At 46.8% G+C, this 60,948-nt stretch overlaps 1 long non-coding RNA gene across 1 annotated transcript; it reads left to right on the top strand.

Moving 5' to 3' along the window:
• The first annotated feature begins 22,366 nt into the window (after window positions 1-22,366).
• LOC128810343 (uncharacterized) lies at window positions 22,367-23,619 on the top strand. The gene is made up of 3 exons (XR_008438019.1): window positions 22,367-22,521; window positions 23,127-23,223; window positions 23,593-23,619. It is a non-coding gene; the product is annotated as an uncharacterized LOC128810343 (long non-coding RNA).
• The last annotated feature ends 37,329 nt before the right edge of the window (window positions 23,620-60,948 follow it).

Genomic DNA, 60,948 nt, shown 5'->3' with positions numbered 1-60,948 from the left:
CCTGCGTGCAGTGTCAGCAGCCTCGAAGCTATTTGAAGTCTTGACAGTTTGGGGCTTGTTAAATTTCAAGCTGTTTTTTTTTTTTTTTTTTTTTAATTATTATTATTTGTTAGGTTTTTTTTTTTTTTTTTTTTTTTTTTGGTGTTAAATTCTCGGTTTTTTAATGTGAGTAACCTTGAAGAGCTCCCAGACTTGCAGTGCTGCCGTGGGAATCACAGATTGAATACCTAATCAAATGAGAGGTCCTCAAGGATTATATCTGGCTGAAAATCAGAAGAAATTTGGGTGGGGAGGGACCTTGAAGTCCATTTTTTAATATAGAAATATATTATTTAATAGATTTATGTGGTGTATATTATATCCATTATTTGATTTAAATATATTTTATATTTTCATATAGCATATGCTGTGTTTCTATGTTTATGTGTTACATGAAAATTTAATTATGTTATTATGGAACTTTAAATAAATTATTTATATTAATTTCTCTTAACATGGGCAGCACTCTAAGGCTGAGATCCACCCCACTCAGCCCTCCCAGGAACCACCTGCTCCAAAAATTTGGATTTTTCCATAGGCTGAAAAGGCAGGATTGCCCTGGACAAGGCTCAGCCACAGCTGCATAAATCCCTCCTGTTTTCTGGGAAAACCTGGCAGGGCAAACTTGCTTTTTTTTTGTGTGCTAAAAATGAGATTTTTTTCAGGATTTCAACGTCTGCACCGTGGCAGAGGCGGAGTGACAGCACCAATTATTGCCAATTATTGTCCTCAATCCTGAGCCATTCCTGGGGCCTGAAATCATTCCCACAAAAGTGTCTGGGGCACCTCGGCCTCGGGAAGTTTTCCAGAGATGATCTTGGGTTTGGGCTCCTGGAATAATGGGATTTGGGTTTCCAGAGGTTTGCTGCTGGGAAATTGGGATTCCACCTGAATTTTATCCTATTTCTCTGAGTTATTTCCCATTTTAACATGGAATTTGGGCTCCTGGAATAATGGGATTTGGGTTTCCAGGGGTTTGCTGCTGGAAAATTGGGGTTCCACCTGAATTTTATCCTATTTCTCTGAGTTATTTCCCATATTAACATGGGATTTGGGCTCCTGCAATAGCCGAATTTAGTTTTCCTGGGATGCCAGAGGTTTGCTGCTGGGAAATTGGGATTCCACCTGAATTTTATCCTATTTCTCTGAGTTATTTCCCATTTTAACATGGAATTTGGGCTCCTGGAATAATGGGATTTGGGTTTCCAGGGGTTTGCTGCTGGAAAATTGGGGTTCCACCTGAATTTTATCCTATTTCTCTGAGTTATTTCCCATATTAACATGGAATGTGGGCTCCTGGAATAATGGAATTTGGGTTTCCAGAGGTTTGCTGCTGGGAAATTGGGATTCCACCTGAATTTTATCCTATTTCTCTGAGTTATTTCCCATATTAACATGGAATTTGGGCTCCTGGAATAGCAGAATTTAGTTTTCCAGGGATGCCAGGGGTTTGCTGCTGGGAAACTGGGGTTCCACCTGAATTTTATCCTATTCCTGTGGAGTTATTTCCCATATTAACATGGAATTTGGGCTCCTGGAATAATGGGTTTTGGTTTTCCAGGGGTTTGCTGCTGGGAAATTGGGGTTCCACCTGAACTTTATCCTATTTCTCTGAGTTATTTCCCATATTAACATGGAATTTGGGCTCCTAGAATAGCAGAATTTAGTTTTCCAGGGATGCCAGGGTTTGCTGCTGGGAAATTTGGGTTCCACCTGAATTTTATCCTATTCCTGTGGAGTTATTTCCCATATTAACATGGAATTTGGGCTCCTGGAAGAGCAGAATTTAGTTTTCCAGGGATGCCAGGGGTTTGCTGCTGGGAAATTGGGGTTCCACCTGAATTTTATCCTATTCCTGTGGAGTTATTTCCCATATTAACATGGGATTTGGGCTCCTGGAACAATGGGATTTGGGTTTCCAGGGATGCCAGGGGTTTGCTGCTGGGAAATTGGGGTTCCACCTGAACTTTATCCTATTTCTCAGGATTTATTTCCCATATTAACATGGAATCTGGGCTCCTGGAAGAACAGGACTTGGTTTTCCAGGGGTTTGCTGCTGGGAAATTGAGGTTTCACCTAAATTTTATCCTATTCCTGTGGAGTTATTTCCCATATTAACATGGAATCTGGGCTCCTAGAAAAACAGGATTTAGTTTTCCAGGGGTTTGCTGCTGGGAAATTGGGATTCCACCCGAATTTTGTCCTATTTCTCAGGAGATATTTCCCATGACAGTCCAGCACTTTAACATGGAGTTTGAGGCAATGCCTCAATTGCTTGGAAACGTGAGCATTATGTAAAACCATATGTAAAAAAAATTATGTAAATGTGCTGTGCTTTCAGAACTGCCAAAGTATCGGAATTTCTTTGTTATTTTATGGATTGAAAAAACCTCAAACGCTTGCCCGGGGCTGCACATTCAGTGGGAGAACAAAAACTGACAATGGCACAGTAAGGTCAGGCCAGGGGAATGCGAACACTTTGTCAGGAATTTGGGAAGTGCAGACCCCACACGGTTGGTTTTTTTTTTTTTGGTTTTTTTTTGGTTTTTTTGGGGTTTTGTTTTGTTTTGTTTTGTTTTTTTCTTGTGGTTTTTTTTTGTTTGTTTTTTGTTTTTTTGTGTTTTTTTTTTTTTTTTGGGTTTTTTTTTTTTTTTGAGTTTTTTTTTTTTTTTGCTTGTGTTTTTTGTTTTGGTTGTTTTTTTTTTTTTTTTGGTTTTTTTTTTGGGGTTTTTTTTTTCGTCCCTAAAGTCCCCGTGCTGAGCTCTCTACCCTGAGGACGCTTCCAAAACCCAGCAAAAATTCAGTATATTCCCAACCTTTCAGCTGGAGAGAGAAAAACCCTGGAAGTTAAACCAGTGCAGAGCTGTGGCAGTGTCCACTGTGGGAATCTCACGTGGAATTCCAGCCTTGGTGAGGTTGGAAAACCCCTCGGAGATCCAGTCCAGCCATTCCCAGCCCTGCCCCTTGTCCCCAGGTGCCACATCCACAGGGCTTTATCCCGCGCTATTGGATTTGTAGAGCTCAACCCCTTTGGCTTTATTCTCTATTTTATTATTGGATTTTTAGATCACAACCACTTGGGTTTTATTCTTTATTTTATTATTGGATTTTTAGATCACAACCACTTGGGTTTTATTCTTTATTTTATTATTGGATTTTTAGATCACAACCCCTTTGGTTTTATTCTTTATTTTATTATTGGATTTTTAGATCGCAACCCCTTTGGTTTTATTCTTTATAATTGGTTGTGATCTAATCACAACCACTTGGTTTTTATTATTTGATTTTTAGATCACAGCCCCTTTGGTTTTATTCTTTATTTTATTATTGGATTTTTAGAGCACAACCCCTTTGGTTTTATTCTTTATTTTATTATTTGATTTTTAGATCACAACCACTTGGTTTTTTTCCTTTATTTTATTATTTGATTTTTTTGATCACATCCGCTTGGTTTTTATTTTTTATTATTTGATTTTTAGATCACAACTCCTTTGGTTTTATTCTTTATTATTGGATTTTTAGATCACAACCGCTTGGTTTTTAGTCTTTATGATTTGATTTTTAGATCACAACTCCTTTGGTTTTATTATATATGATTTGATTTTTAGATCACAACCACTTTGGTTTTATTCTTTATTTTATTATTGAATTTTTAGATCACAACCCCTTTGGTTTTATTCTTTGTTACTGGATTTTTAGATCATAACCCCTTTGTTTTTATTCTTTATTATTTGATTTTTTGATCACAACCCCTTTGGTTTTTATTCTTTATTTTATTATTTGATTTTTTTGATCACATCCACTTGGTTTTTATTCTTTATTACTGGATTTTTAGATCACAACCACTTTGGTTTTTTTCTTTATTTTATTGATTTTTAGATCGCAACCCCTTTGGCTTTATTCTTTATTTTATTATTGGATTTTTAGATCACAACCCCTTTGGTTTTATTCTTTATAATTGGTTGTGATCTAATCACAACCACTTGGTTTTTATTATTTATTTTGTTATTTGATTTTTAGATCACAACACCTTTGGTTTTTATTCTTTATTTTATTATTCGATTTTTAGATCACAGCCCCTTTGGTTTTATTCTTTATTATTTGATTTTTAGATCACAACCACTTTGTTTTTTTCCTTTATTTTATTATTTGATTTTTTTGATCACATCCGCTTGGTTTTTATTCTTTATTATTTGATTTTTTGATCACAATCCCTTTGTTTTTTTTCCTTTATTTTATTGATTTTTAGATCACAACCCCTTTGGTTTTTATTCTTTATTTTATTATTTGATTTTTTGATCACAGCCCCTTTGGTTTTATTCTTTATTACTGGATTTTTAGATCACAACCGCTTGGTTTTTATTCTTTATGATTTTATTTTTAGATCACAACTCCTTTGGTTTCTTCCTTTATTTTATTATTTGATTTTTTGATCACATCCGCTTGGTTTTTATTCTTTATTATTTGATTTTTAGATCACAAACTCTTTGGGTTTTATTCTTTATTTTATTATTTGATTGTTAGATCACAACCACTTGGCTTTATTCTCTATGATTTGATATTTAGATCACAAACACTTTGGTTTTCTTCTTTATTTTATTATTTGATTTTTAGATTGCAACCCCTTTGTTTTTATTCTTTATGATTTGATTTTTTGATCACAACCGCTTGGTTTTTATTCTTTATGATTTGATTTTTAGATCACAACCACTTTGGTTTTTTCCTTTATTTTATTATTTGATTTTTTTGATCACATCCGCTTGGTTTTTATTCTTTATTATTTGATTTTTAGATCACAAACACTTTGGTTTTTATTCTTTATTTTATTATTTGATTTTTTTCATCACATCTGCTTGGTTTTTATTCTTTATTATTTGATTTTTAGATCACAACCCCTTTGGTTTTATTCTTTATTTTATTATTTGATTTTTAGATCACAACCACTTTGGTTTCTTCCTTTATTTTATTATTTGATTTTTTGATCACATCTGCTTGGTTTTTATTCTTTATGATTTGATTTTTAGATCACAACTCCTTTGGTTTTTATTCTTTATTTTATTATTTGATTTTTAGATCACAGCACCTTTGTTTTTATTCTTTATTATTGGATTTTTAGATCACAAACACTTTGGTTTTCTTCTTTATTTTATTATTTGATTTTTAGATCGCAAAAGTGGTTTTTTTGGGTTTTTTTTTTTCCTAGTTCTTTTGAAAGTTTTAAAGTTCTTTTAGAAGTTTTCTGTGCCTTCTGATGATGTTTCCGTATTTCTAGTGGAGTCCTCACGCACTGTTCGTGTCAACAATGATTGTTTTGCATTCTTCTTTGTGGGAGAACTGATGGATGTTGGTTTGACCAGTGTGGTTGGAGAGGTGGCAATTCCATCCTCCAACCCGCTGTCACTTTTGGGATTCTAAATATTGCGAGGTCAGAAATAAAATTGGCTTTTTTTCTCTCTTGAACTCCCCAAGCTTCTGTGTGCTCCAACAGCGACGGGAGTCAGGTAATTATTGTTATTAAAGGAAGAGCTCAGGCGAGGAGGGAGATGCTTTTTGACTCGTGCAGACTCTTTTTTTTTTTTTTTTTTGGTAAGATTACCCCCAAGAACAAGAGATCCCACTGAATTCCCGGGGTAATGACTGGAGCAGCCCCAGTTCTCCCATTTCCCAGCACATTTAGCTGCCTGCTCTCCGGATTGCTGGGAAGACTCGTCAGGTACCCGGCTGGATGTCAGGCATAAAAGCTTAATAAGTGACATACTTTACATTTTTTCGGTGCAATCGAGTCTAAAAGCTTCCACTCAGTTCAAATTACCAGAGGTAATTTCAACACAGCTGTCAAGGCTTAGTGGTTTTTTTTTGGTTTTTTTTTTTTTTTTTTTTGGTTTTGGTTTTTTGCTTTTTTTTTTTTTTCCCCTCCTTGAAATGGGAGTTTTTCTTAATGTGCTTTTTACGTTTCAGGGTAATTTCTTTTGTGCGCAGGTATTGCAGGGAGAGGTGAAGCCTCACTTTCTCCTGGTGGTTTTTGGTTTTTTTGGTGCTTCTGTCACATCCCCGCTGCTGGAAATAATGAGTTCAGGTTGGGGTGGATTTAACTCTGATCTCCAGGTCTGAATTTGTGGGGTCGGAGTGAGGAAGGCTGAAACAACAACAACAAAAAAGAAAAGTTAAATTCTAAAAAATCTTTTTTTTTTTTTTTTTTTTTCCCTGCACAGTGAGGAGCTGAAATCCCTGGCATGGTCCTGGATGGGTGCATGGAGCACTCCCAAATCTGCATTTTTGAGGGAAAATGGGCTGGATTCCCTCCCACCTGCTCAGGTGGAGGAAGGGTCCAACCCCTCCGCACCTAAAGAGGAAAATCCCAAATTTCAGTGCTTGCAGCTCCTGCTTCTTCCTCAGGCACGGAAAAGTCCTTGGGGTGGCTTTGGGGTGACAGAAAAGCGACATTTCCGTGTGAACAGGCGGGGCTTGAACCATTCAGCCCTGACAAAACCAGTGCTTAACCCCGAGTTTAAGCTTAAATACTTAGCTAGACCCGACCTTGTCAGCGCTGACTTTTAAATATTCCATTTTCTTTGGCACCCGGGTGGCTTTTTGGGACGCTGATGTTCCTGGAAAATCCCCCTGGTGCACTTGCAGGGTCCTGCTGAGCCCCAAATTCCATTTCTGACACCAGCAAAGACGCTTCACCATCCCAAAATATTTGTCCCACCCTTGCAAAGGAGCGATGGGGGAATTTTTTAATATAAAATATTCTATTTATTTTCTATTTTTTTTTTTTTTGAGTCGTTTTAGCTCTGGGGAAGCCGTGTTTGGATTGCTTTGTCCCAGAGATTTTGGGGTGCTGGAGCATCTCTGGGAAAAGGGACAGCTCTGGACCCCAATTTTCCCAAATTTCCCAGGAACTCAGCAATGTCTGCAATCACATCTGTCCCCCCTTTTTCCCCTTTCCCCCTCCTTTTTTTTGTGCCATCTTTTATCCCATTTCTCCCCTTTTCCCCTCCTTTTTTGTGCCATCTTTTATCCCATTTCTCCCCTGTTCTCCCCCCTTTTTTGCGCCATATTTTTTCCCATTTCTCCCCTCTTCTCCCCCTCTTTTTGTGCCATATTTTTTCCCATTTCTCCTCTTTTCCTCCTTCTTTCCGCTGCTTTCTTCCCCTTCCTTTTCCACCTTCTTTTCCCTTTTTCCCTATTTTTTCCTCTCTCTGCTTTTCCCTGCCCTGTTCCTTCCCCTCCCAACAGAACTACCAGGGATGGGAATTCCCGGGAATGGGAATTGTCTTTTCCAGGAGAGCACTCTGAAAATACCTACCCTCAATTAATCACTTTTTAATTTCTAACCCCCCATGTCTCAACTCAGGGCTTGCTCCTCTGCTCAGATCCCACCCAAAATTCCCAAACTTTCTGCCTGACCTGAGATCCTCCCTTCTCCAAAGCTTCTCCAGGTGCTGAATCCCTTTGGAAATTATATATATATTTTTTTTTTCTCTTCCTTCACCACTGCCACGTTGTGGTTTTTGCAGCTCAGCACAACCCCAGGAGCACCTCAGGGATGTTTTTGCTGCCTGGATAAAATCATGAAATCACTTTTTATTCCAGCATTCCAAGCCCAGGACCTGTTCCGAGGGCAGAGGGAGTAATTCTCCCTAAATAATTGTAAACATGAGCAGAATGCACTTTAAAAGCAGGAGGGAGAAGGGAAGAAGCAGAATTCCTTCCAGGAAAGGTCCTGCCCCAACTCCTCCTACCCTTCATGAGGCCTCTGAACAAAAAGGTCCAAGCAGAAAACTCTTCAAAATGCAAAGTTTATGGGAAATTAGGCAAGAAAGGAAAAAGCTGGGGGTGAGCTGACCTAGAGGTTGGTGATGGAGGGAAAAGAGAAAAAAGTAATCTCAGCAAACAGCATTTTCCTCATGGTTTGGGCCAAGGAAATTCAGGTTTTCCTCAATTTCTGCATCTGAGGGCCCTGATGTGCTTCCAAGGTCCTCACACGGTTCACAAACTGCTTTTTTTTTTTCCTGTTTTCTGGCCAAAAGAGGCTTCCCCGGGAAAGCAGAGCTCCTTTTGGGAAGGGTTTGGTGGACCCAGCAATTCAGGGCAAAGGAATTGTGCGGAAGCCTCTGCTGGAGCTTCCCTCAGCAGCTCCCATCACCAGTCCCCTCTGCAGGATCCTACTAAAAAAAAAAAAGGCATCAAATAATCCTCCTTAAAATGATGGTCAAAGCAACTTTTGGGGGTTTTAAAAGGATTTTTTTTTTCCCCATTTAGATGAACCTGATCCTCCACTCTGTGCTGGGCACACATCAGCCAGCACCAGCCCAGAACTTCACCCCCTTTTTTTATGACCTTGGTGCTTGATTTTGTTAATTTTAATTTTTTTTTTCATTTAAATATATTTAATATATTTACAATGTTGATAAAAATAAGCACTGAAGCGGGAAAAAGAGGGAAGGGAAAGCATGGGAAGGAAATTATTCCCCATATTGAGCTGAGTGATGGAGCAGGAAGTGGAAGAGTGTGAGAAATGAATTTGTGGAGAATTTTTAAAGTTTGATAGGAGGTTTATATAGCATGTATTTGTATGTAAATTTTGAGATAAGAAATGCTGATTTAGAAATATTATAGAATAGGATAGATATCGATAAGAGAGAAATGAAATTAGAAAGATTTAAAGAGTAGTTTTATAAATAAAAGTAAATATTTTTAGAAAAATGGAATTATGAAAGATATAGTAAGATTTATAAAGAGTAATTTAAAATAATTAGTTTTAAAGCATTTAAAATATAGTAAAACGAATAATTAAGGAATATTTATAATGTATTATAATAAAAAATGTTAACTTAATTATAATAGCATAAATTATAACATCTATATTGTCTCACCCTTCACATGAGACTAAAAATAGAATAAAATTTTTTAAAACACCTCTCAGTTACCCCATTTCTAAGTCAGGAAAAAACTTAATCCAACAGAAGAGCTGCTTGGGAAGATCCAACCTGGCAGGGAGAAGCTCCCACAGAGAAGAGGCATTCCAGGGAATTCAGATCTGATTCCAGCAGAAATCCCCCTGAACACGGAACCTGTGCCTCTGGGACAGCAGGATATTGCTCATTATTCACATTTTATAACCCATCTCAAATCACCCAAGCTGTGTCTCCCAGCAGGAAACCCAAATTTCTTTATGTCTTGGTTCGAAAAGACAGGTTAAGGAAGGCAGGAGCCTTCTTTGAAATGGAAAATGCAACCTTCTTCCTTCTGAATTATTATAATTTTGAAATTAAGGGGCTCTCAGGGAAAGATATGGAAGTAGGAATAACAGTTCTTTACTAGGAAAATTAAAAAAAAATATAAATGCAATAGTACAAAAAAGAAAACAAACCCCTGGCAGAGTCAGAGCAGGCCCTGGCAGCCTGTGGGTCAGGCTGGTGGCAGCAGTGCCATTCCATGGGGGCTCAGCCCTCCTGCAGTGCCAGCTGTGCTTCTGCTGGAGCAGGATCCTGGACAAGGCTGGAGTTTTCCTCTGGAGCTCCAGGGCTGCTGGAGATGGGCCTGGGCTCCCTCTGGGAATGCAGTGGGGCAGAAAGCTGCTCCTCTGGGAATGCAGTGGGGCAGAAAGCTGCTCCTCTGGGAATGCAGTGGGGCAGAAAGCTGCTCCTCTGGGAATGCAGTGGGGCAGAAAGCTGCTCCCCTGGGAATGCAGTGGGCAAAGGCTGCTGTGGTGTCCCAAAGCCTCAGATTGTATCCAGGTAGGAATGCTTGGCTCCTCACCCTGGGCAGAGCCTCTCCCCATGGGATGATGGAATTTTCTCAGCCGTGCAGGGACACTCACTGGCCATGAACAGAAGATAATTAATAATTAATGGCCCATGAACAGAAGATAATTAATAATTAATGGCCCATGGACAGCAGAGATCTCCTGGAGGGAGGATTGGCTGTGGGAGAGACAAAGAAAAAACTGCCCCATGAACAGCAGAGAACTGCCCCAGCTCTGACAGATGGTGACAGGACACACACCCAGCTACACCTGAGACAAAAGACATTCCAGGGAATTCAGATCAGATTCCAGCAGAAATCCCCTGAACTGAGCACCGGAACACAGGACCTGTGCCTCTGGGACAGCAGGATATTGCTCATTATTCACATTTTGTAACCCATCCCAAATCGCCCAGGCTGTTTCTCCCAGCAGGAAACCCAAATTTCTTTAATTTGAGCATTTTGCAGGGAGAACTCACTTTGAGAGCAGTCATTGTTTTTTGTTTTAGGGGTTACTGGTTTATTTAGATTGGATTGTTTGTCTTTTAGGTTAGCTTTAGAGTGGTGAGTGTTATAGTGACTCTTACTTAAAATTTACTTTTATTTTTGTTTTTTATTGTGATAGAATGTTTTTTTCCTATATTGCGATGGGTTTTTGTAGAATGAAGGGATGAATGATTGTTGTTTTGCTTTTTGGTTTTGTAGCAATGATTGAGGTCTTATTCTGTATGTATAACGTGATTTTTTTTAACCCTCGTGAGAGATTTTAAAGGTGTAATTAAGTTTTACTTCTTGGGTTAAAAGACATGGGAAATGTTTAACATGTTTGGTATTATGTGTTAAGTTGTAAGTTATTTGTGGTTGATTATGGCTGATTTGTTTTATTTAGAAGACATTCATTTCTATGTCTTCACTTTTAGGTGATGTTTGTTGATTTTCTATTGGAACGAAGGAGGGAAAATGGGAATTCTGGTTGTTTTTCCCTGTTTTTTCCCCCAGCAAACGGAGTTCAGGAGCGTTGTCCCATGCACACACCTGCCTCAGTGATGACAAACTGATTATTAAGATTATTTCTCTTTCTAAAAATAGAATCCTAGGCATCCATCCTGTCAGGTGGATAATGCTGGGATTTGCACGACTTGACACAAAAATGACAGAGCTGAGGATTCAAAACTTGCCAGTTTTGTTCTGCTCACTGCTTCAAATGATTTTTTTCCCCTTCACCTTTTAAAAATCTCTTTTTCCTGCAGTAAAGAAAATCCCACAATTGGTTGATCACCAGCGGTGAAACCAAAAGGGTCTCCACAGCACAATTCTGCTCCTATTTTTCTATTTTTTTCGTGAGAGCAATTATTTTTTGTTAAAGAGAAGTTCCCAAACACCTGTTCCAGCTAAAAATTAAAAACCAAAGGGCATGAATAGAAACTTCCAATAAGTATATTTCTATTTTAGATTTAGATTTGTATTTATATTTAGTTTTATATATATAATTTTCTATTTTTATAATTTTTATAGATTTTATTTTATATTTTTTATCTTTTTATATTTTTTATATTTATGTTTATGATCAAAAGAGTGGCCAAAACATTATATGAATGGAATGTATGGTTTGAAAGAGTGAAAAATTTCTGTATCCAGGCTCTGTTGGGTTAGAGAATAAAATAAAAGTTATTCAAAGGATCCAGGGAAAGGCAGCTTTTGGAAATTTAGCAGAAATTTAGGATATGTAGGAAGTGAACTTGAAAAAAAAAATAGCATTTTCTGTAAAGTTTTGTTGGCCCTGAAATGAGAAATTCAGAGATTTGGAGGATCTGAAACATAGTTTTGTGTAAAAATAAAAATGCTGAGAATTCCAGATTTAGCAAAGGGAAAATAGAACAGAAATGTGCTCGGAGAAATCCTGGGAGATGAAAAGGAAGGAATGGGAAAAGTGGAAGTGAGATCCATGGAGGGCCAGATGGAGGCTGGGATCACTGTAATGGGATTAACAGAGATTAAAGAATCGAGCAGAAATCTCATTTATTGGGCCCTGACCTCTGAAGCGAGTCGGGGGAGGTTAAAGCAGGAGAAAATTCCCTTGGAGGATTTTTTGGGAGCAATCCTGGATGGGGTGGAAGGAATTCCTCCTCTTCCAGAGGGGCAGCAGGAGCAGGGAGGAATTCCAGCCTCCTCTAAACAAACTAAAATTCACCCGGATTTCAAGCCTAGCCATTCATTGTGATCCTGTCGGGGTGGGGAGAGGGGAAATAAATATGGAATTAGAAAATTAATAAATAGGGAATAAATATCCTTGGAAGTTGGGGCACCAGGACATGCTGGGATCTGCTGGTCTGGGAACTGCTGGGGAGGGAAATGGAAGTGTGGAGGGGCAGGGAGAGCTCGGCTCAGGCTGGGCATGCCCCAGTGAGCCTGGGAATAATTCCTGAGAGCATTTTCCATCGGGAGAGGATGCAGAACCTTCTCATTTCCTCAGGAAGTCTATTTTTCCCCTTTTCACCCCTTTGTTCCTCCCTTTTCCCCCCTTTTTTTCCCCTTCCCTCCCTCTCTTTTCCCCTCTTCTTTCCCTTTATTCCTTCCTTTGTCCTTCCCTTTATTCTTCCCTTTATTCCCCCCTTCCCCCTCTTTTTCCCCCTTTCCCCCCTTTTTTCCTCCCTTTTTTTCACCTTTTTTCCTCCTTTATTTCTCTGGTTTTCCTCCCTTTTCTTCTCCTTCTTCCCCTTTCTTCGGTGCCATACTTTTTCCCATTTCTCCCCTTTTTTTCCCTTTCTCCCCCTTCCCCCTCCTTTCCCCCTTTCTTTTCCCCTTTTCCTCTCCTTTCCCCCCCTTTTCTTCCCCTTTTCTCATCTTTCCCCTTCTTTCCCCTTCTTTCAATTTTCCCCTTCCCCCCTTTTTCCCTCCTTTCCCCTAATTTTTCTCCTTTTTCCTCTCTATTCCTCCTTTTTCCCCCCTTCCCCCTCTTTGCTCCTCTTTTCTTCCCTTTTCCCCCCATTTTTTGTGCCATCTTTTTTTCCCATTTCTCCCCATTTTCCCATTTCTTCCCCTTTTCCTACCCTCTTTCCCCCGTCTCCTTTTTTTCCCGTTTTCCCCCTTTTTCCTTTACCTGGAGCATATTAACCTGCACCAGTAATTACTGCCAAGTACCCTGGAAAGAGGCTTCTGAAAATAAACTCAGCTTAAAGATTCCCTAATGGGAAAAAAAAAAAAAAAGGATATTCCAACACTAGAAATTATTAATGCAAGGAAAATTAAAATATTGCCATCAAAATTAGCATATGAAGAATAATAACCAGCCAATGTGCTGGAAAATGGGTGTTAAATATAAATAAAAAATATATTAAAAATATATAGGTATACATTTGCATGTATTGTAATATCTATATGAGGAATTTCTGGGATTTTAAGTATCAGATCCACTGGGGAAGTTCAGCATATTCCCATAAAACCAACTGGATTGGAGAGCACCAATTCCTGGGAAATCAAATTCTCCAGGAGACCCAAGGAATATTTTTGCCCTTATTCCAAACCTATTCCAAATGTGCTTTGAAATGCGACCTCTAAAAATGGGATTTTTGAGGAAAACCCTCATGGTTTCAGGAGCGCTTCCATGATTGTTGTTTTTTTTTTTTGCACATCCAACAGCAACAGTGGCTGTGCTTGATTTCTGTGGAAAATCAAGGAGTGGGAGCCACGAAACGGGCAGGGTTGGGTTGGAAAGGTGAAAAAGTGGGAAAATCCAGGTGGTGCTCCCAGAGATGGAAGCAGCGGGACTGGGATCGGCAGCAGGAGGGAATTCCGAGCTCAGCCCGAGCTTCAAAGGGAACCTGCTGGGATGGGATGCAAATCCCGTGTTTAATAATTAAGGAGAACAATCTGTAAGCTGCAAAGTGGTGCCGTGATCAGTGATCAACCTAATTGCCACTTGGAGAGAGGGAATCTGCAGGGGGAAGCGTGGGGAGGAGGAGGTGTGGATTCCAGGAGCAAGGTTGGAATCCAACAACTCTTGGAGAGGCACTCAAAGGATTTTGGTTAATCCAACATGGAGAATGTAAGAGGGAACGGCTTCACGCTGAAGGAACATTGATTAAACGGGATTTTGGGAAGGAATTCCTGGCTGGGAGGGTGGGGAAGGGCTGGGATGGATTTCCCAGAGAAGCTGTGGCTGCCCCTGGATCCCTGGAATGTCCAAGGCCAGGCTGGACATTGGGGCTTGGAGCAGCTTGGGACAGTGGGAGGTGTCAGAGGTGAAACTGGATGGGGTTGGATTGGGGTCCCAACCCAAATTCTGTGTCCCTGTGAATCTGAAAATAAGGCTGAATTCTTGAATTCCTGAATTCCTGCATTCCTGAATTCCTGAATCACTTCCCTGGCAGGGCCAAACACTCCTGTGGCAGCCATGGATTGTCCCATGCCATGGACTCCCTTCCTTTCCCACAGGGAATTGGAGCAGTGAACAATGATACTTCCCACCCAAAATGACACTTCCCCACCCAAAATTCCAGCTGATTTTTAATAACCCAGACAAACTGGGTTTCCCAGCTCTCGGGGAGCAGTGCCTGCCCTTCCATTTCCATATCTTTCCCCAGATCCTGTCCTATTCCCTGTCCAGCAGGAATTGCAGGCGGCTGCCACCACCCCAAGCTCTGATCAGCACTAAAGCAGTTGCTGAGCAACCAGAGAACCTCCCTGCAGCAGCCTGGGAACGAAATCTGGGATTTGTGTGAACTGGGGACAGCTTTGGAAAGGCAAAATATCCCCTGCCCCGCTGCCTTGCACCTCTGGAGTGTGGCAGGAGGGTGTGGATGGCAGGGAGTCCAGCCCAAGATGGACCAGGCTCTTCCCAGCTCCTTATGGGATGATGCACCTGGAATGGGGGTTAGGTCCTCGTCGGGTTCCTGGGAATCCAACCCAGGGTTGGACCAGGCTCTTCCCAGTTCCTTCTGGAATTATATCCATTTATTATGATTTAAATCCTAATAGGTTCCTGGGAATCCAACCCAGGGTTGGCCAGGCCCTTCCCAGTTCCTTATGGGATGATACCCCTGGAATGGGGGTTAGGTCCTCATCAGGTCTCTGGGAATCCAACCCAAGGTTGACCACGTTCTTCCCAGTTCCTTTTGGGATGATAACCCTTTAGTAGGGATAAAATCCCTTTAATAGGCATTAAATCAGACTAATGTCTCTATGAGTCCAACCCAGGACCTGGCCAAATTTTTTTCCCAGTTCTTTCTGGGATGATGCACCTGGAATGGGGATTAGGTCCTCATTAGGTCCCTGGGAATCCAACCCAGGGCTTGACCACGTTTTTCCTGGTTCCTTCTAGAATGAAACCCCTTTAATAGGGACTAAATCCTCATTAGGTCCCTGTGAGTCCAACTCAGGACTTGACCATGTTTTTCCCAGTTCCTTCTGGGATGAAACCCCTTGAATGTGGATTAAATCCTAAACCAGGTCTCTGGGAGTCCAACCCAGGGCTTGACTGTGCTCTTCCCAGCTCCTTCTGGAATGATCTCCCTTTAACAGGGATTAAATCCTAACCAGGTCTCTGGGAGCCCAGCTCAGGGCTGGACCATGTTTTTCCCAGTTCCCTCTGGGATGAAAGGAAGCTTCTCCAGAAGCCACGATGCCATCCAGGGCTGCTGGCACTTTGGATGCCCTCGTTCCAGCCGAGCTCTGAATCCCTGAAAGGGTCAAACTCCATGGGAAGGGATGTGCCAACCATGAAACAGCTTCTGGGGCCAGAAACTGGATTCAATCCCAAGGTTTTGGCTGCTGGGATCGTGGATTGCCCTGAGGGTGTTGCTCCTGTGAACAAGACAAAGAGCAGAGCAGTTCCCCTCGGTGACAAATTGTGTGATGTGACAAAAAAAGAAAATGAAACAAACCACTGCACAAAAATTATTAATCCTGCCGTGCTGTAGGAATATGAATTTTTGGCATTGCTGCGTTGGGGGCTAAAGATTTAGGGATCTGCATGAGGTGCTGCAGGGTTTTATTTTAGGTGAAGCTCCTCCTGGGACAGCAGGCACAGATTGACTGGAACTTGTGGCAATAATCTGGGGGTTTTTAGCATTCCTTGGTTAATTCATGAGAAAGATATGGAGCTCCAGGGACAAGAATTGCCCAGGGAGCACGGGGAAGGGAAAACCCCTGGAGCTGTAGGATTGAATTCAGGAATGTTTGTTTTTCCAGCAGAGCCTGCAGCCATCAGATATTTGCCATCTACAGGTGCAAGACTTGGGGAAAAAAGCAACCTGGAATTCCCGTATAGTTTTCAGTGCCACTGGCACGTGGCTAAAACCTGAGATTTTTAGGAATCAATAGTTACAATTTTGGAGTTGCCCTTGGAAACCTCCTGGGAATTCCGTCTCCTCCTGAGCTTTCCCCTGCCAGCTGAAGCGGCCCAGGACTCCACGTTAGTAAAACCTCAGAGTTTAATGAATAAAACCTCAGAGTTTAATGAATAAAACCTCAGAGTTTAATTAATGAAACCATCCCAAGAGGAGGAGCTCAGTGCTGTGCCAGGGGAGGGGGACAGAGCTGGGCCTTCGTGCACATCAAACCTGCTCGGGGAACTTGGGAAGCTCCAGATTAAACCAGCCCGGAGTTTTTCCAGATCTCTCTGCTGAGAGGCTCCCAGCACCGTGGAAAATGTTCAAATATGAATTGGGATGGGGCTGGGAGTGCAGGTGTTTCCCTCCTCTCTTTTCCCAGCCCTCCCTCGTGAGGCTGCTGGGCTGCTCCCGCGTTTTCCTGCTCAATATTCCGTCCGCGGGGGTTCAGCTGTGCACGGGCAGCTGGGAGGGGACGTGCCTGAAAATCGAGTGAAATTCCAAAGGCAGGGAAGAGGAAGAGCTGGCTCCAAAGTCCTGTTTGGCTCTCGACCCCCCTGCAGGGGCTGAGCCCTGGGGGCCGTGCCCTGGGATGCTCCTGGCGACCGCAGGGAGAAGGGACAGTCGTGGTTGCATCTTAGCAGAGCTGAACCTCGATATAAATGAATTATAATTATTTTAAATATAAATTTAATTTAATTATTAATTATAATTATTTTAACTAGTTAGATTACACACTGATCATTGTGTTGATCTGCTGTTTCTGGCCACACAGGACTAATCCCAGGAGTTTTAGGAGCTGGGATAGTGCAGCAGGATTGTGCTGCCTGCTGAGGGCTGGACACGAGGGTGAAAGAGTTGTTTCCACCCTTTCCATAAAGCAGAGAATCCTTTCCACTCCCCCTGCATGGATCCCACACCCACAATAAAATTATGGAAGGATTTTTTAGGATTAATCCGTCTTGGGAATGTGGGGTGGGAGCATGTTCTGTTCTCAGTAATAGTGAATGGAAATAAAATTAATCTGACAGTGATGTTTGGATTACAGGTTGGCATTTCTGCCAGGAAAGGGATGTGCCAGGAATGGTTGGCAGCCCTTCAGCCCAGAACAACCTGTGCCCTGGGTGATTTTATCCCACCTGTCCCAGATCCATGTATTTTGGCTCGGCATTCCACGTTCTCTCCATCCCAGACCCAACCCCACACTTTTTGGGGAGGCAGCATCCCACAGGACAGTGCTCAGGGCCTTGTGCCCAGCTCAGGTGCCCGTCCTGCCCCAGGACCTCTCCAGGTGCTGCTGGAGGAGTGGCTGTCACCTCCCAGGGATGCAGGTGTGCTCTCCCAGCCCCCCAGGACACCCAATATCCTGCTGGGAAGGTTTCCTGCTCTGCCTGTGCTGCCCAAGGGAGCAGCTCCACGTGTGGGTTAACTCACGGGGTGCTGGGGAGCAGCATTTCCCTTCCCAGCACAGCTGAGAAACACTTCCCATCTCCCTTGGAGGAAAAAGGGAGGAAAACACTTCCCTTAAGTTAAAAAAAATACCATTAAAGCTTTTAAAAATCCTTCTGTTTTGACAACATTAATTTTTTTTTCTGTTTTTTTTTTTTTTTTTTTTTTTTTCCCTGAAGTTTTTGATTATCTGCAAGCCACTTTCTGCAGGAATTGTTTTGGGGTTGAGAAAGCTGCAGATACTCAAGCTCCAGGCTGATATTTGAGCAGGATCAAGTCCCACACGGAGCCCGGGCGATGGATTCCAGATGTTTGCAGCTGTCACGTGGTAGCAGTTGATTTTATAAGTAATAGAGCTCCTTGAGTATCTGATTTTGGCAGCGAGCTCCACTTTTGACTACAGAGAAACTGCAGGAAGTTAGAAAGCACAGGACAAAGGAGTATTTTTAGCTAAGTCAGCTGTGAAACTGCAGAGGGAGGCAGGGGTGGAGGAGCAGGATGGGGACGTGCTGAGGGCACTCGCTCAGGTTCCTGCTGCTCAGGGCACAAAATAAACACTCCTTCCCTTCACAAAATAAACCTTCCTTCCCTTCACAGCCTCTGCCAGCACTGAGGCTTCCCCAGGACTGTTCCCACACCAGACTTGGATAAGTTGCTCTCCGTAAGTTTGCCTCACTCTTTTCCAGGCCCTGCCTGTGGGGGCACCAAGATCTGAAGGCCCTGCCCTCATTCCCAGCTCCCAACAGCTTCCTGAAAACCCACTTGGTGTTTTCCCGGTCACTGAAGTGGCATCTCCTGACCACAGGGCTTGTTTAGTGCAGGTCCTGAGATCCCAGATTGGTTTGGGTTGGAAGGGATGTTAAATCCCACCCCATTCCCACCCCAGCACCTTCCACTATCCCAGGCTGCTCCAAACCCTGTCCAACCTGGCCTTGGACACTTCCAGGGATCCAGGGGCAGCCAATGCTTCTCTGGGAATTCCATCCCAGCCCCTCCCACCCTTCCAGCCAGGAATTCCTTCCCAAAATCCCACCTAAATTTCCCCCCTTTCACTCTGAACCCATTTCTGCTTGAGCAGAATTTCTCCAAAGGCAGAGCAGTTCCTCAGCCATGTTCTTGTCTGCTGACAAATCACCAGAGCTCTCTGAAGGGCACATTCCACCATCCATCCCACCTGCTGCGCTGTGTGAGGAACACAAACCACAGCCAGAGGGCTGGAAATTGCTCTTGATTTATGTTCCACGTGTGCATTTCTAAAATGGCCCCGTGGGACTGGTGTGGAGGGGAGAAACTGCAGCCCAGAAGGGTCGGTCTGGGTTTGGGAAGTGGGGTCTGGGATCAGCCAGTGGATGGTGAGAAATTGCTTTAAAAAAATTATTATTATTATTATTATTATTATTATTATTATTGTTATTGTTATTATCATTATCATTATCATTATCATTATTATTATTATTAAATATATAATTATTATAATATAATATATCTAATATAGCATAGTCTTTAATAATATAATTATTATAATATAATATACAATATATAATATATTATTATTATTATTATTGTTGTTATTATTGTTATTATTGCTATTGTTGTTGTTGTTGCTGTTGTTGTTGTTATAATTATTTCTATATTTTCCATTATTAAGCTGTTCTTATCTCAACATACAAATTTGACTTCGATCCTCCTCCCCATTCCACCAGAATGAGGGAGGAGAGCGAGCGGCTCCAAGGGTTTTCATCTCCAGCTGGGCTTAAAACCCACACCACATGGTGGTGGCACCTGCCATCGTGGTGGCACCTCGTGTGGTGGTGGCATCTTCTCACAGGGGCACCTTGCATTGGCAGCAGCACCTTCTGTCACAGGGACAGCTTGTGGGGAGGTGGCACCTTCCATTGTGGTGGCATCTTGAGTGGTGGTGGCATCTTGAGTGGTGGTGGCATCTTGTGTGGTGGTGGCATCTTCCGTCGTGGTGACACCTCACATGGTGATGGCACCTTTCGTGGTGGTGGCACTTCTGTGGTGGTGCCACCTTCCATGGTGATGGCACCTTGTGTGGTGGTGGCACCTTCTGTGGTGGTGGCACCTTGCGTGGTGGTGGCATCTTCTCACATGGTGCCTTGCATGGCAGCAGCACCTTCTGTCACAGTGACAGCTTGTGGGGAGGTGGCACCTTCCATTATGGTGGCTTCTGAAGTGGTGGTGGCATCTGGAGTGATGGTGACACCTCACATAGTGATGGCACCTTCCGTGGTGGTGGCACTTCTGTGGTGGTGCCACCTTCCATGGTGGTGGCACCTTGCGTGGTGGTGACACTTCTGTGGTGGTGGCACTTCTGTGGTGGTGGCACCTTGCATGGTGGTGGCACCTTCTCACAGCAGCACCTTCCATCACGGTGACACTTGGCGTGGTGGTGGCACCTTCCACTGAGGTGGTATCTTCTCCCTTGGTGGCACCTTCTCCAGCCTCCTGGTGGTTCTCCTGCTGAGCTTGTCCCCAAGCTGCCCCCGTGGCCACCGACCTTCGCTGTCCCGGCATCTCCTTTCAGCATCCAGGTGGAAAATCCCCTCAGGGATTTGCTGACAGCACTCAGCTGTCACCCACAGGCGGTTCCTACCACGTCCAGGGTGTCGCCCTGATCATCAGGAGTTTTCTAAAGCCTTCTGAGTTTACATTCTTGTAGAGAACTTTCCCACACAACTTTCTGTAAACAACCTATTGTTTTGCATTCCTTCACAGAGGCAGAGAAATTTGATGTACAGGTGGTTTGTCCAGTGTCGTTGGAGAGGTGGCACGTTCACCCTCCAATCCACTGGCACCTTTTGAGAACTATAAAAGATTGGAGTCAGAGAAAATAAATGAGTCTCTACATCGTGACCAAAGCTATGGTGCGTCGTTTTTCCTTGTGTCATCTGGTGACACAGGGTGTTTTATGGACACGGCCCTGGACTCCTCGTTGCTGGCCACCTCTGGTGACACCACGCTGGAGAAGTTCTCTGTGTTTACTGACAAAATTATTGCTTGACGAGCAGAGCACAGGAGGAGGGCAGCGGGGTGATGGCACATTAATACTTGATAAGGTTGGCAAAAAGCCATCGTGATTATCTGGCCTGAACTCCCGTGTAAAACATGCCTGGGGATTTTTCTATTTGAATTAAAGCTTTAGGTTTGGAAAGGGGGAAAAAAAAAAAACCAAAAAAAAAACCCTCTTCAAATCAGGAGATCTCTCAACGGTTGTTTCAGTGCTTAATAACCTGCACTACTAAAAAGGTGCTTTTAATTCAAGGCTGAATTTTAATCTCGCAGGCACGGGGTTGGGTGTACTTTCATCTGCCTGGCCAGGGAGCCCTCTATTATCACATTTAAATTCCAGAAGTAATTAGAGGCTGCCAGCGGATCCTCTCTTAACCTTCTGTTCGTTAAGGAAAACAAATTGAGTTCCCGCCGTCTTTCATTATCGGCCGAGATCCTCCGCCATCCCCGCGGCTCTGCTCCGGAACCGCTGCAATTTAATGATTTCCAGCGCTGCTGGGGGACGGCCCCTTCCACCTGGGGGATCCCGGGGGTCCTGCCATGGAAAAATCAGCTCGGTCGTTCCCGTGGAAAACAAAGAAACTCCGCGGAATGGTTGGGATTGGAAGGGACCTTAAGGATCGGCAAGTTTTGACCCCCTTGCTGTTGGCACGGCCAGCACAGGAGGTCAAGGAAAAGTTAGGAGCATGTGGCAAAATCCTCACGGATTAAATTGGAGAATGCAGCTTTTCCAGAAGCATTCTTGGAGCTGGAATGTTCTGGCGTCCCTGGGCGTCGTGGCAGGTCCTTGAACCACGGCAGCAGTGCCAGGGGTAGTGAACCGTGCCAGCAGCCTGGGGGAATGAATCCAGGGAAGAAAGGCCTGGAGCCCTCCTGAAGGCAGGGGTTGGCCAGCTGGGGTGACACACTGGGGACAGCTGGGCCACCATGGCTGTCACCTGAGCAGGACCATCACAGGGTTGGTCATGGCCAGCTGAGGGGACACTGGGGACAGCTGGGCCACCTTGGCTGTCACCTGAGCAGGACCATCACAGGGTTGGTCATGACCAGCTGAGGGGACACTGGGGACAGCTGGGCCACCATGGCTGTCACCTGAGCAGGACCATCACAGGGTTGGTCATGACCAGCTGAAGTCACACACTGGGGACAGCTGGGCCACCATAGCTGTCACCTGAGCAGGACCATCACGGGGTTGGTCATGGCCAGCTGAGGTCACACACTGGGGACAGCTGGGCCACCATAGCTGTCACCTGAGCAGGACCATCACGGGGTTGGTCATGGCCAGCTGAGGTCACACACTGGGGACAGCTGGGCCACCTTGGCTGTCACCTGAGCAGGACCATCAAAGGGTTGGTCATGACCAGCTGAGGGGACAGTGGGGACAGCTGGGCCACCTTGGCTGTCACCTGAGCAGGACCATCACGGGGTTGGTCATGGCCAGCTGAGGTCACACACTGGGGACAGCTGGGCCACCATGGCTGTCACCCGAGCAGCACAGAGACAGTTCCTGTGCAGACCTCCAGGGATGAGGTCAGTATTCCTGGGAAGAGAGGAAGTTTTCCTTCCAGTTGCCACCTGCGGGTCACTCGTGGTTGCACCGGGCAGAGATGGATTCGTGAAGCAGTGGAGGGGGAATTTTCCTGTCTGATGGGAAACTCTGGATCCCGCACGGAGGAAACACAGTGACAGCCAGCCTGGGCTTGTCGTCGTTGTCATAGAGACACTGGAACTGCAGCTCTCTCCAAGATTTACATGGATCACTGAATCCCAGAATGGGTTGGGATGGAAGGGAACTTAAAGCTCACCCAGTTCCACCCCTGCCACGGGCAGGGGCACCTCTCACTGTCCCAGGGTGCTCCAAGCCCTGTCCAACCTGGCCTGGGACACTGCCAGGGGCAGCCCCAGCTGCTCTGGGATACAGGTCTGTACATATGGATCACCATGGCACGCCAGGTCCCACCCGGGAAGCGAGCTGAAAGCAGGGAATTCACTTGCTCTTTAAATGCAGACGATGTTATTAAAGCCAAAATGACTAAAAATGACTAAAAGCGGGAGAAGAGAGGCATTAAAATGGAAACGAGCCTCCGCGAGTGCTTTGATATGAGGATAAAAGCGGGATTTTGATCGCGGCTCTCCCAGCGGTATCCGCCACCAACACGGAAACCTCAGGGCCCCGGAGCCTTTGGAAGTGCTCCTGGCACACTGGGAATGTGTGGATTCAGGCCAGGGAGAGGCTGGGCCTTTGTGTTTATTCAGGAAATTAATGAGGATGTTGGAGTGGTAAATCTGCCGTCCCACGGAGCTGCTCCGGGAGAATTCCACGCGGTTTTCCGATGGAATCGGGGGTGACGGGGCTGAGTGAGGGCTGTGGGAAGGTTTAGCCCTGATACATTCAGGATTTGACGTGCTGGGTATCAGACACCCTGTTCTTATATCCAGACCCCACCAGGGAATCATTGCATATTTTTGGGGAATTTTTCTATGATTGTCATTGTGATTATTATAATTTCCTTTTTGGGTGGTGAGGCCCTGGTTGCCCAGAGAAGCTGTGGCTGCCCCTGGATCCCTGGAAGTGCCCATGGCCAGGCTGGATCTAAAAATACAGAGAAAAACCAAAAAAACAGTAGAAGAACCAAGAAGGAAATTCAGCACTGAAGATGAGAAAGCAGAAAAAAGCTTCAATAAAAAGGTTTCCTCTTTCCAGTAATATAAACCCCACATTTATTCACATTTATTCACATCAGATTTTTACCAGGGGATTTATGGAAGGATTTATTGAAGGATTTAGTATTTATTGATCCTCCTGAACTGTGGTTCTGGAGATTCTTCTCCTCCTCACAAGGTCAGGTCCTGCAGGGCTCTGGGGAGGACCCCAAAACCAGAGCCACAGCAAAATCCCCCTCACTCAGCCACAAGTTTGTGTTGGGAAACCACAGCAAGGCCAGACCCACAGTGCTGGATCTAAAAATACAGAGAAAAACCAAAAAAACAGTAGAAGCACCAAGAAACAAGAAGGAAAAAAAAAATCAGCACTGAAGACGAGAACGCAGAAAAAGCTTCAGAAAGAAAAAGGTTTCCTCTTTCCAGTAATACAAACCCCATTTATACATACATTTATTCCCACTGCTGTGTAAATAATACAGATCTTTACCAGGTGATTTATTGAAGGATCTCTCTCCCAGCAAATAAAGGAGCTGCAACGAGGAGCTCTGGTTGCTTGAAGTTGCAATAAATGCAACGCTGCCAGCCCCATACCAGCAAACGTCTCAGGGAGCTGCTTAAATTCCTCATAACCTGAACCACATCCCATAATTTATATAGTACATATTGGTACAGCGTGTTACAGCAGAGTTTATAATAATTTATTAGGGGAGAAAAAGCTATCTCCATTAATAATTGATTCATTATAAATAATGGATTAAGAAATGCTCCTTTGATTTAAAGCCCCTGCTGGTAATGTATGCTAAACTCTGGTGCTGTTTGGTGGCAATAAATCCAGGGAAATCTTGAAGATTTGCATCCAGTTTGCCCAATTCTGCTGGGCAACAGCGGAGGGCAGGTGGGAACCTCGTGGGAAAGAGGTTTTTTTATGGAATTGCCATGGGAAATGTGGGTTATGAGGCGGAAAAGTGCAAAGAAGAAGGGAAGATGCATTTTGATCCAGGTCGGTTTTGGTGGTAGGACAAGGGGGAATGGAAAAGCAGGGGAGATTTAGGTTTATTGGGATGGAATTCCAGGCTGGGAATTCCAGGCTGGGCTGGAATTCCCAGAGCAGCTGTGGCTGCCCCTGGATCCCTGGCAGTGCCCAAGGCCAGGCTGGAACACCCAGGGACAGTGGAAGGTGTCCCTGCCCGTGGCAGGGGGTGGGATGGATGGGATTTAAGGTCCCTTCCACCCCAAACCCGTTGCCCTGATTTTTAAAAGTGTGAAGTTTTCTTTTATAGTTCTTTTGAAAGTTTTAAAGTTCTCTTAAAAGTTTCCTACACCTTCTAATGTTTACATATTTCTACTGGAGTTCTCACACACTGTTCATGTACATAATGATTGTTTTGCATTCTTCTTTGTAAGAAGAGAGAATTAATAAACTGTTGGTTTGACCAGTGTGGTTGGAGAGGTGGCAATTCCATCCTCCAATCCACTGTCACTTTTAGAATTCTAAATATTACGAAGTCAGAAATAAAATGAGCTCTTTTTCTCTTTTGAACTTACCAAGTGTACTCATTTTGTGTCCAATAGCGACACAAACCCTTTTGGGATTCTGTGATCCCACAGCAGGAAAGATTCCCTGGAATCAGCCCCTCACAAACTGCCCTGCTCTGTTTGCACACACAGAAGGGTTTTTCACACCTGGATCTCAAGCACCTGCTACTTTTCCCTTTTACTCTCACACAAATTCCACATTTTTATGACTGGGATAAAGCAGAGCTGCAGGAGAGAAAGTGAGGAAGTGCATTCCACAGAAAGCAGTTTCCTGATAAAAACTGTGCTTTAAACACCTGAGATCTCGGGGTTTGTCAGGAAATATTGACGGGAATTTGTCAGCAGAGATCAAGAGCTGCCTCTGGCCTGGCCTTTCCAAAGGCCCTTTTCATTTATTTGTTTATTAAAAGCAATAATCCCCGTTAGTGTGGAGAGCACGGGCTCTGCACAAGCTGCAGGAGCAGATGGAGGAGTTTCATTCCTTTCAACTGTTGGGATGGAGACAGGTAGGACACGGTGTGGGAGCCCAAACCTCCATCTGCTGCTCTCACACCTTCACACCAAGCCCTGCTGAGGCCTCCCCTCCCTCCCAGCCTGGAATTCCATCCCAATAAACCTAAATCTCCCCTGCTTTTCCATTCCCCCTTGTCCTACCACCAAAACCGACCTGGATCAAAAGGCATCTTCCCTTTTTCTTTGCACTTTTCCACCTCATAACCCACATTTCCCATGGCAATTCCATAAAAAAACCTCTTTCCCACGAGGTTCCCACCTGCCCTCCGCTGTTGCCCAGCAGAATTGGGCAAACTGGATGCAAATCTTCAAGATTTCCCTGGATTTATTGCCATGAAATTTGGGATTGCAGCACGTTTTGGCGACTGGGAGTATGGAAAGAGCAAAGCCTGCAGGTCGTGGCCCACAGGCATCAAGAGAAAACAACATCACATGGCAGGGCTGGGTTGTTATTTATTAACAATATTAATAATAAAAGGGATTTTTTTTTTTTTTTTTTTTTTTTTTGTGGCTGAGCTCTCTTTTGTGCCACAGAATGACAAAAACTTGGGTGTTAAAAGGGAGCAGAAAGCTCTTTGCTGGTTTTCCTTCATTTTGCCCAAATCCTGGTTGGGATTTAATCCGTCCCTGCTGCTGGCTGCGATGCATTAGCCTAAGAAAGTTGAATTTTTATGAGACATCTCATTGGCCCAGTGTTTGTAAGAGCTTGTCAGTACCTAAATCTGTGTTTTTAAACCATTTGACTAAGCCCCCTTCTCTTCCAGCCTTCAGTCTCCTGTGGTATTATAATCTAAGTTTCCTTCCCTGTCTCCCAGGGCTGACAAGACTTTAATTTCTAATTTAAAAACTGAGATAACATTTATTCTTGGAAAGGAGGCTTGGCTGTAAGTTTGCTTTGTGCAAAACGAGAAAGGAAAAGGGGTGAAAATGACTGTTTTCATTCCTGAGACATTTTCCTATAAAACATGGGAACATTTCCGCCAACACTGGCTCAGCTGATGGATGAATTCATCATCTCTGCACTTCCAGAACGTGCAAATCATGGAATTCCAGACTGGTTTGGGTTGGAAGGGACATTAAAATCCATCTAATCCCCCCTCCTGCCATGGGCAGGGAAACCTTCCACTGTCCCAGGCTGCTCCAAGCCCAGTCCAAGCTGGCCTGGGACACTTCCAGGGACGGCACAGCCACAGATTCTCTGGGAATTCCATTCCAGAGAATTCCTCCCCACACTCCCAGGGAGTTATTCCTTCCCAATATCCCAATACCCCAATATCCCATCCATCCCTGCCCTCTGGCAATGGGAAGCAATTCCCTGTGTCCTGTCACTCCAGGCCTTGTCAAAAATCCCTCTCCAGCTCTCCTGGAGCCCCGTTAGGTGCAGCACAGGGATGATTTTCATTTAACTCCCATTTCCTTTATTAATTTATAATGGGTAATTTGGGATGCACAAGCACTTACTGTCAAAACCCAGCACCAGACACTTCCCTGGCAGGCACAAAATCCCAGCTCCTGGGATAATTAAGGCAGTAGGAGCATTTATCAAGCTCTTAGTAAATTTACAGCCCCTCCCTGAGGTCTCTCCTCCTGCCTGGTTCAATCCTTTGAATCTTGGAGTGATTCCCTGGGCCGGCATTCCCTGAGGATGGACGCTGTGGCTGAGGGGACAGGGGGGACAGGGCCATCCCAACAGCTGGTTCTTGGCTTCTTTTTTTCTGCCAAGGTTGGGATTAAATTGTGAGATGGGATTTCTTGTTGGGACTCAGGTGTTTATCAGTTCTTATCTCTGTCACAGTCTCACAAACTCTTGAGTTCTGCAGCACTTCACTCCAACAAACTAAAAATGGAAGTTTATCTCTCTCTACAAGGCCTTTTAAGGATAAACTGTCCAATTAAGAAATGACACCTGAATTATTTTTATTTTTAACCCAATAACCAACCACCCATAGCCCACAATGTGGGCTTTTTTATCCAATTACACAAAACCACCCAAACCCATGGAGAAGAAGGTGAAGAAGAAGGAGAAGAAGAAGGAGAAGGAGAAGGAGAAGGAGAAGGAGAAGGAGAAGGAGAAGGAGAAGGAGAAGGAGAAGGAGAAGGAGAAGGAGAAGGAGAAGGAGAAGAAGGCAAAGAAGAAGGTCCAGCCTCCACCCTAAAACCTCCCTCTTGCTTTCTATCTATTCCTGTATTCTAAACCCTTAAACTCTGAGTTTTCCACCCTGTGACATCACACACTTCTATCCAAACTCCACACCCACAATCCCAGTTCTGCCATTCCATTTTGGATCCTTCTCCACGGCCTCAGGTCAGTGCAGTGTTCTCTTGGGGGTCAGTGCCTGGCAGCACAGAAATCTGAAATTCTCAGCAGCCAGGGCTCCAACACCCAGCCCGGGATCTCTGCAGAAATTCCCGATTTGCTCTCCACAACGCCCAGCATCCCGAAATTCCAGAGCCGGCACTTCCAAACCACAGCCGGCTCCGCTCGAGGTCTTCCCCATGGGTTTAAAGAGCTCCGAGAAGCAAAGAGGGGAAATCTGATGTAAAAGCCAGGACTCGAGGGCGGCGTTTCCATTGGAAATCAGCTCCTGGGACTGGGAGCATCCCCGGGGACAGCCGGGGCTGTTTGTTCCTGGAATGTTCCTGCTGTTGATTTAATAGGAACAAGAGTGGGTTCATTATCTGTGCCTTTGTTTTGTCTCTCTAATGGCTGGGGCTGTTGTGACCGTGCGCTTTAATGGCTTTCAGATGCCAAAGGTCTCATTTGAAGCCCGGACCACCGGCAGAAAACAAACTTGTTTGCTGCTTTCAGGTTTCAAAAAGCGAAGAAAATGATGGTTTTTCCTCAGCCCAAGCCCCCAGCGTATTTTTGCGAGTTGGTTTTATATCAAAAGAGCGTTTTCCTGATGTAATTATGAGAACTGATCTCGTCCCTGCGCAGGTACCTCTATAAATAATTAGATGTATAATATTTCCACAGCTGTGCTCTGCCAGATGGTTCTGGCTTTTTTTTTTTTTTTTTTCTTTTTTTTTTTTTTCAAGCTTAAAGCAACTTCCTTCCTTTGCAGTGGGGAAAAGCCAACTCTGTCAAGTCCTATAAACTCATCCTTTGAGGAGCAGACAGGTCCTGGAGACCTGGCTTTGAACCTGGAGGAGGAGAAACATGCCAGGGATGGAGCAGCCGGGGAGTGAGCCCTGCGAGGGGCTGGGGAGCGCGTGGGGAGGTCCCTGGCCCAGCCCTGTCGGGTCCAGATGTTTGCAGGTGATGCTCACTGCAGGAACCAGACCCAGCCTGGACATCAGGACCCGGCTCTTCCCTAGGGCTGGGTCATAAACACAGAATTGTTAATTGGGCAGTGGAGCTGGGGAAGGGGCTGGAGAATTCCTGAGGGAGGTGGGAAAGGGGCTCAGCCTGGAGAAAAGGAGGCTCAGCAGGGACCTCGTGGCTCTGCACAGCTCCTGACAGGAGGGGACAGCCCGGGGCGGGGGGTTGGTTTCTTCCTTTCTTCTTCATGGAATTCCTGTTTCACAGAATCCCAGATTGGTTTGGGTTGGAAGTGAATTTAAAGCCCATCCAGTGCCACCCCTGCCATGCCCAAGGACACTTCCACTGTCCCAGGGTGCTCCAGCCTGGCCTTGGGCACTGCCAGGGATCCAGGAGCAGCCACAGCTGCTCTGGGCACCTGTGCCAGGGCCTGCCCACCCTCACAGGGAAGATATTTCTTCTCAAAATCGAATCAAAATCTCCTCTTTTGCAGTTCAAAACCATTCCTCGTCACTGCTCGAGTAAAAAAATCCTTCTCCAGCTCCTCCTGCTGCAAAAGCCTGGCAGGAAAATGTCAGGGTTTAATGGGAGTTACCTCTGCCATGGACAGGGATGTGTGGGCAGAGCAGACCTGCAGAATTACAGCATCAAAGAATCACATAATTAGAGAATCACACAACTACAGAACTACAGAATCACAGAATTACAGAAACAGAAATACAGAACTACAGAATTTCAGAATCATAGAATCAGAGATTTACAGAATCACAGATTTACAGAATCACAGAATCAGAGATCTACAGAATCACAGAATTACAGAATTACAGAATGACAGAACTACAGAACTACAGAATCACAGAATTGCAGAATCAGAGATTTACAGAATCACAGAATTAACTACAGAACTACAGAATTACAGAATGAGAGAATTGCAGAATTACAGAATCAAAAGATCACATAATTAGAGAATCACAGAATTACAGAATGACAGAATCGCAGAACTACAGAATTACAGAATCAGAGTTTTACAGAATCACAAAATTACAGAACTACAGAATCACAGAATTGAAGAATTACAGAATTACAGAATCACAGAATTGCAGAATTACAGAATCAAAGGATCACATAATTAGAGAATCACAGAATCACAGAATTACAGAATGACAGAATCACAGAATCAGAGATTTACAGAATCACAGAATTATGGAACCACAGAATTACAGAATCACAGAATTGAAGAATTACAGAATTACAGAATCACAGAATTGCTGTCACTTGGCTTTTCCATGCCCAGCTCTGCAATAACTCTGAGCTCCCCAGCACAAGCTCCCTTTCCACACCTTCGGGTGCTCCTCGTCCTGTGTTCCATCCCTGGAGCTGTGTGGGAGGCTGGATTTTCCAGCCACTCCTCCCTGCCGTGCCTGGGACTGCCTGACAGCAGAGCTGACAGCAGCAGATCAGGGGGAGCTCAGGCTGGGGCAGGTCTTTGCTGGGTGCAGGATTTCATATCCACGCTGTTCCTCCTGCTGCTGGAGCTTTCATCCCCCCAGGAGATGCAGTGGAGAGGAGGGCTGGGGCACCCTTGGGTGCTGGGGTTGTTGTCTCAGCCTCCAAAGGGGTGCACAGCAGGTCCAGTGATGTCAGAGCCTGCTCCGAGGGAAAAACCCTTCATCCAGCAGGGGAATCAGGAAAACAACCATCACCTTCCTCGGCTTGCTCTATTTTAGGCATAAAAATCACATTTCACCCACATTTCATCCTTGGCCTGCGATGGGAAGTGCTGATTCTTTGCTTTTTTTTCTGCCAAGGTTGGGATTAAATGTGTGAGACGGGATTTCTTGTTGGAACTCAGGTGTTTATTAGTTCTTATCTCTGTCACAGTCTCACAAACCCTGAGTTCTGCAGCACTTCACTCTAACACACTAAAATTGGAGCTCCATCTCTCTCTCTACCAGCCTTTTAAGGATAAACTGTCCAATTAAGAAATGACACCTGAATTATTTTTATTTTTAACCCAATAACCAACCACCCATGGCCCACAATGTGGACTTTTTTTATCCAATTACACAAAACCACCCAAACCCATGGAGAAGAAGGAGAAGAAGAAGGAAAAGAAGGAGAAGAAGAAGAAGAAGGAGAAGGAGAAGGAGAAGAAGAAGGTAAAGAAGGACCAGCCTCTGCCCTAAAACCTCCATCTTGCCTTATAGATATTCCTGTATTCTAAACCCTTAAACTCTGAGTTTCCCACCCTGTGACATCACACACTTCTATCCAAACTCCACACCCACAATCCCAGTTCTGCCATTCCATTTTGGAACCTTCTCCACAGCCTCAGGTGGAATGCAGTGTTCTCCTGGGGGTCAGAGTCTGTCAGCACAGAAATCTGGAATTCTCAGTAGCCAGGGCTCCAATATGAAGAACCATCCAACTTGATTTCTCAATTTTTCCTCATTATTCCCTTTCCAGGGCCTGCCTGCTTTAATCACCCCCACTCCACATTTGGGAGCACTGCAAATCAAACCCTCACCCCGTTTTCCCTCTCCTCCCCTGAACCCAGCTGACAACTCAGCCAGCAAAAGGCATTTGGAAGGCAGGGCAGGGCTGCAGCTGGGCTGTGCAGCTGCCAGGCTGCATCCCCACCTTCCCAGTTCCCGGGATGTGCCCAGTGACCCACACCGTGCTGCTTTCCACCACGCTGGCTCCCATCACCTGGGCTGGGAAGTGACAACTTCCATCCAGTCATTCCCACCCCTGCCTCATAATTGGGTGTAATCCCTGGATAACCTATTTCCCACTGCTGTCGCACACAGCTGCAGGCCCTGGTGCCTTTAGAGAGGAGTTTTTGGTTTGTTTTGGTGCTATTCAGCACCGAGGGGCTCTTTCCTGGGCTCTTGGAGCATTTGCCAGTGGTAAGACGAGGGGAAATGGCCACTAGTGGAGGTTCACGTTGGGTATTAAGGAAAATTTCTTCCCTGAAAGAGTGATTGAACATCAGACCAGGCTGCCCAGGGCAGTGGTGGAGTCACCATCCCTGGAAGTGTTAAAAAACAAGATGTGGCACTTGGGGACATGGTTTAGTGGGCGAAAGTTGGACTTGGAGGCCTTTTCTAACCTTAACGATTCCATGATTCCTCCTGAATTCCAGCCTGGATTTGTCCTTCACCCCACACTGAAGATGCCCAGAGGGGGAAGGAGCTGAGGTCTCTGTTTTGTAGCTGAGGAAAGGGGTTGATGCCTGCTGGTGGGGCCATGTTTTTTGGGGGTCAGCACACAGGAACCTTTATCTGCTGCCCCCCAGCCCCACCCCACTGATACCACAAACTGCCACGTGGAGATATGGGATAAATAATTTGGTTTTCGCTGTTAGAACCTCCCAAGCTGCATCTTTGAAAGCCTTTTTGTGGTTGCACAAGGACAGTGTGGAAAAATACAAAAAATAATGATTTAAAAATAAACCCTGACACTTTATGTCCCTTTTATCCTCAGTTGTTCATATTCCCCTTGTTATGCACCAAATTTGTGCTGGGGAAACAATGAAAATCTGAAGCAGAGGAAAAATTTTAGAGCTGTGAGATCTCTTCCAGGTCCCTGAGCATTTAGGCTGGGAGGGCTTTGAAGGGGACCCCAAAAATCCCTGCAAAGGGTGCTGGGCACCCACCCGCAGCTCTGCCCTGCCAGTACCAGCACTGCAGGTTTTCCCTGCTCCAGGAATTCCCGCAGGAATCCAGGATTCAGGGTGTTTAATCCTTGCAGGCAATTTTGGCAGAGAAATCCCTGTGCCATGGGTGGCACGGGTGTACCCAGCCGTGGGAACTTGGGGATGTGGCTTAGAGGTGAACCTGGCACCGTTGGGTTCATGGTCAGACTCGATGACCCCACGGGGCTTTTCCAACATTTAGGATTAAAATTTTCACAGCTCTACCCATAAATTTGCTTCAGTCCTTCAAAAGCGGTTTGAGGTGTTCTAGTGAAGCCAAAGCCGCGTGGATTTTATGGCGGCCCGGCTTTCCCAGGGCTGCAGTCATTCCTGGAAGCCCGGGGAGGGGAATTTTCTGCACCTTCCAGCTCCCACTGACCAACACTGCGGCCTGAGGATGCTCCTGGGCGTTCCCACAATCCTGGTGTGGGCAGCTGGAGCGGGGAGCTGGAAACGAGCTCTTTGTTATTCCCGGGAATTCAGAGGTCAGCGAGGGAAGGGGCTGGAGCTGCTTCCCTGGCAGTGGCTCCACACCCTCTCCCTCATTAGATTCTCTGCTCGGGTCGTTAGGCAGGGGGGGCGGAAAGGGCAAAGCCGGGCTCAGCTGGAGCGCTGCTGATGACAGACACAGCTCCGGGGACAGACATGGCTTGGGGGGACAAATCCCGCTTTAATGTCACCTGGGCCACGCTGGCTGCTGCCCAGAGACATCCCCAGCACCCAGCAGGGCACCAGCTCTCATCCAGGGAAAACCAGGGACACCAGGAGCGCCAGCTCCGCACGCGTGACGAGGTTTCTCACTTTAATTACCAGCAATGGACAATCCCGTGGGTTATTTGGTTATTACCACCCCTGCTCGAGCCTCCTGCGGATCATGGGAGCGGGCTGTGGATAAATCAGACCTGGGCACTGCTGGGGCCCCGTGAAATGAATCCCAAATCCTGACATTTGTTTTGACACATCATCTCCTCGTGCGCCGCAGCCGCGGGTTTCGCTCTCCCCGCCGCACCTGGGGCTGCGGGGCTGAGGTCAGCACGCAAAAATGTGAACTGCCTGTTTGCAAATTAATAGCACATGGCCTCAGTCCCTGGGCTCTTGGGCCTAAGTTCAAAAAAATAGAGATATAAAACTTGGGTGATTTACTGGAGCTTTCCTGGACTGGAATGATTAATGGGCTGATTTACTGGTCCCATTTTTTTTTTAATGCTGAAACCGATATCTAAAAATTAAAGGCAGTGCAGAGGAAATGGTGGTCACAAATGCCTTTCTCGTGTTGCTAAGGAGAAGAAAATGATCTTGTGATGGAAAGATTTTTAAATATTAATTTTCTGTTTTGTTTCTGCGGAAGGGGGAGCGGTGTCTGACACGGACACGCTCGGCGCTAAATGTTTGAGGGGTGTGATTCCTCGATGTGAGCCAGTCAGCTCGAGTTAAAATTCCTTCTCTAACCAGCCAGAAACGGTTCCAGGCCATGATGGAAAAACACCTCCAAGCCCAGAGTGGAGTGACAGCAGCTGGCACAGTGTCCGTGAGCGGCGAGTCAGGAAAGTCAGGGGGGGTTCCATGAGGATGGAAGATGGAGGGCACAGGATTTGCCTTTGGGGTGTTTGTTCAGGTGGCAAAGCAGCAGAAACATTCCAGCATGGGAACGTTGGGCCTCGCAGGCATCCTGAGGGGAGCTGGGTGCTGCTTGGTGCTCCCAGCGTGGCACCCCTGTCACAAGATGTCATTGCACCCTCTGTGCATCACCAGCTTCTCCTCTGGAGCTCCCAAACCTTTCCATCTCTGTTCAGCATTAGGATAAGCTCTCATTGTGTTTGTTTTCCAGCTAATCCCAGTGAGGAACTCTTCTCCTGGCAGCCATTCCTTGGCAGCAGCTCGTTGTGTTCCTTGCACGTGGAATCGCAGAGTTGTGAAGGCTGGAAAAACCCTCCCAGACCATCCAACCATCCCCAGCACTGCCAATCCCATCTCCAATCACATCCCCCAGTGCCACATCCACGTGGCTTTTAAATCCCTTCACCACTGTGCCAGGCTGGACAAGCTTTTCCATGGGGAAATATTCCCTATTTCCAATCTCAGCCTCCTTCTCGCTGTTCGGGACAGGACTTGGAGCATGGGGAGCAACAGCTGGATCTGCCCCTCAGAGCTTGGCTGGGCTGGTCCCACCTTCAGAACAGAGGGATTCCTGTCACATTTAATGGATGTACTGCAATAGGCAGGATAGTAAAATAATAATAAATAATAAATGCTTACGCAGCCAGGATCAGAATCTCCTTAACTCAGGTTCAGATTCTCCTTAAACCAGCAGAAAAACCCACACTGGTTTCCCAGGCAAAGGGGAGAAACCTCAAGTAACTAAAAATGAGTTTAGGTGAGTGAGGGGGTTTTGTCTTTCCTTTTTTGCAATGTTGGTGGCTGATCCTGGCAGGGATTTCTCCATCTGAAACACAGGGAAGAGTTAATTTTCTCAGTTTGGAACATCTATCTGTCATGTGTGGCTGCTCTGTAATTATGACTTTTTCTGCTTCTTAGAAAAAGGTTATTACAAGAGCCTTTTAATCTAAAAGGCCAATTATATTAAAACAGTGGCTTCCATACTTAGATCCCCCTTTACACACACGCTATTGTGTTTGGGATAAATTTAGCAAATTATAGGGAAGCTTTGCTTAGTGGGAGCTTCAAAATACGATCCCTGCTTGCATCAGTGTGAAGAGCCCTGAGAAAATCAGCTGTTGTTTATTGAGTGCAGCCAGGAGCCCCAGCCACGCTCAGATTTAGGGATCTCATCCAGGACTGGGGGGCTCAGGGTGTCTCTTTTGCTGTGTTGTGTGTAGGAAAGGCTGCTGGCTCCGGGTCTGGGAGATGCTGGGGAGCAGAAGTGGAATTTGTGGCGGGTGGGGTCAGGCGAGGTCTGCAAGCCGCAGGGAAAGCACCCAAAATGTTCATCCATGCGCTGCCTCCTGCGGATCTTCTCAGCCAGGCATGAAACCCACAGCAATTCCAAGCCCTGCGACTGCTCCCTGCTGAAATCCCACCCGGGAGGAGAGTGTGGAAAACTTCCCCATGTTTTAAATGCACCGTTTGCACTGTCTGCAAGGGGGAAACGCTTCCTTCCCAATAAAATAATGGTGTTTTCCCTGAGCTCGGATCTTCTGGGAGGGATAACTGGCTTGGAGGGCAGGCAGTGAAAGGGCTGGAGCTCCAGAGCATCTCCTGGGTGGTGGGAATTGATTCCAAGCACAGCTCCCTGGGAAGTGGTTGGGGCGGACACCATTCCTGGGGTACCACAGAGAGGGAATGGGAATTTTAGAGGAAATTTAGGAAAACATCCTCCCGTGGTCCTGTGAGCACCTCCCACTGTCCCAGGCTGCTCCAAGCCCCATCCAGCCTGGCCTTGGACACTTCCAGGGATCCAGGGGCAGCCACAGCTGCTCTGGGCCACAGCTTGAGGCTGTTTTGTCCCTTTTACCTGGGAGAAGAGCCCAAGCCCTGCCTGGCTCCAGCCAGGGACCTGGAGCAGGGTCCAGGTTATCCCATGGGAATCCACCACCCTGCTTCCCTCAGGAATCATCTGCACCACGCCAGATTCTCTGGGGACACAGAGAATTGAACCCCTTTGGTTTTCTGGGAAGCTTTAGGAGATCACACAGCAAAGCTCAGGCTGCTTTATTAACACCGTGCTCATTATTGCTGTCAGAAAGGAAATTGCAATGTGTGAATTCAAAGGCTTTGGGTGAGCTGACAGATGATTTTAATTTAGAATCACAGATTTAGAGTCTGGAGCCCCCGAATTTCCTCCCTGTGCCTTTACCAAGTCACTGGTGCTGGGTGAAAGGTTCACTGCCTACATCTTTTAGTTATGCATTTATTTAATCTCGCCCCAGCCAGGGAGGTGTTTTAAGATTAAAATATTCCTTATCCTCCAAAGTTGTGATAAATATTGATGCAGCATTTCAAACAGGCCGTGCTGTGCTCAGGCAGGTCTGGGTGAGGACTGGAAGGCAGCCAGGACTGCCTTGGAACACTTCAATAAAAAGCAGCGAGGGCTCCAGAGGGTGAAGGTGAATGGTGAGCACAGGCTGAGTATCCAGTGAGTATCCAGTGAGCACTCCCAGCAGGCAGGAAAGGCTCCGTGCACATTCTTTTTGACTTTACATCAGTCCCGTGAATTGGTTTTACAAGATCAAATGGAAATATTGGAAAATGGGAGATCCCATAATCTCCGTAGCAAGCCCAAGGCTTTTGTTTCTGATAAATGGACAAGCTCCTTTAAGCCTGGTAATTAATCTGATGGATCTTTTCAATTTGATCAGCCCCTTCTGTGACATTGTTCTTTAATCTGCACGGCTCCAGCTTTCATCAAAAAACAAACCCAGTGACAATGAGGTGAAGCTGCTCGAAATGCAGCCCCCAATGTCTGCTGCTCGGGCAGGTCCCTGGAATTGCTTTTCCATGGAAAGCAGCGTCCCTGGGGATGTCAGAGCTCCTGGAGACCTTAATCAGGGGCTTTACAGCTTCCTACAAAGCTGGTGTCAGGAGAGAAGGACTTGGTGATGGTCAGGATTTTTGGGAAGCGTCTGTTTTTCTTGCAGCTCTTGTTGATAACTGAAATTATGGCCTCGGGGACAGGGGGGTGATGCATTTACTGCCTTCTAGAAAGGACATTTGTGGCCCAGAGAAGCTGTGGCCGCCCCATCCCTGGGAATGTTTGGGCTTGGAGCAGCCTGGGATAGTGGAAGGTGTAGAACAAGATGGGGTTTAAGGTCCCTTCCATCCCAAACCATTCTGGGATTCCAGAATTCCATACAGGCATTCAAGCTGGAAACACTGGAGCTGAAATTCAGGGCTCCCTATTTCCAGGCTGGAGGTGATGCCATGAGAATTTACAGGCAACCATCAAAGCAGAAGAGGAAAGACAGGAATCCACGCTTTGAAATTGCTTCCAGGGCAGGATTTATTGGCATTTTTTATGAGGGAAGCTGTAAAGTTTTTAAGAAGCTGTGGTTCAGTTATTCATGGAGCCTTTCATGGTCGAAAATGGGGTTTGTGGTTCTTCCTCTCATCAGCCAGGCTCAGGTGATGAATCCTGTCACTCCTGATCTCCTTTTTGGGATGAATCCTGTCATTCCTGCTCCCCTTTTTGGGATGGGATGGCAGTGGTGATACAGGGAGGAGCAGGGTGGCTGTCCCCAAATGGTGGCAGTCACTGAGGCCACCTGGGGCTGTCCCCAAATGTCCTGACAATGGTGGCAGTCACTGAGGCCACCTGGGGCTGTCCCTGCGAGCTCCACCAGGAGCTGATTGAAGCAAATTAAGCTCCTGCGTAAATTGAATTAAGGCCACCTTAATTCTGAAAAAGGCTGTCTACACCGGGCTTTAATGAAGTTTAACTAATCCACTTTAGAAATTAACTCAGGTGAAGTTCTCTGAGTGTCCCCAGGCTGGGAAGGAGGAAGGACAAGGACGTTCCATGATGGGCTCATTGAGGTGACAGGCTGGAGGTGAAGCCAGGGCTGCCTGCAGGCCTCAGAAAAGCCAAAACCCCCTCAGAACAGAGCAGCAGCTTTCCCTGGGGATTCTTCTCACTGACCAACTGCATTTATAGGGGAAAAGGAGCAAAATTTTCCACAGACCAAGTCCCTGTGTCACCATGGATGTGACACTCGCGCCGGGGACAGCCCCGCACTGCGAGGCCGAACGCACCTTTCTTCTCCTTTTTGCTCTTTCCTTTATTTTTTTTTTTTTTTTTCCCTAAATGCCAGACAGGAAATGTCTTGATGTAATATTTAACATGGGGGCCTGGGGGACTCGGCATGATTGAAGACAGGATCTTCATTTTGACAGCTTAATGCATTTTACATGACGAGGCCGCCGCATCCTCGGATTTATGCCGAGCGATCCCGGGCTGCGTCTCCTTCCCCGAGTCCTTGCTTGACATCCAAACCTTGTCCCTCTGCCCTCCTGACCCTTTTTCCTTTATGAGCTTCTGGTTGCCTCAAATCTCTCAGGGTTTCACTGGGTGTAATCTGGTGATAAGGAGGAGCAGCGCCCAAGCAAAGCCAGGTTTCCCCCGATAATTCCTTGTGTGACATCTGGTTATGGGATTATCGTGGGGAAAAAGCCTTGGGATGGAGTGGATTAACCTTATCCATGCTTTGATACGGGCAGTGAGGCGTTGACTCCGTGTGGGTTTGGGGCTCTGGTCAGATTCTTTTGAGATAATAATGATAATAATTGGAAAGTTCTTTCACTAAGAGGAATTGGAGGCTGCAAAGACTGCAGTACTTGCAAAGCATTTGCTCAATAGTTAGAGGAGAGAAGAAAATAATTAAATCTCTGGGTGTATAATGAGAATTTAATGAATTTAGGCTAATTTAGCTCATGATTAGGGTCTGCTGGGTGTATACATTACACACTTCCATGACCTTACCTATATGTGTGTCTCAGCCTTTGTGTAAGGGCTGCTCACTCTCTGTGTGACAAAACAAGCCCCAAAAAGCCCAAATTCATCTTATAGCAAAATCCTAAAATTATGTTTTAAGCCACTGTTAGCCTAAATCATACTCTGAGCCATTTAAACCTGTCTGTTTGCCTGCTGTAGGAATATTTTGGTGTAGGAAATGGCAATCAGGGTGGGAGAACTGCCAAAAATTGCTGGTTTGTCATGGTTTTTTTTTTTTGTTTTTGTTTTTGTTTTTGTTTTTTTTTTTTTTTTTTTTTTGGTTTTTTTGGGTTTTTTTTTGTTTTTTTGGTTTTTTTTGTTTTTTTGTTTTGTTTTGTTTTTGTTTTTGTTTTTGTTTTTGGGTTTTTTATTTGTGAAGACAACCTGGATTGGGGATTTTGGAGCTGCTGGAGGCAGAAAAGCCACACACATCTGGCTGCCTGTGATGTGCCTGCAATCCATACTCTGTGAGCAGGATCTGAGCCCCCCAGCCCTGTCCTCTGCACAAAGGCACCAGTGATAAGCAGCTGCTGCTGCAGAAGGACCTGGAGCAGGAAAAAAAATGTCCCCGCAATCCTCGATGAATAAATCCAATATATTCCATATAAATCTCGTGTTATAGCCTGTTTTATTGAACCAACTGGAATGTTTCTCCTCTGGAGAGGCCGTGGAGAGCTTTATTTATTAGCATTGCAACACGAGAGCCTCCCCGTGCCTTTGTCTGCTTTATCTTGCTTGTCACCGCACGGCTCCGGGCCCTGGGCCGAGATTTTGGGACCTTCAGCATTCAGGAATAAAACCTTGGCTCCTGGAAAATGGGAGGCATCAGCTGTGCTGATGGGAAGGGGGTGTCTTTAGGGGATTGATGGGGGTGATGCTGGCAGCAGGGGGACCACGGTGTCACCTGTGGGGTGAAGCATGGCTGCAGGCGGAGGGATTGTATCCCAAAATCGGCGTCCAGCACCCGGAGCTTTGGAAGGAGACTTCCCAAGCTCATCACCACTGCTGTGTCTCTGTGCTCACAAAACCTCAGCTCTCACAGGGAATCCTGGTCTGCTTGACCACTGAGAGGGTGGGCAGGCTGGGGAATCATCACCACCCCTGGAAATGTTCAGCAAATGTGTGAATGCAGCGCCCGGGTGTAGGAATATAAAAAGGTAAAAGGCACTTTCTAAAGCTGAGGAACACTGAGAAATTTCTAAACCTTCTCATGGGAAGCTAGGAAGTTAAGAACCAAGTCAATACATTTATATTTATCATAAGGAACAAGAAAGAACAAGAACTTATTGACGGCTCAAGATCTGAAAAGTCCTAGATATATGCTTTGCAAAGATAGAAAAAGTTTCCATCTCAAATAATGAATTATTGTGTGTTGTTTGAGGTTCATAGAAGTCCTTTTGTTAATGTTAAACCCACGTGGGTCCTTTTGTAATTGGTTAGAGTATAATGGCTTTACACCTTTTCTTTTACGCTGTTGGTTCAGAGAATATTTAGAAAAAGGCTTTGCATGGGCTGCCATCCTGTCTGTGATCTGTGTTTGCATGGATGTTGTTATTTTCCTGTGTATTTTGCTTTTTGCTCGTATGATACAGACAGATAACAAATCCTAAGTCTGCACCAGTCAGGGTCTGTCCCGTTTGTGAGACACGGCCCGATCCGGCAGACCTGGGGACGTGGGGGTGACCTTGGAATGGTGGGACTCGATGGCTTTTCCAGCCTTGACGATTCCATGATTCCCTCTGGAGCAGCTCAGCACCCAGGGAATGGAGCTCTTGTCTCCTCCTGCATGTCCAAAGTGAGTTTCTCCTGCACAGCCTCCAAAGGGAGGACAATGTGTGACCTGGGAACAGAAATCCTCTGCCTCCTGGCAAGGTCAATCTTCCCAGGAAGATTTGGGAGTCAAAAATTATCCAACGATTATCCCCCTGCCAGGCAGACCCAGCTTTCCAGAGGATCTTCCCCTCCAGGCTCTGGCTGCCACCACCACGGGCACACAGGAGGTGACTGGTTCCAGCTAAACCCTCCAGCACCTCCAGCCTTGGCGTTGGCAAAGAATTCAAATCTCGGATTGCCGAGGGAAATGGGAAAGAGACACCCCCCAAAACGTGGCTTTTCCCACCCAGCTGTGCCTCGCTGAGCACTGCTGACCCCACCCCTGCTGGAATTCCACACCACCTCTGCAGGGAGCACTGGGGATGCTGTGGGTGTCAGCATTCCCAGCACCAGAGGGGTTTTTATCTCCCTCATCTGCTCGTCCTTCAGGAGCCACAGCGAGGAATGTCAAGGACTGGGAAACACAGAACTGCCTCTGGCTGTGCTGCTGAACGTGATGAACACAGCAAAGCCACGCTGGCAGTGAAAGGCTTTCACCTGATGATGCAAAGGTGCAAAGCCCTGGCGTAATAAGGCAAAATAATGAGGCAAAAATTAATATTAAAGCTCTTAATAAGGCAAAAAATAATATTACAGCGCTCTGGGTTTGAAGTCTTTTTCCAGGAATCCATGCTGGATGTTGATCTGAGAGCACAGCTTGGGAATATGACTGGAGATAGACACTTGCTCCAGATTTATATTAAGTTTCCAGCAAACGGAGGGAATATCAGCCTGTCTGACCCAATATTATGTTGATTCCCAAGTAATTACATTTGTTATTTGCAGGATCTGTAGTAAATCGAGTTGTGGCAGTTATGGGGATGCTTCACAGGAGCAATTTCAGAGATCATTAAATATATCTTCCATTGGTTACACATCACATTAACCCCTCCAGCGCCTCCAGACATACGACATCCCTTCAGCAAAGAGGCAATTTGATGGGATTAGATGCCAAAGGCAATCCAATGGAGATAAATCCTGGAAATTCATGCAATTACTGCTGGCAGAGGTCCATTGTTCACTAGAAACACACGAGGATTAAAAAGTTTGGGCCAGGCTCAAACTCCAGGCAGTCTAATGCTGGTGTGGGGCGAGCTCTGCAAGGATGAGGAGCCTGGGAAGGTTTTTCCCTCACATCCCATCCCAGGATTCACCTCTCTGCCTCAAAAAGAGCAGCAAGTTGGAATTTGAAATTTAGGGAATTTTTAGGACTTTGGGTTTGTAAGTTAAAGCTTAGAATTAAATATAAGGTTTGATTTGAGACTTTAGAAAAGGCTTCTAAATTTAAGTGCTAGAAGTAAGAATGTAGATTTAAAGTAGAGACATGTTAAGTTAAATAAAAGAAAGTTTAGAGTTTTAGAGTTTAAGATATAAAAAAATAAAAGCAGTTACAAAAGTAAACAAAAAATTTAAAATGCAATACTTTAAGTTTGTGTGTTATAATCAGCTAAAAAGGTTTATACCGTGGCATAAGTCTAGAAGATAAAATATTTAAAGATTGGGTTAAAAACATAAATATTTTTGTTAGTAGTGTTTTATTAGTTAATAAACCCTTAAAAAGCCTTGTAACTTAGGGTCTTGTGACCTTCTGAACTATGGTATAAAGATGTGATGTGTGTGTCACCCTTCTTACTTACATAAAAGATAAGAAAAACAAACCACATCATCCAAAACAATTCGGAAATCCCGTCTCAAATTCCTCCAAAATTCCTCACAAGCAAGGGGGGTGAAAAATACCATTTTTCACCTAGCCTTGCTCTCCAGCAGCTCCCTCCCTAACTCATCACATTTCTGCTGCTTGCTCAGATTTGAAGATAATTTAAAAATACCCCGGGTGCGTTCAGAGGGCGGAGGGGGAACGTGAACTGGTGTTTCCTGCAGGATGGGGAAGTTTGCTGACCACAGACCCCGGTGCAGGAGCCTGCCCTGCCCCACAAGTGCTGCTGCTTCCTCCTGCCAGCCCTGGATGGCTTTTCCAACCTAAACCATTCCATTATTCCATGATTTCCTCGTGACAAATATTCGAAGTCTCGCCCCGTGCATGAGTGTAAAGGCTTGGGGTCTAAAGCATCATCAGTGCTGGGAAACCTGGAGGAGAAATTCTCCTAAGATCAGTTTTGTTTAGTCTGATCTAATTCAGCTCTGGTCTAAGGCCAGGTTTAATGTGGTAACACAATTTTGGCCCACCCTGGAGATGTGCTGGGCCTTGCTGGGCTCTGGCTGCCTCAGGAGTTGTTTTTATTGTTGGGTGCCACTTTAATCCCCGTTCTCATCAATTGCTGCAGTAAAAACGGGACGAGCAGCTTTTTCCTCAGCTCTAATAAACGTGGCCTGGGATTCCCACTGGCTCCTGGAGCAGGAATGGTGGCTCGTGAATTTCCAGGAGATGGACACGGCTCTGCCAAGCTGAAATTACTGCAGCCAGGCCTCGGGGTGCCCATGAACTCAACCCCAGTGGCTCCAGTTCTTGCACTCACTCATCTGTCCATCACTCCCACCGTCTCCTCGTGCTGTAAATCCCCAGTGGCCACAGCAGCCACCTCAAAATGAACCCAGACCACGTCTGCTGCCTGCCAGAATGAAAATGTGCCACTGGGCACGTTCCTGGGGATTTTCCACAGCGCCAATGAGGTTTTTTGGTGCTGTTGGTGACCCCCAGTCTGTGCCAGGGCCATGTGTGGCAGCAGCTCCTTCCCCTGCTCCATGCCGGGTGAGGGATGCCCAGCTCCCTGTGGCACAACCCAGCAGGTTCCATCCATCCTAGCAACACAAACAGAGGCTAAAAACACCCAGAAATATCTTCCTTCCACATTGCAGAGCCTCAGCCTGCAGCAGGAAGGGGAACCCCTGCCCTGGAGACCTGAAATGCCACAGAAAATGAAAAAAAAAAAAAAAAAAAACCAAAAAAGAGGAACAGGCATCGCATTTTTCCTCAGTTTGCTCAACTCACGTTTTGGCAAAACCTCAGGTGTCTCACCCCTCCAGCTCCGAGGTATTTGCCAGAATTTGGGCTGTAAAAATATTCCCCTAACCTGCCAAGATTTGCCCATCCCCAGCTCTGGGTGCTGGGGCTGGGCACAGCTGGGTGCTGAACAGGCAGAAATTATTTTGATGTTCCCTTCCACCTTCTTGGAGCCACATCTGGGCTGGGTTTGTGCGGCTGAGGAGAAGCTCCCTCTTTGCTGGATTAGTCACAGAGCAAGATTTAAAGGCCAAAACCCCTCATGGCCATAATTAACTGTATCTGAAAACAGGAATTTTGGAGATTGGGGCATAAAGCAGATTTTAGAGATACTCTGCACAATAAAGTTCAGCTTTAAACACTTGCTGGGAGAGTAGGGCCTAAAAGGAAATATTAAATTGGAGAGGAAGCAAGTACAGAAAACAGCTGTTAAATCCTTATTTCTGAGACTCTTCTCCTGAGCCAAAGCAGAGCTGGAGCTGCCTTGTTCCATGGGATGTGGTCTGAGAGTCCAGGGAGTACCCGAGGTGCTTTAGGGGTGCTAAACTTTGGTGTTTTCATCCTTCTTCCCCCCAAACCCAGGTTTTGATGTGTCTCTCACAGACTGCTGGTCCAGAGGGAAAATCCCAGGTATAATCATGAGCTGCCAGCTCTGGGGTGTCCAGAAGGATCTGGAGCTGCTGGAGCCAGGTCAGAGGAGGCTCTGGAGATGCTCCAAAGCTGGAGCCCCTCTGGAGCCAGGCTAGGAGAGCTGGGAATGTTCCCCTGGAGAAGGGAAGGCTCCAGGCAGAGCTCAGAGCCCCTTGCAGGGCCTGAAGGGGCTCCAGGAGAGCTGGAGAGGGACTGGGGACAAGGGATGGAGGGACAGGAGCCAGGGAATGGCTCCCACTGCCAGAGGGCAGGGATGGCTGGGAGATTGGGAATTGGGAATTCCTGGCTGGGAGGGTGGGCAGGCCCTGGCACAGAGAAGCTCTGGAGTGAGGCCTGAGGAGGCCACGGAGATGCTCCAAGGACTTGAGATTCTCCCTCTGGAGACAAAATGTAGTGAAAGAATTGTCCCAAAGATCTCCTTTTCTTACCCCTCCCTGCCTTCTTCCCATGGTGTCTCCCAAATCCTGCTGCTGGACCAGAGCAGCACACGGAATTGTGGATGATGTCTGGAGAAGGGAAGGCTTCAGGCAGAGCTCAGAGCCCTGGGAATGTTCCCCTGGAGAAGGGAAGGCTCCAGGCAGAGCTCAGAGCCCTGGGAATGTTCCCCTGGAGAAGGGAAGGCTCCAGGCAGAGCTCAGAGCCCTGGGAATGTTCCCCTGGAGAAGGGAAGGCTCCAGGCAGAGCTCAGAGCCCTGGGAATGTTCCCCTGGAGAAGGGAAGGCTCCAGGCAGAGCTCAGAGCCCTGGGAATGTTCCCCTGGAGAAGGGAAGGCTCCAGGCAGAGCTCAGAGCCCTGGGAATGTTCCCCTGGAGAAGGGAAGGCTCCAGGCAGAGCTCAGAGCCCTGGGAATGTTCCCCTGGAGAAGGGAAGGCTCCAGGCAGAGCTCAGAGCCCCTTGCAGGGCCTGAAGGGGCTCCAGGAGAGCTGGAGAGGGACTGGGGACAAGGGATGGAGGGACAGGAGCCAGGGAATGGCTCCCACTGCCAGAGGGCAGGGATGGGTGGGAGATTGGGATAAATCCTTCCCTGTGAGGGTGGTGAGTCCAGGCAGGACGGGCTGAGCTGAATCCAGCCCTGCCTTGGCTGGGGGTGCTGGGACCCTCCTTCCTCATGGTTTTAGTGCCTTTTTTTTTTTTTTTTTGCTTCCCCCCCCCCCCCCCCCCCTTAACTCTCCTCAAGAGGAACATATTTCCAATAATGCCCTTGGAAGGAGCCCTCGGTGATGGAGTGGTGTGACTGTAATTTGCCTGCTGCTGAGTGTAGTGTTTCAATCCTCGCTGAATTTGTGCCTATGATTTATGAGTTAATGCTTCCCCTTGTAAATTATATTGAAGAGAAAAAAATGAGTCTTATTTTCCCCTGTTTTCAGCAAACTTAATGTTTATGCTTTATATGCCATCAGGAGGAATAAAGCACTCTGAGGTTTCCAGACCGTGTTTTTCAGCAGGTAAAATGCAATTATTCAGAGCAGGGAGCTCTATTTGATCCATGAATAGGGGAAAATGAAAAGGCATTCAAAGGCTGAGCCAAAGCCTCTTTAAATCTTCGGGAGCCTTTTTTTCCCCTTGGGATTACAGAGCCACACAAAGGGGAATGGGATCCACGTTGTTCCTCACTCCACAGGGCTCTGCCACGGCTCAGGCTTGGATTTCACCCTTGGAAAACGCAGATCTCGACGTTCCCAGTTTGCCCAGCGTTCTCCCTGTGTGTGCAGTGCACTTTTCCCATCACATTAATTCCTGTGGGAGCTGTTGTGACATTGTGCTGGGGCTGGTGGAAACGCGAGCGCTGTTCCAACACCTTCCCGGGAGTGCGCCGGCGTCTCCCGTTCTCTCTCACCTGGCACGACCCTCCCCAGTGCCACAGCTGCCACCTCCCATCCTGTCACCTGCCCAGGTGGAACTCACGGGGAGCTCTCTGTGCCGAGGGATGGCACAGCCACATCCTGGCACTGATGCCTCATGTTTAGCTTTTGTATTTTCCAGGCTCTGTGCTGCTTTGGTGTGCAGCTCTGAGCTTCACATGAAGTGTTGCTGAGCTCTCTGCACAGAGCAGGGAGACAAAACAATTCCTGCTCCAGCTGGGCACCAAGGACAGATGATCCAAAGCTCAGGCCCAGGAGCACAAACAGCGTGGGCTGGAGAGAGAAAAACAAGCAGGATGGGACTTGATCACCTCAAGCTGGAAGTGGCCAATGAACTGCAAGGTGCAAATGGAGCAGAGCTGATCCCAGTGAGAGCCCCCGGGAGCGCTCGTGCATTTTGGGACCATTTTGGTTCCTCTTGGCTGCAGCCCTGGCTGGGCTCTGGTGCTGCCCAAGGTGGATCCATGGAGGAGATCCTTGGAATGAATCCCTTCTTTATTCTGTCACTCTGCCCAGCCTCTGCTCCAGGGCAGCCTGCTCAAGGCATCAGCAGCACCTGGAGTTTTCCTGCTGGAATCCCGCTCCTCCCCAAAGTGCTCCATGCACGTTGAGCTGCTGCATCCTCTGTGGATCACAGAGGTTTCCCAGTCCAGGAGACACCACATTTTCCCACTGACCACTTCCACATACATTCCCAAGGGAAGGGAACATGAGGCTCCAACGGATCCGACTCCTGGCCCCACCCAGGACAAACCCAAAAACTCCACCCTGTGCACCCCTGGGAGTGCTGTCCCAGCGCTCCTGGAGCTGTGGCAGCCTTGGGAATGTGACCATTCCCTGGGGGAATTCCATGACCAGCACGCTCTGGGGAAAGAGTCTTTTCCTGATATCCATAGAATTTTAGCAGGAATGCATCAGTGCACGCCCCAAACTCCTTGTGCTTCATTTCTGTGATGAAGGATCACCCTCAGGGTGGGTGATTCCAACATTTTGGATTGACCATGGGTGCATCCAACTCTCTTCAGGGGCCTGGAGGCATCTCCAGTCCTGTCTTCCACTGAGCAGCACCATGAGCTGCTGAAACCAAATATTCCCTGGAAAATGGATTTGTCACGGGATGGAAAATTGGGAGCAGGGGACACAAAGGTCAAGGGTGAGCATCACGTGCTGGAAAACAGAGCCCAGCACGGGCTGTGGGGTGACACCACTGCAAACAACTGCTCCTCTCACATCTCACCTTCCATATTTAGCATTTCCCATTTATTTCCTATTAATTTCATATTTCATAGAGATTTATTGAGGGCAAAATGAAAGAATATGGCTTATTCTTTGTCAAACTATCAGGAAAGATTAAAAAAAAAAAACAAAACAAAACCTCACCTTGGTGTTGGTCTGGAATCTGTTTCAGCTTAGCTCAGTTTTAATCCCCTAAACCTTTCCTGAGTTTATGCTGGAAAACAAAATAAAAATACAGCACAAGCAACATCCAGGCTTTAAACTGGAATTAAATATTTTTTTCCTTTTGCAAAGGAATGGTTTCCTTGCTGGAACTCTTCACTGGATCCACCAGGAATGGTTAATGGCCTCCATGCAGATTTGATATGTTTTCAAAGGAATTCACTGCAAAGCTGGTTTGAAAAATTCCATTGAAATTGGGATATTTTTACATTTCAGTTTGCCTTCCCTGCAGCTATTTGTTTCTGGAGTTGTTGGAGATTTTTTTCCCTTGCAAACTCCAGGCTGGTTTTTCTAAGCATGAGCACCAATCCAGATTCCACAGAAAGGGAGAAAAAGGACATTTTTTCCCGATTTTCTCATCCCTCGCCAAGCTCCTTACAGGAAATTTTAGCAAGCAGATATAAACTCCGAGTGATCCCATCTTTATGTTGAATAAAAGTACTTGCAGAGCCTTAACTTTAAATATTTCCTATTTGTTCCTGTCACATAAGTTGAAGATGGTTATAGCCTGGAGAAGCCCCTGACCTAATTCAGTCAGAGTGGAGCGGAGCCGCGCAGGAATCGGCCCCGCTGTGGCCTCAGCACAAAATCCCACAAGCAGGAAAGTTTGGGGGGAAAAATCCTTGTTTTAAAAGGGTATTTGTAATGAAGTTTGGGTGGGTATTTGTCGGGTGGGTTTAGACAGAAAAAACTACGGAGAGAAGGAAATGGGGAAAATCCCAGAGGAAGGAGGTGTTGGAGGGAAAGGGGAGATTAATTTGGAAGAGTTTTTCACATCATCACATCCCTGGAAGTGTCCAAGACCAGCTTGGATGGGGCTTGGAGCAGCTTGGGACAGTGGCATGGCAAGGGTTGGAATTTTGAGCTTTGATGTCCCTTCCATCCCAAACCATTCCATGATTCTGTGATTAAACCACTGGGCTCTCCCACAGCTGATGTGGGAATGAAATTTCATTTTTATTCCTCCCCACATCCTCTCCCTTGCACTTCCAAACGGATTTCCAGGCTGCTGGATTGTGTTTTAGGGGACAAGACTTTGTCCCTCTACCTGTGACGTGTAGGTGGGGGCTCAGGGAGGAAATCTGAGTTTATCCATTTCAAATTCCTGCTCCCAAACTCTTTCTCCAAGGAAACAAAGCTCCCTTTGCCCAACTCCCATCCTCACACAGCCCAGCGGTAGCAGACAAGACACTTGTGCTAATTAATATTTTATGGGCTGATAGACTTTTTTTTTTTTTTTTTTTTTCCCGCCTCGGCAGCTGGTCTTAAATAAAGACCAATTTGCAGAAGTGTTAATTAACTCTAATTACAAAGCGCATTGTAGCTGCTCCGAGGATTTCCGTCTGGAGGATGCCATGGAACCGCTCAGCCCCTCGTGCCCAGGGAAACGTCACGGTGGCTTTTCCTAGGGATTCCGTGCACGCTCAAAACTCCAAACAAATACAGAAAAGAGTGAAAAATAGGGAAAATATTGAAGGCTGGAGAGAGGTTTTGGACAAGGGATGGAGTGACAGGATAAGGGGGGATGGCTGCCCACTGAGGGAAGGCGGGATTAGATGGGATATTGGGAAGGAATTCCTGGCTGTGAGGGTGGGAGGCCCTGGCACGGGTTTCCCAGCTTACCTGACATTTCTTTGCCAGGCTTTTGCAGCAGGAGGAGCTGGAGTAGGAATTTTTACACAGATGGTGGCAGGACAGAGGGGAATGGTTTGAAACTGAGAGGAGATTTCAATTTGCTATTGGGAAGGAGTTCTTGGCTGTGATGGTGGGGAGGCCCTGGAATGGACTTCCCAGAGAAGCTGTGGCAGCCCCTGGATCCCTGGAAGTGTCCAAGGCTGGGCTGGAATGACCTGGGACAGTGGAAGGTGTCCCTGCCCATGGCAGGGGTGGGTTGGGATGAGCTTTAAGGTCCCTTCCACCCCAAACCTTCCATGGCTCAAGGGGTATCCCCTGATTCAACCCAACACCTTCTGCTCTGACACCACATTAACACGAGCTCCCTAATTAACTTCCCCTCTCCCATTTCCCTGGTTTTCCATGCCCGGCATTCCCTCACCCATCTCCCCATATTCCAGATCCGCCGCGCTTCACCCCGGATCTATCCCCGCAGCGGCATCGCGGCGTTAATGAGGAGGAAATCAATTAGGAGCCGTGCCACGCGGGCAATTAGCGCTGTCGCTGCGATGACACGGCGGCGGTGTCACTTCCAGCCCTCCCCTGGCTCACAGCTGCTGCCACTCTGGATGAGGATGACAATTCCAGCTTTCCTGCCGCTGGAAAGCAGCCGAGGGTGGGATCTCCTCCGTGCTGCCTTTAATTGGCCTGAGTGGGGCTGCAGGGCTTCCTTTCCCAAGTGGGGTTGTCTTAGTGCTTAAAGCTCCTGGAGAGGATGGAAAAAGGCATCCAAAGGGATGGTTTTGCATGGTGTCCTAACCAACTTTTGGATGTCCCTTTAAAATCTACGAATTTATAATTGATATTGAATGATTTATAATAATAATGTTTTATATTAGTGTGGGAAATGATAGTGATGATGATGACGGGTCACGGAGAAACCTGGGATAGTGGAAGGTTTCCCTGCCCATGGCAAGGGGTTTGAACTGGGTGATCTTTAAGGTCCCTTTCAAGCCAAACCATTCCATGCTTATTATTTATTATTATTATTATCATCATCATCATCATCATCATTATCATCATTATCATAATCATTCTCAATTCTCATTATCATTATTACTATTATTTGCAGCAGCTTTTAGACAAAGGATGTGGGAGAAAAGTTCCTACTGCAGCTCCACTCGAGGCTGCGTAGCCACTATAAATTCAGACTTTGAGCTCCTTTCTTTTTGAGCTAATTTTGGGCTACCAGCCCAAATTCTTCCCTCAGCTCCACAGGGCAGTGATGTCCTGGAAAGAAATAAAAGGACGTGCGACAATCTAGGCAAAAAAATCCCGTTTGAAAGAGGATGGAGGAGAGGTTTTGGTGTGCTGAAGCGTGTTTTTCCCTAAATTAATTTCCCAATAAATAGATATATTCAGTGCTGTTAAACAGTCGTTGTAACCACCTCCACAAAAACCCCTTAGAAACAGGAAAAAAAGAGCCTTTTGCAGCATTAACTCCTTCACACAAAACATCAGCACATTAATAAGCACCAGGCGTGGGGGTTCCCTATTGAGCATTATCCCGGCGCCGCTCATCCCAAATCCGGGATGGGGCAGGTGGGAAGGGCTCCCATTCAGGGAGTGGGTGGCACAGCTCTCAATTAGCTGCTCTGCCAAAAGCAGCCTCCTTTTGTCCATATGCACACGCTGCCTTGCAACTTCCAAAGGGCAATTCAGGAACTGGGAAAGGCCTGGCAAATTAATAATAATGAGCTAATTTCCACGCCATCTGCTAATCGCTCTCCTCAGCAGCGCTTGGCTCCCAAAACAGGAGTTTTTCCCCACTCTCCTTCTGTCTACCAACAGGAAATAATGGCATCCAACTCGACTCCTTTGGAAGGGATTCACTTGGTATTTCGTGCTGCTGCATCAGCACAAAGTCACTGCACAACCACTCGCTCTGGTTCCTTGAGGGAAAATTCCCCCCAGGGAAAGGAGGGGTGGGAAGTGTGGGGTTGATCCCTGTTCTGCCCTCCTTTCCTAAAGTGACTTTTTTTTTTGTTGTTATTGGGGTGGATTTTTGTCCTGTGTGTGCTCGGGGGGAGCAGAGCAGGAGTGGGGTGGTGGGCTGGGATGACAAGCAGGGTGCTGCTTTTATGGGATGTAGAGACTGCGGCCATAAATGCCAGCTGCTGATCCTAAGAGGAGCTGACTTGGCTTCCCTGGAAAGGTCAGGGCCATGGGGATGCAGCGTGTGGCTGTGCCCTGCTGGAGGATGCAGGGTGGGGGAGGAATTATCCAGAGAATCCAACAGCCCTTCCCGACCCTCTGAGACTGTGGCACTGCTGTGATAGTCAGAGAGTCACGGAATCGTGGAATTCCAGACTGGTTTAGGTTGGAAGGGACCTTAAAACTCATCTGGTTCCACCTCCAACGCCCTCCACTGAACCAGTTTTCTCCAACCTGGCCTTGGACTCTTCCAAGGATGTGCCAGGGTCTCCCCAGCCTCACAGGGAACAATTCATTCCCAATTTCTAATCTAAATCTTCTCTCATTCAGTTTAAAACCAGTCCCCCTTGTCCAGTCCCCACCTGCCCATGGAAAAATCCCCTCTTCATATTTTTTAGAAGCTTCCTTTATCTATTACAAGTGCAATGAAATGATGCCCGAACACCCCAATGCATGGAGCATCATTCCCGTTCCCTGAGGCTCCAAAATCACCTTTGCCACATGGAGCATCAGCTCCGAGATCAGAAGCTGGGCTTGAAACTGGGTTTAGGGCTTGAGAATGACAAAATTCCTGTTGTTCCCTGAGTTTCCAGGGTTTTTCCTGCCCTCCTTCCCTTCCCCTCACAGCTGCTCACTAATGAGAAGCAGCAATTGGATTTTTCCCTCCTCCCTGACTTATTGCCTGCGTGTGTTTGTAGGCTCAGGATATTACACCGGGGATCTATGGATTGGTTTATTCGGTTTATATGGAATTTGGGAGAGCAGGAAACACATTTAACTCCAATCACCCTGGGAATAGGTCATGCAGCCCGTGGAGTCATGAACCTTTCATAACAAATATATGTGGCCAGGTGTGAGGGAAAATGGATTCCATATGTCCCACATGGATCGAGCCAGGAGAAATTTCCTCGAAGCCGTAAATGGGACGTGCGTGGATTTCTCCACATCCACGTGAAATGAGGGGCAAGCCAAAACGGATCCATTCCTGCCAGTTTGGTTTGATAGGATGAGTTCTGGATTCTCTTCTCCAAACAGTTCCCAGGCCTCCGGGCTCTCCTGGAGACAGACCCATGGACTGAAGGATTCCCAGCGGGAGCGGCGCTGCCTTTTCCAAGGGTTTGGGCTGTGCTCTTTATTAGCTGCTGGCTGTCACCATGCCAATGGTCACAAGTGGAAGGGAAGGAGGGGTTGAGGCTCTTGCAGGTTGTTCCAGCATGTAGAAGATCTGGGAGGAAAACAGGGAAAAGCGGGATACGACCGTTGGAGCTGTGCAGCTCTATCCATGAAAAAGGGGGGAATTCCAACAGCTCTTGGGCATCCAAGCTCAAATTTTCCCACCAAATATCACCTGTGGCACCAGAATGAGAGCAGGGCTCGCTCTGCATCCATGTGGGATGAGCTCCTGCCTGGCAGGTTTGGGATGTGGGCAGTGGGGAACACCAAATCCCTGTGTCCAGCTCCAGGCAAAGCCTGGATCAATGGAGACAGCATCGCTGAGGGCTGGATCGTGTCCCACGGATCCCAGGAGCTTCCTGGCCATGGGACATCCCATGGAGAGGGGACACGGGCTGCAGAGCTGTCCCCTCTGAGGGTGGCACTGAGGACAGAGCCTGGCACTTCCCAGAGTGAGCCCAGGAGTCTCCTGAGCCATGAGGGGCCTTTTCCAGCACAGCTCCCTGGCCTGGGGGTGCTCAAATTCTCATGGAGAATCAAAATCTCCGTGTTTAAAATGGAGCCCAGGCTGGGGGCAAGTTGGTGAGGGCTGAGACGTTCCTGGGGAATTCAGCCATGAGACAAAGGTGGAAAACAGTGGTTGTAGCCCCTGTAAATGCCCAAAAAACTAAATTGGGATGGGCTAACAGCACTTCCCATCCTGTAGATGCTGCTGTCTGGAGGGGGAGCAAATGGTAGGGAGAACCCATGGATATAGGAATAACCTTGTGAAAAGATAACTGGGAACAAACTGTGGCACTGCTGGATTTATTTAATGTTTTAGTGAATAAGCATCAAATTTTCTATGCAATGGAGCAACTGAGGTGAAGAAAAGATTTGTAAATAACATCTTAGCAACTGGACATGATGACCTAAAAGGTCCTTTGCAACCTAAAGGAATTTAAGATTCTGTGAATGGAAAATCTTCTCCCCAGCCAGCAGCAGGTCTGGACTACACCACAGTGTTGGACACAAGGAGCTCTGCAAAGCCCAGGGAAGAGAGATCATGGAATTCCAGACTGGTTTGGGTTGGAATGGACCCTAAAGCTCATCTCATTCCAATCCTGCCGTGGGCAGGGACATTTTCCACTGTCCCAGGCTGCTCCAGCCTGACCTTGGACACTTCCAGGGATCACGGGGCAGCCACAGCTTCTCTGGGCCACCCAGGAATTCCCTCCTAATCACAAATCTACTCCTGTCATTTTGAATCCATCCCCCTTGTCCTGCCACTCCATGCCCTTGTAAAAACCTTGTTTTACCACGTTTTTTTTTTTTCCTGGATTAGCTCTCACACATGGCTTTTTGGTGCTTTTCTTTTTCTCTGCCCCACGAGGGGTCTGGATGCAGATACAGATGTTAAAGTGCTCCAGATGTGCTGTGCTTGTGCTCACCTGCAGCCAGTGCTGGGACCCCATGGAGTGATAACATCGTTCCCAGTGACCTCCTGATGAGCAATAAGGGCTTGGACATTTCCCCTGGGAAAGAAGGAACAATGCCAGAGGAAAAAAATAACGGTTGAGTATAAAGTGGTTTCAGGAAAAGGTTATTGACTCACAATTGTCCTGAGGGCTCAGAGCAGGAGGGAGGAAGTTTGGGCTCCCCAGGGGCTCTGCTTGTCCAGCCCAGCCCATCCCACTGGAACCTGATGCTGGGAAAAACTGGGATTGGGAGGGACCCCGCTTTCAGCATCAGCTGTGTGTACAAACCTTTTGTTGGTATTGTACTTATTTTTGGTATTGCATTTCTTTTTGATATTGTATTAATTACTGTGGAATTTCCCTGTTCTGAGCACGATCCGCCCTCCAACAGTGAGTTAATTCCAAGAGCTGGCTGTAGCACACTGGCAGCATCCAGCAATTCCAGCAATGCTTCATTCACCCTGGGAGCTGCCCAGAGAAGGAATTTAGAATTAGGGAATTGTTTAGGTTGGAAGAGACCTCCAAGGTTATCAAATCCTCCTTCTTCCCCAGCACTGCCAAGGCCACCACTAAGCTGTGTCACCAAGTGTCACATCCACATGGATTTTAAATAGTCTGGAATTTATGCATAAAAGTGACACCTGGTGCACTCCAGGGACTGAATTCCTCCTGCTTGGCACTAAATAAATTACAGAAAAAGGGGGGAATAACCTCATGGGATTTATCTTTAAGGAACCAGCAATGAGCACAGAGCTTGAAGCAGCCACAGGCAGGGACTGGGATGCTGGACCAGAGGATCCCAAGCTGGTTTGGGTGGGAAGGGACCTAAAGCTCATCCAGTTCATACCATACCATGGGCAGGGACACCTTCCACCGTCCCAGGCTGCTCCAACCTGGCCTTGGGCACTTCCAGGGATCCCACAGCTTCTCTGGGCACCCTGTGCCAGGGCCTCACCCCTCTCCCAGCCAGGAATTCCTTCCCAATATCCCACCTCAACCCATCCTCCTGCAGCCCTGCTTTTCTGATTTTTATTTATTATTTCATTTAAAAGGGAAAACAGTCTCTCTGCTTGTCAGAGCAGCCCATATGATATGAAAATATTCACAATATTCCTGCAAAATGTGCTGTTCACCTCGGGCTGCGCCTGCAGCTCGGATTCCGACAGCACCTTTGTCAGCGAGGGTTTTGTTTGGAGATTTGCAAGGAATTTTCCAAATTTCACCTGCTGAAACCTGTGGAATAGGGATGCCTTGGATAATTTGTTTTCAAGGGAAGGATCTCCAAGCAGATAAGGAACTGTCTCTGAGGGGAAAGCACTGGGACTGAGCCCAGGGAAAGCCACCCCGGGGTCCTTCCCGGCGCCATCGGCTCTTCCCTGATCTCTCCAATTCCAGTCATCCCAGCCAGTTGCGAGAGGGAAATAAACAGATGGGAGAGTTTTTCCACAAAAATGCAAATAGGTTGTAAAAATGTCTGCAAAAATCTAAATACTCAGGGAGAATGTGCCAGTCGGGATGAATATTTTGACAAGGAAAAGGGAAAGAAAGAGGGAGAAGTTAAATGATGTCAGAAGGGATTGTTTGGGTTTCCCTGATAAAATCCTGCAGCAAGAACTAAAGTTTATTTTATTAAGGCTTTGCACCCTATTTAATGATATAAATGTCTGTACAGAACTAAATTCACAAGTCAAATTGAAATGGGCTTCAATGCTGCTAAATTAATTTATTTCTTTAATATAAACTGGGGGGTTTTTTTTAATAAACTGGGTTTTTTTGGGGAGGAGAGGATTGATTTTTCCAGGAAAAATGACCATGAAGTTCTGGAGTGCTGTCCCCCAAAGAAGGGGAACCTCAAGATATTTAGGTGCTGCTGCAGCTCTGTGAGGCAGAGTGTGGCCAAAAATTCCTGCTGGAATTTACTGGGGAGGAAGCCAAACCATTTAACTTACTTTGCTGTAATTTCTCCAAGTAATTCTATTTTTTTCTGGTTTTTTTCTTCCCCAAACCCAAATCTTAAAGGTCTTTTCCATCCTAAAGGATTCTGTGATTTGGTAAGGGAGGGGACTTCTTGTAGGCCTGGGGAAAGATCCTGGGGGAATGCCTGGCCAAACTGGGATGTGATCCCAGATGATCACATCTGATGATTTGCTGATTTTTAGGATGAGGGCTGCCCACGTGAGGTGGTTTGGATGGCTGGAAAACCCTGGAAATGCCCCAGGAGCAGAAGTGCAGGAGGACAAGGAGGGTTCTCAGCCCCAAATGCTCGGCCCAGGCCGAGGGCACTGCAGAAAACGCATCCAAATATTTCACCTACAAAGCTGGCATTTCTAGCTCAACATCTCTGGGACTTCACCGCTGGCCTGGCTGCTGTGCCAGGGCTGGAAATCGCTTTCCAGGAAGGGATTTCCCCAAAATGCACCCTGAGCTCCCCTGGGCCAGCCTGAGGCCGTTCCCTCTCCTCCTGTCCCTGTTCCCTGGGATGATCCCAAATCTCCCTGGCTGTCCCCTCCTGGCAGGGAATTCCAGAGAGGGAAAAGATCCCTCTGCATCCTCCTTTGCTCCAGCCTGAGCCCCTTCCCAGCTCCCTCAGGAATTCTGCAGCCCCTTCCCAGCTCCCTCAGGAATTCTCCAGCCCCTTCCCAGCTCCCTCAGGGATTCTCCAGCCCTTCCCAGCTCCGTTCCCTTCCCTGGCCCTGCTCCAGCCCCTCAGGATCTCCCCTGCCATGAGGGGAAAATCAAAAAGTGGAGAAAACGTGAGGGGAAAAAAAAGTGTGGGAAGTTTGGGGAGGGCTCTGCTGCAGAGCTTTTCCCTCCAGGATCCTCCTTTGCTCCAGGCTGAGCCCCTTCCCAGCTCCCTCAGGAATTCTGCAGCCCCTTCCCAGCTCCCTCAGGAATTCTCCAGCCCTTCCCAGCTCCCTCAGGAATTCCCCAGCCCCTTCCCCAGCTCCGTTCCCTTCAGGTCTCTCCTGCCGTGAGGGGAAAATCAAAAAGTGGGAGAAAATGTGAGGGTAAAAATAAGTGAGGGGAGTCTGAGGAAGGCTCTGCTGCAGAGTTTTCCCTCCTGGATCCTCCTTCTCTCCAGGCTGAGCCCCTTCCCAGCTCCCTCAGCTGATCTTGGTGCTCCAGCCCCATCCCCAGCTCTGTTGTTCCTCTCTGGACATGGATCCTGCCATGGATATTTATGATAAAATTCCTTTTCTCACTGGTGAAGGCATCAGAGTCGTGGTCCTGAGGAACCTGACGGTGTCTGGGGCAGCAGGATTTGGTTACAAGGAGTTGGAATCGGTGTGAAATATTCCCTGGAAAACCGTCCTGAGGGGCTGCAGGGGTGTCAGTCCCAACTCCCAACCCCCAGCTGGCACAACTATTTGTTTTGTGTGAAAAAATAACAATTCCCTAATAAAATCATTTTAAGTGCAAGACATTCTGCTGGGGGAGAAAAAAAAAAAAAAAAAAAAAAAAAAAAAAAAAAAAAAAAAAAACCCAAACCCACTCATTCTGGGGGAACAGTCAAAACAATTATTAGCTCAAATTTCCAAGTCATTATCTGCCAGGGTGACATGGCATGTCAGGCACAGCCATGTCACAACGTGCCATCCCCTGCTGCAGCTAATGGGAGGTGGCAGCCCCTGAGCCGGGCTGGGGACAGCATCCTGCCCACCCTGGGGACAAACGGAGCTCGGGGGGGTTCATCCCATGGAATTTCACACTGCAGCTTTTCCTGGTGGCACTCGGAGCTGCAGCTGCACTTTGGGATGTGTGTCTGTGTCTGTGTCTGTGTGTGTGTAAATCACAATTTTAAAAAATCGCGAGAGAAATAAACAAAAACCGGAATTAGGAATTAGGAAGTGCAGCCAATCGCATTTGAACGCCCAATTTCGCCCTTTTTGGTGGTGCAGGCAGCTGGTGCAGCACCCCAGGGCTGGTGGCGTGATCCACATCCCAAAATCCCACCCTGAGGCACGGCGGGACTTTAGCAAAGGGGAAATCATCTCAAAGAAAGTTTAAGAATTAAACTGGGAAAGCTTTTCCAGTGGCAGAATATTGGGAGGACTCAAATCCCTGCTCTGTGCGAGGAGTTCCAGCAAAAACGATGCCAAGAGATCCCAATCCGACGGCAGCTCTTGGCACCAGGGCTTTCATTCAGAGCAGGAACAATGAATTTGCATCCTAGGAAACAAATGCACTCCACATGCCCTGAGACAAATAAATGGAGATATTCCTTTCTTCCACAGCCAGGAATCTTAATCTTGCTGATAAACAAAGCAGGGAAAAAAAAAAAAAAGTCTCTGAATGTTTTCTGTGTTTTCTTTAGACAGAGACCTGAATGCTGGGGAGAAAATAAAGTGAGCTTTGTGCAAGGAGAGCTGGTGACAAAGGCAGGGCCTTTGCTTTGGGGGCTGAGACGGTTTTTTTTCCGTCCAGCTTCTGGTTTTCCTGCTGGAAAAGCAGCTGGTGGGACAGGGTGGGATGTCCCCAGGGATGAGGGGAGCTTGGAGGTGTCTGCACCCCCAAAAGCCACCCAAAAGAACCTGCCCTGTCCCCACCACCCAGCAAAGCACCCAAACCAGCAAGCAGACAACGTTAGGACATCATGTCTATTGTCATTTTCCTCCCATTCCCACATTTTCCTTGAAGTCAGGAAAAATTTCTTTGCTTTGGCACAGGGAGTCTCCATCCCTGAAAGTGCCAAAAAAAACGTGAGGATGTGGCACTGCCTGCAACACCCCAGGAAAAATCCCCTCAGCTATCACCAAGATTTTGTTTCCTTTCTATTGGCAGGTGATTTTCACTTTTCCTTATGATTCTCTCCCTATCTCTCTTAATGAAATCCTTCCTTTTTTTTTTGTTTTTTTTTTTGAATTCCTCAAGACTGAGCTATTTCAGACCACGTTCAGTGGCCTTTAGCCCTTTTGATTCTTATTTTTGTCATGTCATTTTGGGCAGGATGCCACCCACCTTCTGCCAAGCTCTGAGTTGTAATTACAGGGTCAGAAGTTCATCTTCCTCCAATTGCTCTTCCCTTTGAAATTCCAGCTGAATTATCCAATTTCTTGACCCGGCAAAAGGAAGGTGCCCACCTAATTATGATTCTGTTTCACTTCCCCGAGATCCTTTGGCCCTCATTATAAGGAACAACAATTTCTAATGTTCCTTTCTCAAGTCTAAAGTCCTTTCTCGAGTCTAAAGCTGCTTTAGCAGGTTTTCCCTTCAGGAGAGAAGGTTAAAACCAAGTGAGATCTGAGCTGTCCCAGCTCAGGGACGACCCAGTGGTTTTCCTTTCCCACCACCATAAAAAAGGGAAGACTAAACCCTTTTCTAATGGAATAAACTTGAATTCTCTCCAAGAAAAGCCTCCATCAAGGGGAGCAGATTGCTCCCAAGCTCTTGCGCAAAGCCTGGCTGGATTGCGGCGGAGACAGAAATTCCTGGACTGCGGCTCAAGCTTTAATCAGGCAGAATTCCCACTGAACTCGCTGGGAATTTGAAGTCTCAGCTTTGGCCCAGAACTTGCTGGTTGCTGCAGATCTCTCCTGGCCCGGGCTGTGCTGCTGGAAGCTCTCCCTGCTGCTCTCCTGCTGCAGGACGCGATGCTGCAGTGTGCAATCAGCCACATTGAGATGTTCCATGCCAAATTATCGCCTTATTAATTAAAACACAAGCTGTTCTGCTGCTGCTCCTCACGCAGCTGAAGCAGAGCTTGGATTTTTTTTTTTTTTCTCCCTGCACATCCCAGCTCAGCCTCCTGCTCCAAGGACCTGGATTTTCTGCCTTGTTTCATCTTTGGATTATGAGTGATGCTTGGTGTCCCCTCACTCCAGGGGGGACAGACCCACCAGGCTGGGCCAAGGTCACCTGAGCGTGGCACTCTCCATCAAGCTGGAACCCAAGAAAATAGGAATATTTTCTGTTTGGACAGGTGCAATAAATTAAATCTCACATCTGGCCGAGCTCAGGCTGGGGCTCCGTCAGGCCGGGCCATCCATCAGCGCTGGAAGTGCAGCATTCCAGGGTCAGGAGAGGCAGGAGCTGCCCCAGCCCCCTGCCAGTCCTCCTCCAACAGCTCATTTCCAGCTCCACGGAGCCAGAATTCCACCCCCAGCAAGATCCTGGTGTGTGGCGGCCGGGAAAACCTCGGCTGACCTCAGGAATGGTGGGATGAGGACAGGTGGAATCCTGCTCCGGGCAGGGAATGCCCCGGGATGGTCAGGATGGGAATGCCCCTGGGATAATTGGTGGCTGGAGTTTTCCTCCAAACCATCCTTCCAGCTGGGCTCCAGCCTCTGCAATTCCAGCCTGTGCCAAGCCAAGGCCAGAGCTGCTTTCCAGAAACGGCTGAGGAGCACATGGAATCCCCCAGAGCCCCGAAAGAGCCAACACCTCCAGGAGAGAGGCAGCTCGGGGGGGTTTTGTTAAAAACCCAAAAGCACAACCCCTGATGGAGAGGTCCCACCACCACCCTCCCTCTGTCTCTCTGGAATTTGGCTCCAAAAGCTTTTTCCTCCCTCAAATCAGGAGAAAAGAGAGGGTTAAAAAATGCTCTCCTTGGATTTTTCTCAGCCACTTTCAGGACTGCGAACTGCTTTGGAAACGTGGATTTGAACATGTGCTTATCATCAGCTGTGACCTCGTGCAAGCCCAGAATAAAAACCCCCAGTAAAAGTGCCCTGACCTTTAATTCTCCACCAGAGCCTGCAGTGCTGAGTAATTGCTCTCCAAGCCCGAGCTCTTCAGGGAGGTAGGAGCCAGATTCCTTCCTCTCTGCAATCATGGCAAGGAAAAAGGAACAAACAAACAAACAGGAAAGCTGCTCCCAGCTGGAGCACAGGTCCGGAGGGGGGAATCCAGGAGGTTATTTAAAGCTTGCAGAGGTTCCTCCTTCCAGCCACGCTTGCTGGAGGGGAAGCAAGGCCAGTTATTATTAGCTGGAGTGGATTGAGCTGGGAGATTGCAGGATATTGCCAGGA

The sequence above is a fragment of the Vidua macroura genome, chromosome 7, assembly GCF_024509145.1.
Source record: "Vidua macroura isolate BioBank_ID:100142 chromosome 7, ASM2450914v1, whole genome shotgun sequence".
Taxonomy (NCBI): Eukaryota; Metazoa; Chordata; class Aves; order Passeriformes; family Viduidae; genus Vidua; species Vidua macroura.
This window is presented reverse-complemented; position numbering and strand designations above follow the sequence as displayed.